Consider the following 72089-nt stretch of genomic DNA (forward strand, 5'->3'; position numbering starts at 1 on the left):
AGAAGACAGTAACTGGCCGTGTCAAAGGCTGCAGAGAGATTCAGAAAGATGAGGACTCAGAAATGCCCATCAGATATGACAATTGAGAGGCCACTGGGAGCTTTGGAGAGAGCAATTTTGTTTGAATGATGAAGTTGGAAACCAGACTATACAGAGTTGAGAGTGTGAGAGGAAAGGAAGTCTATACAGATTGCCTTCCCAAGTTTAGCCACGAATAGGACAGATTAAGACAAGAGCTAGGGGGGATGGGTGGATCAAGTAAGGATTTTTTGAGGATGGAGGAGACAGGGGTATGTCTGTAGGAAGAAGCAAATAGATAGGGTGAAACGAAAGAGTGGGGATGACAGAGGGAGCAATCTGCTGGAGAAGATAGGGTAGAATGGGATCGCTTGTGCATGGAAAGGTGTTCACATTGGCAAGGAAAATGGCTGCACCTTCATGTGAGATGGGTGAAAGGAAAGACGGTAGCTGAAGACATCTGAGGGATATGAGATGAGGAGGAGAGGAGAAAGGGCAAGGCTCCAGGAATGGTATCAATTTTTGTAGTGAAATATGAGGCAAGGTTCTCAGCTAAGATGGTGGGAAGGATCAAGCTGAGCTGTTTTAACCTAAGCATAGGACTTTATATTCAGTACTATTGAATTTCATCTCATTAAATGTGATCTATCCTAATTGCCTGTCAACATTTTTTTGGATCATAACTTTGCCATCAAATATGTGAGCTGTTCATCTCTCCCAGCTTTGTATCTTCTTCAAATTTGATAACCATGCTGTCTCTTCCAACTTCAAGTCATAAATTAAAAATGTAATCTAGAACAAGGCTTGAGACAGATCTCTAGGACACCACACTCTAAGTTGCTATCAGCTCATTAATGACTACTCTGTGGGTCCCAATATTTAACCAGCTCTGAATCTGCCTAACCATGCTATTACCTAACCCATATTTCTCCATTTTGTCCACAAGGATATAATAAAAAGACTTTGTTAAATGCTTTGCTGAAATTGAGCTATACTATATTAACAAAATTCCCCTGGTTTATTAGTAACTTTGTCAGAAAGAAATTGAGGTTAGTTTGCCATGACCTGTTCTTGATGAAATCATGTTGGCTTATAAGCTGTATGTGTGCCCATGTAGGAGCTGCACTGACTTTTGAAGGATTTAGGAGACAGTGGTAGGTAAAGCAGCTAGATAGCACAATGAATAGAGTGCTGGGCCTAGAGTTGGAAAGAATCATTTTTCTGAGTTCAAATCCAGTCTCAGACACTTACTAGCTGTGTGTCTATGGACAAGTCATTTAACCTCTGTTTCCCTTAATCCACTAGAGAGGGAAATGCTAAACTACCCCATTATCTCTGCCAAGAAAACCCCAGATGATGTCATGAAGAGTCTGAAATGACTGACAAAAAATTTATACTTTTGGAATACCTTCTCATATCTATGAGCTATATATCTATACCTAAACCTATATATGTCTATGTACATGCTTTAATAGCTCAAAACTTCACTAAGACTTTTGGAATACCATATACACACACACACACACACACACACACACACACACACCCATATATAAGTACATGTGTAAACTATGTATAGTACAAAACATTCAATTAAAAGATGAGATACAGATGAAATAAGCAATCTTTTGGAATTTTTAAATTTTATTTACTAGTAGTATCAAAAATCTTTTTGCTCTCACTAAAAATATTACTACTAATAATAGTTTTAGTGAAACCGATATGATCAAATATGCTTTACTATTTCTCAAAAATCTTTGTGTATGTCCTAGGTGATGAGTGGGCGTGTAAATAATTATTTGTTAGTAATTATTTCATTAATTTGACTAATGTAGTTAGCCAAGCATGTAAATATCATTTCCTTAGATAACTATTATTGAAAGATATACAAGCCAGCAATGAAATATTAAAATAATCAAATATTCAGTGAACTTCATAGTTTTCTCCAAGAATTATGTTTCTCTTCATGAAGACATTCATGATAGACAATGCAAAAAAATAAGCCAACATGAATTATCTCTGATTTCAAGTTAATGTAAAGTTTTCCATACAAAGTAGTTCCTTTTTCTTTATGCTGCTTAATAAATAGTGTCATACCTCAATGTCTCATTCATGTTTGGGAATATTTTAGTTGTGTTTTTGTATGTGTGAAGAATAGAAAGAAGACCAATTTGGCTGGATAGCAGAAGGCAGGAAAGGGCATGATATATGTGTTAAGGCTGGAAAGATAAGTTAGAGCCAGTTTATGAAGCTTGTTAAATGCCAAATGTAGTTTAGAGTTCATGGAGTGGGGGGTGACATGTTCAGACCTGTACTTTAGGAAAATCATTCTGGATGTGTGGAGAATGGATTGGAATGGGAAGGGCCTTGATTCAGGGACACCAAGTAGGAGCCCATTGTAATAGTCTAGACAAGAGTTGATGAGGGCCTGAACTGGGACTGTAGCTATGTGAGTGGAGAGAAGGGGACAGATATAAGAGGTACATGGAAATAGAAAAACACAAGATTTTGCAAGTGCTTGGATATTTGGATTAAGTAAATGCAAAAAGTTGAGGATGATACCAAAACATTATTTATTTCATCTTTAGCTCATCCTTTTAAAGGCTACTTTTGTGTATGTTTTATAACATACATAATATATACAAATTAATATATGTCTGTTAGAGGTACATGCTTTGACAAATTTTTCCTGGCAGGGATGTGATAAAAAAAAAAAAAACTGGGGAATCACTACAACCTGGGGTAATAGCCCTTGGAAAAGGTCTGATTGATTTCTTTAATCCTAACACAGTAGCCTCTGGGATACTGAAGAGTCTTTCTTGGAAAGAATGACCTCAGTGTTGACTCTTTCAGAGTTGGGCATGGTGTTATTTTGGATAGCCTATTGCCACATGTGCCCTGAGCTTAGGGGCAAACCCTGGTTCACTGTGTCCTTCCAATTGGGCCCTACCCATAGGCCATCCAGGTAGCTTTTCAACTCCAATAGTATCATTGTATTCCATATTAAAAAAATCTTGATTTGCTAACTAGTTACTGGCTACTTCAAATGGGCCTTTTGAGGCTATAATTCTGGCAGAAAAGATAATAAATAAATAATCTTCTTGTGCTCAGAATAGGGAAAGGAGTTTGCTGACACCCTTAGCAGTCTTTGTAAGATGGTGATAACCAATAGGCCTTTGTAAAATTAACAGACAAATTGTTCTGAATTTCAGTTGAGCTATCAGTTCTCCTTTTGGAAATGACCTTAAGCCCGAGGGAAATGACAGGTGCAAATGGAGTTGAATTAATGAGTTTCTTTTAGGGCTTAGCAACATTAAACCCAAAATTACACCATGGCTTTTCTATACCAGGGCTATGCTTTTTCTTTCCTACTTTCAGCTCTAATGACATTCATCCCTATCAAATACCTATTCATACCTTCTAGCATAAATAAGATACAAGAACAGATGATTCAAAGCAGTAAGCGCACAAAACAAAGCCAGCTACACTTTTCCCTTCCCTCCCCCATCAGTTGAAGAAACAATATAGAGTTGTTAGGGACAAGGAAGGGAGAGCCTCAAAATCTCTTTTGTTTTCTGAAAAGTTTATAGAACTGGAATTATAACCAGAGCAAAGGGTCCTGGCATTTTGGGCTATCAGGGATGTTCCTCCTCTCTGTGGCAGTCCTTTGGCTTTCAGGTCCTATGGTACACGATGCCATTAATGAGGGTCCCCCTCTCTCCTGCAGCCTGCTTTCTCTCACCGCCATGCCTCCCACCTGTATCATGCCAGGGGTTGTAGGGTTGGCAGCAGGAGTCAGTTTGCCAGTGAGAGACCATTGTTAAATTATCAACGTGAGCTTTTATACCTCAGAAATCATCAAAGACACAAATTGGAGCTTGATTTTTTTGTTTCGTTGGTTGTCTAGACTTAAGAAAGTGATGGAGAAAATATTAATAATTCAGGTTAATAGTGTGTCTTGCAAGTGTATATTATCTCCCCCCACCTAGAGAGCTGATTGTTATATATAATTACAAACACCCCTTATGTGGCAGTCAGGCATCAGAGTCATGCCACAGGGCCTAGGACAGGAATCTGGGGAAGGGACTGCCCCCTCTGAGCATGCAACTCTGTGTGCCATTTCCGCTTCACTCCCTTCTCCCCAGTTCGGTAGAATTTGCCCCAGCTGCAGGAGCTCTTATAGTTCTAAGTAGAACACACCCTCCACTAAATAGGATTAAGCTGATTTTAATACTAGAATGATAATGAATCTCTAATCTTGCTAGAATCTTATAGTTAATTCTTAGAGTTTTCTCCAATAGTATATACTGTTTCTTTCATATGACAATGAATCCTCTGCTTTTTTTCTTCTTTGCACACACATAATAGTATTCCTTTATAATTATGGACCTTATACTTTAAACCACACACATTAATTATCCTAATAATGGCAGTTCAGTTCTCTTGAGCTTATGTGGCAGATATCTTAAATTTTTGTTATTTTAAGTATCTACATCTTATAATTATATTTTGAGCATATTTGTTTTCATTAGATTTTATTATTTTTTTTTGTAAATTGCCCTTTAAAAGACTTCACATATAATTCATGGGAAAATTTACAATGAATATTATTCTAGATACACAATGATTTAAATTTAAAATTTTTTCCACGTGTTACAAAAATAAATTTTATGATTTTATTAATATTGTTTTGGCTGATCATTCATCTTCATTAATATTCAGACAACATTTACTGCCACTACTTATCGTATGATTAGATAATCTTTAGAAGACAAAGCTTTGTGTTAAACTTGTGTTAAAGTAATGAAGGGTTTGTTGGCTGTTGTTTTACATTCATATAAGTAGTGGTTCCAACTTCTTATTTTAAAATTGTTTAGCTCTAAGCTATCCAGGTCCATGGCAGAGAAGATACAGATGAAGGGCAAGCAAATGTATTTAGAAAACTGCCAGAATAATAGGAAGCTAGCCCGACTCTAAACTTTTCATGAGACAACTGTCATTTGCTGATGTTGAGTGATTTATCTAACCTTACACAGTGCATAAGTGGCAGAGCTCAGATCTGAACACGGGTGCTCTATCTTCAAATATAGTTAGGGCAGCTCAGTGGATAGCCCAGTGACTAGAGCACTGGCTGAAGGCAGGAAGACTCATCTTCATGAGTTCAAATTTGACTTCAGATACTTCCTAGCTGCATGACCCTGGGCAAGTCATTTAATTCTGTTTGCCTCAGTTTCCTCATCTGTAAAATGAGCTAGGAAAGGAAATGGCAAGACACTCCAGTGTCTTTGCCAGGAAAACCCTACAAGGCATCCCAAAGAATCAGATAGGACCGAAACAATACAACTCCAAATGTAGCATTCCACCGTGCTATAGTGCTTTCTTCTGTAGTATTAGCTGAGATTCACCATGCTGACTAGTGAGGGAAATGATTATTAATAACCAGTATCTTGGGAGATGCAGCAGTCTCCCCTTTTTTCCTAAATTCCTCATTTTAAAAAGTTCAGTTTTCTTGAAGGACATTGCTGATAATGAGATTGCATTTACCCTCCTCATCTTGTCAGATCCCACTCAACCTTGCAAGGAATTTAATGTAGGGTAGGGAAGCCCATTCCGGTCTACTCAAGTTTGGGTGGAGACAAAGCTTAGGGTGGTCAGAGTAGAGATAATTTCTCTGTCCAATTGTGATGAGATGTCTCTAGCAGCTCCTCATTGCTTCTCTGCCCTGCAACCATGATTATCTTTGGTGTAAGAGAGAAGGCCAGATGACCATCCTTTATTAATAACCTGCTGGCCTTATTAATAAAATATTAAATCACCTAGAAACTATATCTCTAGAAACTTTTTTAATCATCACACTAGTTTATGATCTATATTAGCTACCCACTTATGACTACTGCTCCAACCTCTATTTCTTGCATATTCTTTCTGAGGCCTCTAGCCTCCCCAACCCCTTTGGCTTGACCCTACCATTTTTATTACTTCTTGTTTATGGCTTGGAATGTACTCTTTCCCCCTCAGGAGTGTTCCCTTTTTCTTGTCCTATTAATTGCCCTAAATCACTGGAATACAGGAAAGAAGGGGAAATAATGGGTTGAGTACCTGACATAAAGGTCCATCATGTGCCAATGTGTTATACAGAACATTTAAAAGCTTTGATCCCTAATGTCTCACTAAATCATTCATTTGTTTAACAACTATTAAGGACTTACTATGTAGGAGGATATTTAAAACATGGTCCTGGCCTTCAGAAACCTTATAATCTAGTAATTAATCTACCAGCATAGTGTAATAGATAGGGCTGGGCCATCACCAGTTGTCTGGCTTATGTCTTGCCACTAGAATTCAATGGCTTTGGAGGAGAAAAGTGAGGCTGATGACTTTGCACAGTTCTGCCTCACTTAAATCCAATCCATTTGCAAGTCAAGACATCACCCTCCTGATGTCATTGGTTTTCTTCTCAGACAAAGGATGAATAACAACAACAAAAACAACAATAGATAGAAAGCTGGATCTGATCTTGGTTTGAATCTTAACCTTTCTACTAGCTTATTTGTGTGATAGGTAGCAAGTCACTTAATCTCCCTGGGCCTCAGTTCTGTAAAATGAGAGGGCTGGATAAAATGTCTTACCTTTCCATTCTGGATCTATGATCTGAAGTTGGAGAATTGTCACAAAATATGTTTTAACATCTTAAAAGAAGATTGAGTTTTCTCCAGCTCAAGTTGAAAAAAAAATCCTTTTTCATTTCTCAAGGTTGACATCATCTTACTCTCACTTAATCTGAGATGGATGAGTGATATCTGACAATTTGCTGCAGATCCATATACATGCTCATGTTACACCAGCCTCAATAAAGTCTGTTACACATATGTGAAAATTAATGAGAATTATTAAATTTAAGATACTGGATGTCCTTGAAGTCTTAGTGTCATTTTAAGCTATCAGAGCTTAAAAAATTATTTTTGTGCCCCATTAAAATTTTTTTAAGCTTAAATCACTGTGTATCTAGAGTAATATTCACTGCAAATCTTTCCATGAATTATACAAAAAGTCTTTTAAAGGGCAATTTACAAAAAAAAAAGAATAAAATATACTGAAAATAAATGTTAAAAATATAATTATAAAATATGGACACTTAAAATAAAAATTTAAGATATCTGACACAAACTATCAGAGCTTAAAGCCACCTAAGACTTCAGGGACACCTATTTTGTTTCTAAGGATACTTATTTATATTATGTTATTATATTTTTCTTTGTAGGAAATTATTCAGGAGTAATCAATATAATGGAAAGAGATGAGATTGGCTGGTGCTACTCTATACCAGCAAAGCAGAGAACTAAAGCTGAATTCACTTGCTGTTTTTGTATAGTAGTAACATTTGCAGAATTTTCACACCACCTGAAGTGGTGTACGTATATTCTGCAGTTCTGTTGCGTAGCATGCTTCTGAGATTTTGTAATCTTTAGATGGTAACTATAAAATGGCTTATTTTCATTATTCACCTAGCAGTAAAAAAAAAATTAGAAAATTTAAAATATATGTAGTGTGGTGGAAGAAACACTAGTCTACGTTAAAAAGATCTGGGTTTAAATTCTAGCTCTGTTACTCAATATCTGTCTGACCTTGGACAAGCCATTTATAACCTCTTTGGGTCTCAGTTTCTCTGTATGAAAAATAGTGCGGTTTGACTAGATGATTCTAAGTTCCTTTTCTGCTCTTCCATTCTATGGGTCTCTTACTCTTCCTGACTATCGAAAAAGTGGTATATTATTTTGTCTTTGTGCTTTTGAACTAGACTGGGTGGTCTGTGATGATTCCCAATCTTTTCACAGCAGATATACCCCTACCAAGCTGTCTGTGACCACAATGAAGAAGTCTTCAAGCATTGTTATAGGAAGGAATTATTATTTGTACATAAATGTAATCATTTTAGTCTGGTAGGAGAAGGGCTGTATTTTACTCCTTCTGTTGCTCCTATTTCTTATTTTTCTTCCATACCAGACAAGGACTTTCCCCTCACTCTTTACGACTTTTAGTACCTTTGTTATAAGAAATGCTAAGAATTTCCACCAGCTTCTACATCTTCTGATTATTTTCTGCTTGTTCTCCATTTCTTTGCTCTTCAGGCTAAACCATTTCGTTTCTGCTAGTAGTCCTAGATTTTGCATAAAGGGTAAAGTGATACCAGGGTAAGTAAAGGACTCATGAAACTAAGAGGCAAAAATAGGCAGGAAAATCTGGGACTATGGAGAATGTCTATTTTCAGAAAGTAACTGTACAAACTAAAATATTATCTTGATTAAACAAGCTTTATGCTTTTCTTTAATAACTTGATTCATAAACTTTTGTGCCTAAGTTAGATTTTGTTTTAAATACAAGAAATTTTGATCTTTACAGATATGAATTGAAAATGTGGCCACATGTATTGTTTTTAATAAAATTAATCAAACCATTTGTACTTTACACTCATAATCAGTATAAGACCACATGTTCAGAGAGACACTTGATATATTCTATTTGCTGATAGGATCTCCTATGGAATCATTGGAAAAACTCACTCATGCCTTGCGTGTTTAAGTTTTTTATGCTTGATAAATGGTTTATTCCTACTGCATTATTACACATTGATCAGCACCCAGGTAGCTATGGTATTCCTGATGCCAATGTGTTTTCAAAATTCTTCAGGTTAAAGGCAGTTTTCAGTGGAATTGTCTTCCTGCCCCACTCACAGACAGCTTCAAGCTTGCTCTTAGTGACCACATTCGCTAGAGAAATGAAAGGAGTCTTTCAATATAGACACTGAAAGGGGCAGAGACTGGGCCATTTCAGTTGCCTCATTGTGCTGGTCAAGTAATCTGTGAAGATTCAGTACAACCTACTCCTTCTATTAAGATGTTCCTCAATGATATGAAATGAAGCTTTCATCATAAAAAGTATCCATACAGCGACATTTCTAAATTGACACAATTTCCCCATACACATATGTTGTATCATGAGAGACACATTTCCAGGTGAGGGGTGTTATAAAGATGACCCCAGACTCAGTTCCGGAGACTGGTGTCTCAAAGACTTTTTATTAAAGAGGTTGAAGTGCGCCATTTCAATTCTCAAAAGAAGCGGGTATGCTTCCTTGGGAGGAGAGAAAATGTGCAGGGTAAATGAGCCAGGGCAAGCTTTATAGTTAGTAATTGCCTATCTCCTCCCTTCTGGATCAGGATTGGTCCTAATCCTTCTGGGTTACAATCTTCCTTATATGCCCCACCCCTAACATACATTATGTGCCTAGAATTGTGTTATCACCCCCCCCCACCACCCCATGGAGAAGTTAGCCTGTCCTGTGCTGATTTCTTATCTACTTATGTGGAAACTTAACTCTTTCATTTCTCACAGGGGGGATCACACACTTTCTTTAAAGTTTGGTTTGCAATCAGAAACTCTAAACATGGGTTATAATTCAATCAATGTGATCACCCCTGGATTTGTATTAATTTTACTATCAGTATAAATTCTAGGCTTTGTGGTAGAAACCTAACTACTGTGCCATTAATTGGATTTCTTGGGGGTTTAGGCTACAAAATCTATGTCAGGTTGGTTTCCCTTCTTCCACTAGATGCACAGGAAGAATAACATTTTATAAGAAAACTTATTTGCCATCCCAAACCTTTCCCCAGCTTTGGAAATGGTTGTGGCAGCAAGAGCAACGTTACAGTGTTATACCGAGAAATTAGCGAGTTGACCACCCAGGTTAATTTTAAATTGTGGACTTTATTAGCTATTAGCGCGCGGCTGCCAGGGATATTCACATCCAAATCAAGCAGCAGCCATCAGGGGTTGAGCTAGGGTTTATATAGGGAGTATACAGGACAGGGAGGGGGATGGATCTTTGAAGTCTGGCAAGAGGAAGAGGTTTTTTGGGGGCTGGTCAAGGACACCCTTCTCCCTCTGTGTAGATATGATAATGCTGTGCAAACTTTCTCACAATGGAGGCTTCCAGAGATATGATCTGAGGGCTGTGGCCTGAGCAGCCAGATGAGGGTCTTGCTAAGGAATCTGGAGGTTTCCAGAGATATGATCTGAGGGCTGGAGCCTGAGCAGCCAGATAAGGGTCTTGCTAAGGAATTTGGAGTTTTCCATGGCCTAAAGGGTTCTACTACCTAAATGGTAAAATAATGTTCTGCATTACAACAGCTCCTATCATTTGGCGAAAGAAAGAGGCACTGTTATCACAAGAAAGTTGCAGTTTTCCAAAGTATTCCTTCTACGTATTACTTGAGAAGTCTATTATATTACATATAAGGTGACATAAGGGATACAAAGATATATACAAAGATATGGTCTCTGCTGGACTACCCAAACTGTTGCAATAAAACAAATGTAGAAAGTGAGTCTCCTTAGTGAGGTGTTAATGCCTTGACAATCCAGTTTTCAAAAGGCTTGAGAACCTATATGTACAAAAATATTCATAGCAGCTCTTTTTGTGGCAAAGAACTGGAAATTGAGAGGATGCCCATCAGCTGGGGAATGGCTGAACAAGTTGTGGCATATGAATGTAATGGGATACTATCGTGCTATAAGAAATGACAATCAGATGGATTTCAGAAAAACCTGGAAAGATTTCCATGAACTGATGTAAACTGAAGTGAGCAGAGCCAGGAGATACACGGTAACAGCAATGTTGTATGATGATCAACTACAAATGACTTATTCTCAGTAATACAATAATCTAAGACATTTCCAAAGGACTCATCTTGAAATATGTTATCCACATCCAGAGAAAGAACTGATGGAGTCTGAATGCAGATCAAAGCATACTATTTTCATTTTCTTTGTGTTTTTCTTTTCTTCTTTTGGTCTGTTTCTTCTTTCACAACATGACTGATAGGGAAATATGTTTTACATGATAACCTATATCAAATGGCTTACCGTCTTAGGAAGGGAGGAGATGAGGGAAAGAAAGAGAAAATTTGGAACTCAAAATTTTAAAAAAGTGAATGTCAGAAATTGTCTTTACATATAATTGGAAAAAATAAAATGCTATTAGAAAATAAAAGGCTTGAGATAGATAGTAGATAGAAAATTGGCCTTGGAGTCAGGAAGAGCTGGGGTCAAGTCTGGCTTCTTACAAAAATAATCTTGGGCAAATGACTTAACCTCTCAGTGCCCTAGGCAGATCCCTAAGAATACAGGTGGCAGAGTAGTTGAAAGTCTTCATTCTTCATTAGTAAATAATGTTTCCTCACCTAGGAACTGTGAGACTGATGAAATCACAGGTCTTAAAACTCCTAGTCAAGGTTAACCCCTTGTTAACAAGGTCAACATGGGTGAGGCCTTTGTTTTCAAGTTGAGATGTCACTATTTTATGGCCTAGACTAGCTTATCCTGGGAATCTTTTAGTTAATCCTTGATGTTGAAGTTCATGGGTACTTACTGATCAGTTAATATGTCGTTGATGAAGTTAATATCTGAGCTACACCCTTGGACTAGGCCAAGGGAGAGGAAAAAGACATCCAAAGAGATACAGGGCTGAGATAGCAACACGGGGCTCCAAAGATAGCAGGGGATAGAGGCACTGGTGGAATGGTTCTTAGGTGTAATGGAGCTCTTAGGCCAAACTGGACCCTGTAGAGATGAAAACTGGTTACATGTGAGTAGCCATGGTGGCAAAATGGAGGGATTTCTGGATAAGTGGAAGACTTCTAGGACTAAATCTCCTGGGCACAGAGAGCTCCTGGACCAAGTCTCCCTGGGAGAACAAAAGGAGTCTGGATAATCTTGAGGTCCTGTAGTGGTGGAGCTCTGGAACTAAGGATGGGGAGTTGAGGAATAACAAGGCACAGAGACAGGAAGGAGAAAACTCGGAACTTTAATCTTGACAGGTATAAGATTCCTGCATAAAAGGCAAATCCTTAGTGAACCTCAGGACTTTCCTTTTATGGGGGAGGGGAGGCTGGAAAGGAATGGGAGCTTAGCCTTAGGGAAGTATTTTATTCTTCAGGGGAAGGTGGAGATCCTTCGAGAAGAAAGTGGAATTTTGAGGCTGGTGGATTCTGATGCAAATCCTTTCTGTTTTACATTTTAATGGACTAAGGAAAGCCTGTATTGTTAGCTCAAGTTTTTGATCTAAGGGCCCTTTACTTGAAGCTCTAGACACAAGCCAAGTGCTAATGTTCCTGTAGGAGGCTCTGGAAGGTAGTTGAGTAGAGTGTAATTATTGAAATGCTCTCAAGACTGAATGTCTCTTTAACCCCAGAGCCTTGGTTCTGAAGCCAGGGGTTACACCAACTTAATGCAGGACAATACAAGCCTTCTCCTTTTAACTCAAATTAAATAATAGTGAAATTCTATATTGAACTGTTATGGAATGAGGAATAGTTGCCCTATGTTGATTTCAAGTATAGAATTCTTTTTTTTTTTTTTTTGCTTTTTAGGCAATTGGGGTTAAGTGACTTGCCCAGGGTCACACAGCTAGTAAGTGTCAAGTGTTTGGTCTGAGGCAGGATTTGAACTCGGGTCCTCCTGTCTTCAGGGCTGGTGCTCTATCCACCGCACCACCTAGTTGCCCCTCAAGTATAGAATTCTAAACTATGGGTAAACTACCAATTCTTAGGATCAGTATATGAAGTAGCATTTATTTAGAGCCTAGTTTTTAGTCAAATCTCCTCATTTTACAAATAAGGAAACTGAGGCCTAGAGAGATTAAGTGATTTACTCAACGAGGTGACACTGGTAAGTGTCAGAGCTGGGATTTGAACTTAGGTCCTTAAACTCTCCCAAACTACCTTGTATTTGACTCCTATATATTTATTTGAATTTATTCTCTTTGTATTTATGCTGTACTTGTATATACACATACACACATACATACACTTGTTTTCTCCTCCATTAGAATGTAAACTCCTTGTATATAGGGATTGTTTCATTCTTTTTACTGGTATCCCCAAACTGGCAAACAATAGGTGATTAATAAATTCTTGTTGATTTACACTACCCTCCATGTGTTTCCACTGTACCATGCTGCTTTCCCGTTCCGTACTCTGCTGATTTCCATGTTCTCCAGATATATTTTGTTTTTGGATATTTCAGTTCAGGAAACAATCAGCTTCTTAGAACTCAGGGGAGACTTTTATTATGTGGCTTTATTTGGAGTGGCTTAAAATGCAGAACTTAATCTTATTTGGCACATCTTGTTAGTTGTCTAGGCTAAAGACTACCAAATGCATCACATGCCACTATCTTTAGGAGGTGCAGTAAATTTCTGAGACAGGACAATGAAACAACTCCATGGAACATGCTGTACATAGACTACCTTTGGGATGCTGTACCTTGTTAGGGGTAGCAGAATAATTTAAAGAGAGAGTAGGTATATACTTGGAAACACTAATGCCTGGAGTAAAATGATCAGCAGGGAAATGAAAGGATCCTTGAAAAAATACCAGGGCTCCATGAATCAAGTATAAAAAAGCTTTATGTAAAGTCCCTGGGTATTGGTAATGGCACAAGAACCTTTTTAACCTCTGGCTTTCTATCACATGGTCAGTCTAGAAGTGGGAAGTTTAGACTAGCTGGAAAAGGGAAGTTATAACATAGAAATATCCATGCCTCCTCCCCCTCCCCACAAAGAAATTAACCACAACTGGCTAGGCCCGACTGGAACCTTAGCTGGAAAATTTAGCAGCCAGACTAAAGGTGGAATGAATGCATCCCCATGACAAACTCCCTTTTGTTCATAGGAGTGACTTCTTTAGGTCAGTATTTGAGATTGAAGTAACGTGAATTGTTCTGCCCATTTTTTCAGCTAAATACCAAATATTATATTCTTTGTGATTTACTATGAATATTAAATTCACACATTCAGACAAAAAAGGAAAATAATATGAAAACATTCTAACTATATTATTTTCCTAACAATAGCTAGATGTATATTCATAGAAGTATATTTTTCTGGTCAAGAAAAAACACAACCATAGTTCACATTTATAACCCCCCCCAATAATATTATAAACAGAAAAAAAAGCATTGAAATGATTTCAGTAAATAACAATTAAAAAAATTAAACATGAGTGCTTCTTGCCTTTAATAAAGCTGCTAAGCTTTGAATTTGGAAATAAGATATTTAAAGGAAAGAAACAATTATTAAATGCCTGCTGTATACTAGACACTGCATTAAACACTTTGTAAATATAATCTGAATTTGGAAATAAGACTTTTAAAGGAAGGAAAGGAATAAGCCCTATTAAGAGTCCACTGTGTGCTAGGCACTATTCAAGCATATTACAAATATCTCATTTGATCTTCACAAAAACCCAGGGAAGTACTATTATTATCCTCATTTTACAGCTAAGGAAACTGTGACGGAGGCTAAATGAATTTCTCAGCATCATACAACTAGTAAGTGTCTGAGGTCATATTTGAACTCAGGACTTGCTGACTTCAGGCCTACCTCTCTATGCACCGTGCCACCTAGTTGCTTATGTAATTTAAAGCCCTGTACTTGAATTTTCCCTACTTTTATTCATCTGCCTGAATCTTCTTTTTGATTTCCATAGAAGATGATAAAGTTATAGGATCCTAAATCTGCCTGCTTTTTTCTAGCTTTAAGTAGAGAAGGAATAGCATTTAGAAGAATAGCACCAAGACTTGGAGAGGTTTTGGATTTCTGCTTATTCATTTTAGAAGCTAGTCTTTTGGGGACTTTAAGATTTAAAATGGCTGGTTTCAGAACACTCTGTTCTTTGATTTTCATTTCTTTATTTTCATTTTGTTACTTTATTTATAGTGATGCCACTAAATCCCCTCTGAAGTTACCTCCTGTTCTCCCCTAAAGGTAGAGTTCACCAGAGGATCACTACCTTGGATTTGGGGTACTCTGTGGATCCATACTCCTAAAACTGTGGCTCACTAGCCTTTAGTGGTGTGTTTATTTTTAATAGTCAGCCAGAGGACATAGCTCAAAGTAAAAGAATTTTCTGAAATGGTATCATAAGAACAGTAGTTACAAAAAAATTCCCTCATAAACCTGGGGCATACTCTCCCACAAGTATATGCAGTATCAGTGGGGAGAGTGGGTACATACTAGTATAGAGGAATACCTTCAGGGACCACATGTGACTCATACTTCTGATGCTACGGGGCCCTGATTTACTTTTTCATCTTGTTGGGGCAGGTTCTTTGGGGCATGTCACTCTGCTAGGCTCCCCAGGTCTGGTCTTTACGGAGTACTTTTTCTTCCATTGGAAAGTGGCTCTGTTTCCAAATGCCATAGCTGATTGAGGGATTAGGTGGGCAGAAGACAGAAATCCATCTCCCTCTTTCCCATGTTTCCACAGCTCAACACCATTCCCTGCTTCCCCCTTGAAGAATGAGTCCCTCACAAGAGCTGGCTTTTTATTCCATGGCTGGCTCTCTTTTCTGCTGCCAGAAACCACTACTTTCTAGACAGAGTATCTTGATTTTTTAAAGGACCGCTAGAGGCATAGTTGATCCTTTGGCTAGCCAATGCTGAGCTTCATGAGCTTCATTCTAATTCTGAGAACCTTGATAAGGGGAAATAAACTCTTTCCACCCCTCTTCCTACATATACATGCTTACAGTATATCCACCTTGGTTGCCTTTGTCAAGGACAGGAACTTGCCTCTAACAAAATATTTTTACATCATTAAGGAAAAATATGTTGTCCCAGAAAAACTGAAGATACAAGGAAGTCAAGGATGAAGAAAATTTGAGGGCTATTATTCTGAAACTGATTTTATAAAATGTATAACAAGTGAAAGACTTATCTAACGTCTTCCATAGGAAAGAACCATAGAATCACGGGATTTTTCAATTTTTTTTTTGGTTAGGCAATGAATGGGGTTAAGTGATTTGCCCAGGGTCACGTGGCTAGTAAGTGTTATGTGTCTGAGGCAGGATTTGAACTCAGGTCCTCCTAAATCCAGAGCCAATGCTCTATCCACTGCGCCACCCAGCTGCTCCCGAATTACAGGATTTTTGAGCTAGAAGAGATATTAGCAATTATTTAAGGCAACTTCTTCATTTTACAGATGAAGCAATATCATTTAACAAGTTTAGCCTATACTTTGGTTCCTAAGGCAGATCATTAGTTTAAATCATTCCTTAATATGAGGATGCTGCAGGTCTTGTTTGAAATGTAAGCTTTATGAAATTCAAATACACTTGGGGAATCCACATTCATTGTCATTTATTGTTGAACAATGTAACTAGGAAAGAATCTGTTAGATAAACAAACAATTTGAATGAAACAAAACAGAGGATAACCTCTTAACTGTGTAATCCTTCTCTGGAAGTTCACTATGTAGTTGTCTGTGGATAGATAGATATACATAATGAAACCCGAGAGAAAGCCAGGAAGAATTTTTGATTTATTTCCCAATTGACTAAGTCTAACTTTTATTCCAATATATGTATTTTTTTTTGGCAAGCGAAAGTAAATACTTTGATACTTTAAAAGATTTTTGATTCTAGTTAGTCCATAAGTATTTGAACCTACTATGTGCCAGGCACTGAGTTAAGTGCTAGGGATACAGAGAAAGGCAAAAGACAGTCTCTGCCCTCAAGGAACTCATAATCCAATGGATGTGAACATGTATGTACAAACAAGATGTGTGTGTGTGTGTAAATAATTAACAGAGAGAAGGCACTAGACTTAAGAGAAATTGAAAAAGGTTTCCTGTCAAGGTGGGACTTAGTGGAGACTTAGCCAGGAGATAGCAATGAGAAGGGAGAGGGTTCTAGGAATGGGAGACAGCTGGAGAAATGTCTCTATTCTCTTCATTGATATGGATCCCAGTGCTTGAAGTAGGCATGGATGGGATTCAAATATATTATCAAAATGAATGGCTACACAAGTAGCTATAGGGGCAGCTAGGTGGCACAGTGGATAGAATACTGGGCCTGGATTCAGGAGGACCCGAGTTCAAATCCAGACTCAGACACCTAACGCTTACTAGCTGTGTGACCCTGGGCAAGTCACTTAACCCTACTGCCTAGCCAAAAAAAAAAAAGTAGCTATAAAACATTTCCCTCATAAACTTGGGGCATACGCTCCCACAAGGGTATGCAGGAAAAGTGGGTATACACAAAGACTATTCCAGTAGAGAGGATGTGGCCATGTGACTCATAGCTCTGGATGCCAGAGTCCCTTCCCCCAAACCTTTATCAGTCTTCTTTTAAAATGTAAACGACTTGGGCAGGCTCTTATCCACTCATCAGCTTCCACTAGCTAATTCTCCCTTGAATTCTTTTAGTTCTATTTTCCTGCTTCAAGGGATCACTCTCTCTGAAACTGTTTCCTGCCCCGACTGCCTCTTTGTCTAACACAGCTCCCTGCTGGATGTATAGTTTTCGACTAGATATATTGCTCAACTGCATGGGGCAGGGAAGGAGAGAAAAAAAAATCCCCTTTGGGAGAGGCACAGGGGTCACACTACACAAACTGGCTTTTTTGCTCTGACTGTGCATCTGCTATCACTCCAGCAAACTTGCTTTTTAGTGGTCAGCAGGGGTATGACAACTCTTCAGACAGCCAACGGCAAACAGTCCTTTTAATTCCGTCACGCCTCAAAAAGGGATCACAGGGTAGACACTTGTCTTTGGACTTTGTGACACACAGTGAGTGACACCTGCTCGCTCTGTTCTCTGTCCCCTTCTGTGATTTCGTCAAGCGAGCTGAGGTGGGAGGATATCCAACTGGCACACTTCACCTGGGTCTGGCTCATGTCGATTGCCCCTTTAAAAGATCATGCAGTGCTAAAGACATCAACATTCTGTAGTGACCTGTAACTGCAATTATATGCCTTCAGCATCGAGTACATGCATCCCCAAAATGGCTTCATGGAGTATGTTTTACTCCATTTCATATTCATGTATATGCCACCATTTGTTCTCCATTGCCCAATTTGTAGCTATCAAGCTTCTTTACAATTCTTTACTATCACAGAAACTGCTACTATGAGTATTTTGGTACATGTTGAGCCTTCCTATTTTTGACCTCTGTGGGGTCTATATCCAGTAATGAGATTGCTGGGTTAAAGGTTAAGAATAGTTTGGTCAATTTTCTCACTTAATTCCAAATTATTTTGGTTCTTTAAATTCACAGCTCCACCAACAGTGTCTATCTTTCCATAGTCCTACTGATGTTGACTGTTCCCTTTTAATTTTTAAACCTTTGTGAATTAATAGGATATTCAATGAAACCTCAGAATTGTTTTAATTTCAATGTCTCTTATTATTAGCAACTGGGGAAAGGTTTTCATATGGTTATTTATACTACTTTTAAAAAACTATTCATATTTTTGAACCATTTATTTACTGGGTGATAATACTTGGTTTTATATATTTGTGCCAATTCCTTACACATCTTAGATATAAAATCTTGATTAGTGATATGTAATGCAAAGGGTTGTTTTTTTTTTCCCAACCGACAGTTTGTCTACTTACTCTGTAACAGTAATAACAATAGCTAGCATTTATATAGTTCTTTAAGGTTCACAAATCACTTTACATATATTTCATTTTATCCTCACCGTTCTGGGAGGTAGATGCCATTACTGTCCCCGATTTATAGATGAAAGAAGTAAGGCAAACAGAGGTTAAGTGACTTGCTCAGGGTCACAAAGCTAGTATCCAAGGCCGGATTTAAAGTCAGGTCTTCTTTACTTTAAATCCAGAACTCTATCTACTTTACCATCTAGATGACTTTCTTCATTGATTTTGTCTATGCAAAAGCTTTTAAAAATTTTAGGTAATTGAAATTGTCTATTTTGTCCTTTTTTTTGGTTAAGAATTATTTCTCTACCTATAGTTTTGAAAGGAATCTCCTTCCATCCTTTTCTTTTTTTTAAATGATGTGACTAGTGTGATGTAGGAGGAAGAGTGCTGGATTTAGAGTTCAGACCTGGGTTCAAATCTCAGCTCTGCCATTATCATCTGTGAGACTTTGGACAAATCACTTACCTCTATCAGACCATTTTTCTAACAAAGGAATTTTGTTATTATTTTGCTAATTCTACACTGCATCCTATACAAGTGGTTAAACTAATATAGCACTAAATATATACATTAATTTTGGTAGTATTGTAATTTTTATTATACTGACATGGATCAACAATGAAGACTATTTCTTGAATTCTTTGTCTATTTTTATATCTGTAAAGAATGTTTTACAGTTGTATTCATTTAAAGTAGCATGTGTTCTTACCTTCTAGTTTTATGTATTTTTGAGTTATATTGAACGGAATTTCTCTTATCATTTTCTACTGGTTTTTGTTAGCACTACACAGTAATGCTAAAGATCTTCGTGTATTTATTTTCTATCCTACTACTTAGATTATTAATCATCTCAATTATTCACTTATTTTCTAGGGTTTTCTACAAATTGGAATAAATTGTTTCTTCTTTGCCAAAGATCATACCTTTTGTTTTACTCTCAGCTATTTCCATAGGTAGCATTTTCAGGATTATGTAAAATAATAGTTGGGATAGGAAGCATCCTTGCTTTATTCCTAGTAACAAGAGAGTGCCTACTATATGAAAAGCATTGTGCTAGATTCTGGGAATACAAAGCAAAAAAAAAACGAGAAATTGTCCTACAATCTCTGTTCTCCAAGAGCTTATATTCCATCAGGGTAGAAAGGCTTCAGCAGTTTAAATGTTACTGCAATAATTTTATGGAAGTATCAATATGTCATTATTATATTTTCACCAAATGGTATAACATAAGTACTTAAGGGAAAAGCTGGCTATAGTTAGCTAACTGTAGCAAAACAGAATCCTGTGGATTCTAGCCATATATACTTTGACCTCTTTTGCAATACTTCTGGGCTTTGGGAAGGGTGGGGGTGGGGATGATTTCCTGAAGTATGTTATTCAAGCTCTTTGCTTCTTCATGTTTTTCTGGGAGACCAATAACAATCAGATTGTCTTCCGTTTTATGGGCAATTGATTTTGATTATAGAAATCTAAAGAAATCTTTCATTTTTGCATTTTTTTGATTTTGTGCTAATATCTCTTGTATAATTGCACTGTTTTGCATCCTGGCTGCATTCTCTTTTTTCAAAGGCCTTAACTTTGTTAAGATTCTCCATCTTCTATTCTAAATCATTCCTTCTCTTTTTAACATCTTTAAGAACTCTATTTTCACCACTCATCTCTTCCATTATTTAGTCTTATTAATTAGTTAATTAAGCTACCCAACCACTGTGAGGCTTCTTGAAACTGTCTCATTCTTATTTCTGGAGACATAGAGCAGCATTATTTCCTTTTCCTGGAGATTTCACCTTCTGTTCCTTCATTTCATAATTTTTAAAAATCTTATTTGTGAGGTCTTTCTGGTTTACTCATTTGTTTAGTCTCTTTGCTGGTTTTAATGTGAGATTTTCCATGTGAAGACTTCTTTTCTCCCCAACCCCTTTTCATGTTTTTCCCTGTAATTTGACACATATCTTGCTGTTTTGAAGTGATGAAAAGGAACTCAGTTTAGATAACTACCAGTCAGACATCCTGTTGGAACCCTCCTCTTTAAAATGGAAATACTAATGGTGAAGTGTCTGAATTTTCTTTGTGAGATTACAGCTAGATAAGTAAAGCAAAAGGAAATAAATTAATAATCACTGATTTTTACTTCTCCCTCCATACTTTCACGAACACTCTAATTCAAAGGACCTATGATTTTGTCAGAGTAGGCAGTTCCCAGTATGACAATTCCCTCCCCAAACGTGGATCAAGAGAGCAATCAGTCTATAATTTGGAAGATAGATGCAACTTCAATTTACCCTGACTTCCAAATACAGCATGCTTACCACTATGCTGCTACTCTTCCTCTCTCTATAGCTTTGCAAACTAATTTACCTCATATCTGAATGGTCCACCTTAAAACCCAGATATGGGACTGTTTCTATCCCAGTAAATGAGGGGATTGGGCTGGGTAATCTCTTAAGATTCCTTCAGACTCTAGATCTGTGGGCCTAAAAATATACATAGTGTACTTCTTCCCAAAGTTTCATTTCCCTGTAAGTATTTATAAATGTAGTGTAATGTTTTAAAAACTCTGAGATCCTTAACCTCACACTCACTCACGTTGATGAGTTGGGCTCGTTAGGGCAGGTGTGTCCATCTTTGCCCTCCCAGTACAACCAGTAACCAACCGGTTATAATGTAAATGGGAAATTATAAATAAATACAATACAACATAATATTAATTTGTTGTTTTCTAAGTCAATATAAGGTCCAGCAGGGATCCATTTCTATTTGTTTAACGCCACAGGGAGCAAGGCTAGCTTCCCTTTAGAGTCTCAGGGTACCTCTGAGGGTTATTGGTGCCTTTTCTAATGCTATTAGTTTGAACTCCCATTCCACCGAGTGCTCCCCAATATCAACCACCAGTAATTAGTGGCACAGCAAATTAATTAACCCATTAATGCTAATTAGCCTTTACAAAGGGATGTTTATTGAGAAGATCTAGCAAGAAAGGAGGCATAAACTCTTCTCATCAACACCCAGTCTATCCTTGTTGTTTCCTCTTCAATACCTTCCATCTGCGTTGATTCAAATTGGCCACTTGTGACTTACCTCTAGGCCTCTAGGGGTACGCATGGAGGTAGTTCATACCAGGCCACCAGAGCTCATTGTTAAATTTTCAGTATAAGTATTTGTACCTCAGGAATTGGCAAACGCTACAAATCAAGTCCTGATTGTTTTAATTGTTTAGATTTAAGAGAAGACTGAGAAAGTGTTAATGATACAAATTAAATTTAAAAGTATGTCTTGCGTACATTATTTCCCTGATCCCCATCCCCACTGAGATGGTTGTTAAACATTTACCAGCATACCACTGCTTAGCTTCTTACCAGTTTAGCAATCCACAAACTCTGGCATGGATTATAGTTTCTGGACCCCTGGTGCTCTCCCAAACGTTTGAGGCTCATAGACGGCAGCTTAACCTTTTCTGTCTCCAATAAACTTTCGTCTAAAGTGGGAAAGAATAGATATGACAGGGACAGAAGCAGCAGCAGGGTCATATACTCACGGCCTCATGTCACCGAGTGAATGCAGGCTTCTGGTACTAACTCTTTCTCTGCTTGGAGACTTAGAATAGTCCTTGCCTTCTCACTGAAATGCAGTCAGCAGGAAAGGAAGAAAAACTTACTTTGGCCTTAGTGCCTTTTGAATGTTCACCCAGCTCCTACTGAGTAGCCAATTAAAAGCTCCTGACTGTGTGGTAAAAGCACTAGGAACAGAATCACCTGGATGCTCAAAAGTATGGGAGTAGGGCCATTCCCTTACACATGCCCAGAAGCAAGTTTACACAGATTCTAGGTGGGTATGTAGCAAGTAGTATCACTACACATGCTTAAAGGATGGGACTTCCAGTGACTAGGTGCCCTCCCATCTACCTTATAGTAGCAAGATGTCATATTTGGCAAGATATTCAACTACCACACTGTGATTTACTGCAAACTCAAAGTCCTTGATGACAGAAAGTAAAATGATAAAATGTAGAGGGGGAAATTACATGTTAATTAAGGGAGATAGGACAGCAGAGATTTAAGGTATATAACACTCCTCTGCTAAACTCACACAGCTGTGGTTATATCTAACTAGGAAATGAGGGTTAGAGATTTTAAAATTATTAACTACAATGAAAGATCCTTCTATCAAAGTCCATGCCCCTTGTCCCTAGAATATATATCCCTTCATATTGTTCTTGGGAATGGCTGAACAAGTTGTGGTATATGATTGTAATGGAATACTACTGTGCTTTAAGAAATGATGAGCTCAATGACCTTAAAAAAAAAAAGTAAAAATTTGAACAAAATAATGAAGAGCAAAATGAGCAGAACCAAGAGAACATTGTATACAGTAACAGCAATATTGTTTAAGAATGACTGAGTGAATGAGTCATTTTGACTATTATAAATACCCAAATTAACTATAAAGGACATATGAAGAAAGATGCTATCTGCATCCAGAGAAAGAACTGAAAAATAGATGTATAGAATAATTTTCCATATACATACCCCTATTTGTGTCTAGTGGTAGCCATCTCTAGGGTGGGGTGGGGTGGGGGGTAGGGAAGAAAAAAAAGAAATTTACATGATAACTTTATTGCATATTTAAAAGGAATAACAAGTTATATATAATAGATTTGCAGTTTCATGTATAATCATCTTTTTTTTTATTATACCATGTTATGGAAATGCTTGTTTTAGTCTATAAATTAAAAATAAAATAAATTTTTTAAAAAAGGAAAATGTAAAAAGGTCAAGCATGTTTTACCCTAGGGACTTATTAAAACAACCCCTAGCAGCTACAGAAATCACTGGGTTTATATGCTTGAATTGTGTCTGTATATAGAGAAGAGATTGAATGACTTCAGCTCTCTCATTGTTCTACTAGCCTGCTTGTTCCCTGCAGTGGTATTCCTCCATTTTTCTAGCCTGTCTTTCTTTTACCATTATTTTCTCACTTTGAAAAAAAAAGTTTTTTCCCTTCTAGCAGTGCAGTAGCTCATGGTAAAGGCCAAATTTATTGCAGGTTACTGATTTCCTTCTAATGTCACTAAACTCTAAGAACTATATGAGACAATGTATATCTAGAGTTATCCATAAAACTACAAGTATTTGGTTGAATCACTGCTTAAAAAGATCTTTTATTACTAACATTCCCATTTTCCACTCAAGTATTTATTTTAATGTGTCTATTGTGTATAGGTGAAAACATGATTTTTTTGTGCGTTGGATTAAAAGAAAACAACTAAGAATTGTTAGGACCTTTCTGCTAATCACATTTGTAAATGTGTTGAGAAGTGAATAAGTAAATAACAAAGAAACCAAACCAAACAAAAAGGCCTAGTTACTTTGTGCAGGCTTGAAAATCACCTAAAAAAAATCAATTCAATTCTCCTTAGACAACATTTTCTAACATCATATTTATGTCCCCTAGTCAAACCCCACCTCCTTCTACTAATCTATTTGTCATAACTATAATAAGGCTTTATATATATATATATATATATAACATATATCACATGTTACTTTTCTTAACATTTATACACCCACATTTCCCTCTTTTAACATATATACCTCATTTTATTTTTATGTACCTGTTAGATAGCATAAGCATAACATCCCAGTTTTACAAATGATAAAACTAAGGCAGTTAGTAGTTAACTGCCTTATTTGCCTAAGGTCACATAACTTTTAGCAAATGCCACCCAGTCCAATTCCCAACCCCTCACATTTTTCTTTAGATTGCTCTGAAGATATAATCATCTGCCTGAAGCAAAACACAGTTAATAGTTCTTCCATAGAGTCCTAGGTAAAACAAAAATGAAGGCAAAGAAAAGTCTGAGTGGGCTGGAATAAAGTAACCTGGTTGTTAACTCTAAGATTTGGGCCCACTTCAGTATCTTTGTTGAGAAAACCCCAAATGGGGTCACAAAGAGCTGGTCATGACTAAAACGACAGAGCAGTAACAACACAGATGCCCTGCCTTCGTCTACTTGATTCTAGGGTTTTCTTGCCACCAGATGTCCCAGACATTCAATTACACCTTCAGGTGGGTGCCATTTGATAGTTAAGTGCTTGCTTGGGCCTTCAGCTGTAACCCACTGCTGACCTTATCTGCAGCACCACCCACCTGCCTAAACTTCCTTATATCACCTATAGCTAGAGCTGACCCAGATTCCCTTGCCCTACTCTTCAGGTCTGTCTGAGCTTTAGTCCTGGCTACCTTTATTCTGGAGACCACCTGAATCCTTGATACTGATGACAAAATGCTCGATACTTAATTGTGCCCTTTTCCTCTAGCTTATGTTTAGTTATTGGGGTACAAATTAAATGGGGTAGTGAGATGGCATGGTGGATAGAGTGCTGGGCTTAGGGCCAGGAAAACTCACCTACCTGAGTCAAATCTGGCCTCACATACTTCCTAGCTGTGTGACTTTGGGCAAGTCACTTAACGTTGTTTGCCTCAGATCCTCACCTGTAAAATGAGCTGGAAAAGGAAATGACAAACCACTCCAGTATCTTTGTTAAACCCCGAATGGGGTCATAAGGAGTTGGAGGTAACTGAAAAACAACTGAACGACAGCAAAAAGTTGTATTGAATCATGTATCTTATTTTGTTTTATTTCAGGCATATATTCTACTAAATAATTTTAAATTTCTATCAACCAGCCAATTACTAAGTGCTCAAGAAAGCTGGGGTAATGGTGGGGAAAAGCACTGATTTAACAGTCTGAAGATCTGACTCCTCCAGTTACTAGGTGTCTTGCCTTGGGCAGGCTACTAGACATCTGAGCTGACTTGAGTGGTGATAATGTGACATCAAAAGGTAAGTCACAGCTGTATATTTGACACTTTTGAAGTTATTCCCTATTCTTTCTGGAATGCCTATGTCAGAGGCTGTGGGGCCCTGACATTACAATCTAGTTGGGAAGCACAGACTGACACAAATAAAATCAATAGAAGACTAACCCACACAAAACCAGTATAAGCATAGTTGAGAGCTAAATAAATCAATAAGGCCTGGGGTAGTAAGAGGTTTGGCCTGGAGCTGGACCTGAAAGGTGGGGTAGCATTTAGCTAGGCGGAGATTTAGATAGGTCATTCTAGGTGTGGGCAATAACCCAAGTGAAGATAGGGAGATAAGAATGAGAATGGCTCCTGTTGGGGGACAGTACAGAGGTGGACCTGATTTTTATTTTTTACTAAAAGATTGTCTTGAGGCATAGTGGGAAATCAAGTTGGATAGTTAGAGTAGGGGCAAATTATGGAGAGCTTTGGAAGTGCCCTAAAGAAGTTAGGGCTTGGTGTGATTGAAAATAGGAAGTCACTGAAGGTTTTTTTTTTTGAGGGGGAATCTGTAAATTTTACCCAATTTCCAAAAAAAAAAAGGCATATTAAGATGAACTTGCTTATGTTTATGAAACCATGTGTAAGGAGGGCAGGGACTTGGTTATATCAATAGGAATGCAAGGTAAAGTTTTCCAGCTCCCCTCTGTTCTAATCCAAAGTCTAAAGTTTGTTGAAACTTCAAGGCAGCCTGGCTCTTATGCTCACTACCAAGAAGTTGATAAGTGTTTTCTTGCCCTAAACTAAATGACAAAGAAAAGTGGGGGATCTCTTGTTAAGAGATGGGTTAAGTGTAGCTAAAAAACATTTTTGACCTAAGAAGCCATTTCGTGAGTTCCCTGAGTATAGCCATGGGCTTAATAAAAGGACAGAGGATGTATTGATGATCCTCAGAAACGTTACCCAAACACTTTCACAAAATAGTGATAATATACTCCCTTAGAGGAAGAAGAAGCCACAGTGGCTGAAGGTACCTTCAAAAGCTGGCGACAGTAGCTATGTGGAGAAGCAATACATGTCTGCTTTGGGGACAGAGGGAAATGATGATGAAGCCAGGATTATTGGGGGGGGGGATATCAACTTACTGGGAGATGAAGCTATGAAAGGTGTTTTAATTAGGACCCAACCCTAGGAACATAAGTTGGGCAGGAATGTTTCTTCTTCTGCTGGTGGCATGGAAATCTGTGGGAAATTCTGCCCCTTTGTGTAAGTGGGGCTTTTCTCTTGCTATTTGCTTAGCTATTCTGTCCTTACTAAAAGATTTGCTATTTGACTTGTGGTCCTCCTATTAAGAGAACTAAAGTGACTACATTTTGAATTGTCACATTCATTTTGTGCAGCTGCTGGAGTTATATATAGATATAGATATATAGATATCTATGTATGTGTATATATATATATGTGTGTGTGTGTGTGTGTGTGTGTGTGTGTGTGTGTATATATAGCAGCTGCCAAAAATAGTAATTATATCATAAAAACCCTTGTAAATCTTTCTTCAAGTTTCTTGTGACTACTGAAGGGGCCCTGGACCCAATTTATTCTAAATTGCATGCCTTGCTAATAGCATAGCGCAACTTTGTTTTCTCAATTATTATCCTCAGGTGTTATAAAATTAGTCATGACAATTGGTAAGCCAGCAGGTAGACAGCAGCCCTTGGACCCCAGGGAAGGACTTTCCGAGGAACTGCTTAGAGTACTCTGGTTGACTTTATCACTGAAGGATTTCTCTGCAGAAGCCTATCCCAAGGTCAGACTCCTCAGTCTCAATTATGGAGCTAAGGTAAGTCTCCATACTGTTGGGGAAGTCCCTTTAAGGGAATAATGGGATCTGGTAATGGCACACTGAAGGGAACTTCTCTGGAAAGATTTTATAACAGCATGGGACCAGGGGAAATCTTCCAGTTGATCTGGGAATGACCAAGAAGTGCATGAAGTTTTGTGAAATTTGGTCTAAAGCTGAGAGATTCCGCTGATAATTTGTTTTGGCCTCAATTCAGTACCTTTGAGTATTGTAAATGAAAAGATATAAGACTGGCCACAGGAGATAACCATCCAAGGCAGAAGGAATACTGGTTCTGCTGGGCTGCCCTTTCTTATGATCTATGCCTGACACACCTGCAAACATCTTTTCTGTCCTGTCTTGCCTGCTCCCTCTCCTGCTCCTTTGTAACCCCTTTTGGCTCTTGCTTCTTTTGCCATTGCCATCTCTTCTTCTCCATTCTCTGTGCCCCCCATATTATTCTTCTCTTGAATTAACTGGAGATTTAATTACTTATGAGCAAGAGGAGCCCACAGCTGGTGTTTTCCCACTTCAAGAAAGGCTTGCACATAATCCAGCACTGCCTGGTCATGGTCATAGTTAGGAATCATCAGCCTTTCAGTCCTTCTGATCTTTCTACCTAAAGAAAGGGACTCTCCCAAAAATTTGAGGAAGATCCAGGAGTGATTAGAACCTGATTTTAGGACATTTCCACCTTTACAGATTCCCCCCTTGGTGGACATGTTTGATCTGATGGAAACCTTACTCTACTGAAATGAGAGAATTGTCATTATGGAAGCTGCTAATCAGCAAGCTCTAGCAAAGGGAGAGGGGGTTCCTGGCCCCACAGGACTCCCAAATTGGACATTACATGACCCACATTAGCACCCCAACAATCTTACTCATTGTACTAGGTTACTTCAGGCTAGAGAGTCCTTAATTAGAGGCGTGGAAGCTTGTGCCAGCCACACAGAAAATTGGAGTAAGTTCCAAGAGTAATTCAAGAAGAAAATGAAACCCCTAACCACTTTTTTTACGATAGATTATGTAAAGGTGTGAAATGGTATGTGGGTTGTCATAAATTATAAATTTGGCCTTTGTCAATCAATCCCAGTTAGAAAAAAGAAAGTACTTTCATAAGAATTGCCCTGGATGGCATGAAAAGCCTATAGGTGAAATTAAAAGCATAGCCCAATGTTTGTGAAGGAAGAGAGAGAAATCTAAAATTGAAGGGCCAACCACTATCCTTGCCCCTGCATAGGCTGTATCAGGAACTTGAGTCACATGAATGGTTTTCACTGTCATAAAAAGGGCCATATTGCCCAAGAATGTAGAAAGAAAAAAATGTGACTTTAGGAGTAAAAATAGTGGCCTAAAAATGCCCAGGGGAATTTTGCTGCATGAAGGTTTCATGTGAGGTGGGGGAAGAGGTAGGGGCTGTGGATTTTGGAGAAGACTCTTGTTTTCCATGATCCAAATGTCCTTGCTACCACCTCTTCCCACACTAGTGAACCCCAATCACCCTTAAAGCAATCTATGACTGCTTACTAGATACTGGAGCTTCTGATTTAGTTTTAGTGAGTAAGTTAGACTCCAACTGTACCTCTACTGGGTCTCTGAATGTTTTAGGGGTCTCAGGAAAACCTCAGAGTGTTTCAAAATTATCTCATTGTATAGTATCCATAGCTCCCCAGCTCCTTCCTCCTAGTGTCCCAAACCCTTGTAAATCTCTTGGGTGGAGATCTCCTCCATAAATTTGGGGCTAGCATTTCCTGTTTGCTTAATGGCACTCTGTCCTTGCAACTGTCTGAGATTTCCCTCTCTTTGTTACCTGTATCAGTTCAGAATTCCCAAGAGACCCCTGATCATAGTCTGACATCCATGCTTCTCTATGGGTGACTTCGTCTTCAGATGTAAGGTTGTTATAATCTGCTATTTCCATTGCCATTAAGACTAAGGGAGCCCCCTGCCCCCCCTCTTCCCCAGCCCCATACATTCCTCAATATCCTTTGTCCAGGGAAGCCATTACTGAGTCTCTGAGGGATCAAGGTATTATTGCTCCATGTAAATCCTCTTGTAATACTCCTATCTTCCCTATTAGTTAAGAAACTCAAGCCAAGCCCTTATAGCAAATCAGTTTTTTTTCCCCTTTGTACAGGATTTGCACACAGTTAATGCTTATCCTATATCCAGTCATCCAGTAGCACCCAATACTGCTACCATCATTTCCTCTATTCCTTGTGAGGCTATCCGATTTACTGTGATAGATCTTTGCTCAGTGGTTTTTTTGTTTGTTTGTTTGTTTTTGGAGGTTTTTTTTTTCGGTGTGTGTGGGTTTGTTTTATTTTATTTTTTCTTTTTCATTTTTTCTTTCTTTTTTTTTGGGGGGGGGGTCTAGGCAAGTAAGTGTTGTGTGTCTGAGGCCGGATTTGAACTCAAGTCCAACTGAATCCAGGGCTGGTGCTCCATCCACTGAGGCCTAGCTGCCCCATGTTTTATTTTTTCAGCAGTTCTATTCACCTAGCTTCTCAGATTCCTGTTTGCCTTCACCTGGAAGAAAACACAGTAGATGTGGAGTCATTTACCTCAAGGGTACATAGAATACTCTACCCTGTTTCCTCAAATCCTACGACAAGATCAAACTTCTATCATCTTCAAGGGCTGGTCTTTAATCCAATACATTGATGACGTCCTACTGGCAGCACCCTAGTCTTAAGATTTGTCAAGATGGCAGCCATCACCTTCTTCAACACCTTCAAAGGGGTCACAAAGTCTCTAAACAAAAAGTTCGGTGGCACCTCCCACAGATGAAGTATCTTGGTTTCATTTTATCTGTGAGTACCTGCTCTGTTTCCTTTAAGCATGTGCAGGCCTTACAGAAGCTGTTGGTTTCCACAAACTATACGCCATTCTCGGAGCAGCCAGATATTGTCGACAATGGATCTCATCCTTTGGTGTGATCACTAAAGCCTTTATTTCTTTGACTAAAGACTCTCCAGAACCTTTGCAGCTTGATCATCCATAGCTCTTAGTCCTTGTGGATCTCAAAAACATCTTGTGGGCTCCTGCCCTGGACTTTCAGATTATAGTAAGCCCTTCTTCCTCTTTGTACAGGAATGAAGTAGAGTGTGTGAACCCAAACATTCGGGCCTGCTTTGTGCCCAGTGCTTTACTAATCTGCAAAGCCTGATGCTAAGGACACTGGTGCTCTGCCCCATCTGTAGGTTGTGGCTGCCACTGCCCTTCTGGTGGAGAAGGCTTGTCATCTGGTTCTGGGAGCCCTCTTTATGGTGTAGCATCCCCACAACGTTGAGGCCTGCTTACTTCACCACTGAACTTGGACCTTTTCTGACCAGAGACTTGCCAAATACGAAGTGACCTTGCTGGGGAAAAAAAGAATGTCACCCTCAAGTGATGCCATCCTTAATCCTGCCGCATTGTCCCCCAATTTGCAAGTCTCAGGGGAGCCACTGCATGACTTGTCCTCTGTAGTAGATATGGCTGAAGACCCCTGCAATGACTTCTCCAACACCCCCTTCCAAAATCCTGATTAGGTCTTGAATATCAGCAGGTTCTCTTTTATGAGAGATGGTCTTTGTCACGCTGGCTCTGCTGGGATCTTTGACCATGACACCATCTGGGCAGCCTTGCTGCCCTCTAAACTCAGTGCCTAACCTGCTACCTTGTAGCCCTTTCTCAGCCATGTTACCTTGCCAATGAAAAAGCACAATTTATACTGGTTGGTGGTTTGCATTTGGTGTCTATCATGTGGTTGTGATGCTTTGGCTGCAAAGGGGTTTTTGACTTGTTAAGGTCATTGCAAATGTGGAATTTATTAGGGCTCTTATCTGTATTGAGGCTTCCTGCTCCCCTAGCCATTGTCTATTGTCCTACCCATGCCACCCCTATAGCTGCCCATGTATGTACCTTCTGTTCCACTCGCTGAGCATTTAACCAGTATGCCTATGGTGGGTGCCCTTTGCTTATACCCTAGCTTATATGCCTTTTAAGCATTTCCCAATTGATTTCATTTTTATACCTATCTGGCCTCTTTAAAGTCTGCCTAGTTATTGTTGACCAACTCATTGGATGGGTAGAAGTCCTTCCTGGCTCTTGGATCACAGACAGATTTTTTTTTTTTTTGCAAAGGTTCTCCTAAAAGAAATTGTCCCCTGCTTTGGCCCTCTGGCCTGCATTGATTCTAATAGAGGCACCCACTTTACCAGTTCTATCCTATCCCATATTTACTCTTGTCTATAGGTACTCCTAAAATTTCACACACCTTACCACCCCCATAGCTCAGGTCAGGTTGAGCATATGAATGAGCTTAAAACCATGATTGACATGAAGCCTATCTAAAGTGACCTGAGGTACTTCCTCTGGCTTTGTCCTATCTGTGCAGCAGACCAAGGGTAGAATTACATATGTATCTCCTTTTGAAATATTTTTGGGCACCTTCCCTATCTGCCACATCCAAGCAAGACCTTTCCCCTAGTACACACATCTCTATTGGGAAGAGAATACCTCTGTTGCTTCTTATATACAGGAAGTACCAACCAGGCTTCAAGAACTCCATGATGTAGAAGTGGCAGTACAGGCTGGGCCTTTAGATTTTTCACTAATGACTTTCACCTGGGACAAGTGTACCTCAAGAATTTCTAGGGAATAAGGGAACTTGGTGTACTTGGGAAAACCCATTCTGAGTGCTAAGAATCACCCCTACCTCGATCAAGATCTGGGAAAGAGACTCTTGGATACACTGTTCCCATGTGGAACCTGCTCCCTACCATGTTTCATAATGTTTTTGCTCTGATTTGCTCTGATTTTTATAATGTGTTATTCTTTTTGTGGCCTTGTCCTCCCATATCCATTCCTCTCAGGAGGACTGGAAAAGACTTAATGCTGTCAGTAATTTTCATGGTGGGGTAGGTCATGCTTTATATCACCCCAAATCTATTGGGTCGCATGGGTATTGGGTTTGCCATCATAGGGACCTTGACCCATGGACAGTCTTTCCCATTATGGAGTCTGAAACCATTCTGTAATCCATCAGGGTTGCTGGAGGCAGTTTGCCAGTCTCTGGAGGGGATGATGAACTCCCTCAACTTGAGGCTTCCTTTTCTCCTTTTATGCTGGCTAAAAGCTAGTCTATCAGATATCACTCTACTAAAATGCCACTCTCAGGATGGTCAAGCCATTTAAATTATCTGTAAAATGTCGATTTGCCCTGTCTGGAGCCCTTTGGGGACTTGGTGACTCCTGGATAGTTTTTTTGTCTGTGATGATAAGGCTTACTCCTCCCTTCCCCCAAAAGTGCATTGAGATATGTGGAACTGCCTATATGGACCACATCACAGAACTACTGGGATAAATCTAGCAGAAACCTGGGGGCATGGTGGTTTAAACATTAAAAAAAAAATTCCTAGAAGAACATGGCTACAATCTAAAACCATGGAAAGGAGATGAAGTTCTTCTGGTCCCTAATACCATATATTGGGGGTCTCTCCATTAGTTGCTACATTAAAACCTGTTCCAAGCTAGTCCCGAGAGGCTTATATTAGTGTGTTCTGCTGACCATGACCATGTTAAAAATCTTTTAGAATTAGCTAATAGGTAGCTGGGATGTTAACACTCCCAGGATCAAGGGGGAGTACTGAGAGAACCACATTGACTCCATTTTTGTATTATCATTGACATTTTGTACAGCTGTTGGAGTTGTCTCATTTCCTGAGTTAAGTTGAGTTTTCCTATAGATTATGTGATTTCAGAAAAGTAATTTACTATTGTGCCACCAACCAATCATTTTGCAGGATGCAGGTGGATACAACCAATCGAAGGCCCTGAGCTCTGGAAAGTCCCTAAATCTAAAAACAGTAACTTGCTAAAAATAGTAACTGTGCTTAACATAAAAAGCCTTATGTCTCTTCAAGGTCCTTGTACTTACTGAGGGGTCGCTGCACCTGATTAGTTCTGCAATTGTAGGCCTTGTTAATAAATCACATAGCTTGGACTTTGTTTCCTCAGTTATTATAAAATTACTCCTGACAGCAGAAAATGCATAGAATGGGGCTCAAGCCATATTTCTATAACATTGATTTTCTCCAAACATACTGTATTAAACATGGATTAGCCAGGGGTTCTGGAGTTGTGTGGGCCTTAGGCTACATTTTATTTCAGTTGCATTGTAATGTATTTTAAATGTATTTGTGCTATGCCACCTTTCCTTTCCCAAGTGTTTGTGTATCCATATGTGACTGACAATCTCTCAGTAAACCTTAATTCCTATTTCACTTTAGGGGTGCAGGTAGAAGAAATGGAAAAAATTCAAAAATCTATGGTACAGAGGAACCTGCTTATTTAGAGGTAATGTGATTTGTTTTTGAAGGTTTCAGCTGAGGATAGTTTTATATGGTTTTTTTTTTCTCTGCAAATCTGAAAAGCTTAAAAATACAGATCATTTAAAAATTTTTTCCCAAGAAAACTTCTGATTGTCTCATGGAAAGGTGATCCTTAGCTATTTGAATTTGGTATAATTAATTATTTAGAGATTCCTTGTTCACCTTATTATACTCTCTATAGCAGAATACCAAATTGGGACACAATTAAAATTATCCTTTTTTTTTTAAATCTAGAAAACCATTGTTAAAAAAAAATTCAAAACCACTTCATTAAGCAAAATTTGAAACAGCAGAAAAACACTTAGTAATGAACCATGCCAACTGGTACCTGAAACAATAAAATGAAATAAAGAATGAAAAAAATCTACCATTTTTCCAGCAATTTTTCTAAGTAGGCATAATTTAGTCCCTCCTTGCTGGATTTTCTTTATAATCTAAACTCTGAGGCAGGGAAAGTTAAAAGTCTCAAGCCACTTTAAAACTTAGTCTTCTGGAAAGCCTTTGTGGCTGCTGCTACTGTTATACTCTGTCCCCTTTATCTCTTTAGAGAGGGATTTAAAAATTGGGGAAAACTCTGCTCTCCAGTTCTGATCCCAAACTTCCCAGACTGGAAAGAAATATAATTCTCAGGCTCTTTAGGGACAAAGCAGCTAGTCTACAGTTATGATAATTGCAGTTAAACTTCTATCAGACCCTCCCCTCTGGACATGAAAGTCCTGGCTCTACTTTATACAACTTCTCACCTGTCTGGTTCATGACCCTGACTCACATGCGCTGGGAATGCAGTGAAATGGCACTGGTACATATTTGTGGTGATTGGTATGGCCTCTTCAGCTTCAGGGGCAGAACTGGAACTGAGGAGGCTTTCACCAAGGGCTTAATCAGCCTCACTCATTTTCTTCCATTACCTTTTTCAGGGGATCAGTTCTGTCTCCAGAATCCCTGGTCTGCTTATATCACAGCTCAATGCAAAATTCCAGATGTTTTGATTTCTAAAGCTTTCTTTCCTGCTCTGATTCCTGGCCCTAGGCTTCACATATAATAAGTCTACCAGTGGCTGGAGCAACTATGTCTTCTGGTAGCTTATAAGCAGGTATCTTGTACTACTGTGTACTGAGGAAGGGAAAGATTCATACTTCCTACTAGCCCTCTGGGCAGCTAGGTGGCACAGTGTATAGACTGTTGGGCCTGGAGTCAGAAAGACATCTTCCTGAGTTCAGATCTGGCTCCAGACACTTAACAATCTCTGTGACCCTGGGCAAGTAACTTCATCAGTTTCTTCATCTGTAAAATGAGCTGGAGAAAAAAATGGCATACCATTCCAGGATCTTTGCCAAGAAAACCCCAAATAGGGTCATGAAATGTCGGAAATGACTGAAAAGACTGAACAAACGAAATCTCTATTATCTCTTTCTTACTCTTGCCCATTCCCATGCTACCCCTTTCTTTAAAAAAAACAAAACAAAACAACAAAACAAAAATAAATCATATAAAAATATAACTACTTCCAGTGCTGTTGAGAAGGACAATAGAACAATAAGTCTCAATTATCTGGAATGGTTATTCTGGTTAATAAAGCATTGTTACATATATCATAAATAAAACTTTTCATATAATTATCATATAATATATATATATATATATATATATATAGTAAAATTATACTGGACATGATTTAACCTTTCTTTATGAATGCAGAAAGTATTTTGTAACCATCATCATGAGCAGCAAATATTATACAGTAGATTTGAAGATGATGATGACATTTGTCTTTGTTCTCAAAGAGGACAATGACATCAGGAAGGAGATATCATGACTTGCAAGTGAATTGGATTTAAGTGAGGCAGGGCTGTGCAAAATCACCAGCCTCACTTTCTCTTCCAGAGCAGTCTGGATCTAGTGGCAAGATATAGATCAGGATGACTGGAGATGGCCCTGCATGTAGTGGGAAGCTTTGACCTTTTTGAACCAAGGTCTTTCCCAGGTCTCAGTTTGTTTGAGGCAACACCTATTCAATGATTAAGGCTAGATAAAAATGAGGCAAAGAATGGGCTCTTTTACCTAGTCAAAAAATAAATAAAATCAACTTAGGAGGGGAAGACCCTCAGTGTTTCTGGCCAAAATGGAAACAATTGCTATTTATAATAACTTGTAGATAATGTATAATAACTGCACTACCGATCTCAGTTTTCGTGAAATCAAATAATGATATATGTGAAAGCAATCTACAAATTGCAAACTGGCATATAAATATAAGCTATTTTTTTTGAAAGATCTGGTAAATATAATACCAGATAACTAAATTTGCTGTCATTTCTTTGTCTTATCTGAGAGACAGCAGCAAACAAGTTGGAACAAAATAATAGAAAATAGATGTAAAGGGGCATCACTGGAGTAGATACTATCTTTATAAAGGGACAGATAATAGGGGTTGTCTGGGAGGCTCTTTTGTGCCGAAGAACTCCTGTGCCTCTAATCACCTACCTCATTAGTTCTGGTCTCTGTGACATTCCGTTTTGTGTCATTTAGGCAAAGTGCCTACTTTGTATTAGCTTGGACACAAAGACAAAAGTGAAAAAGTCTGCCTTCAAAGAGCTTAGATTCTACTGAAGGGGTGAAATATTCTAGAAAATACAAAATAATACAAAGGAATTTCAAAGGGTAAGGCGTGCTAATAGGTGAGGCAATTTGAAAAGACTTTGTAGGAGGTGGTGATGGCTACACTCAGCTTGGGAGAAAGCTAGGAATTTAATGTCAAGCACTAACCTGGAGAATATAGTACTGTTTCTCTAAGGAATATCTTAGAGGAGAAGAAAAAAAGGCTAGGAGTTTTAACTTGGATTCTTCTAAAAGCTTTGCAAAGAAACTTTGAAAGGATAACTGAACTGGGCCTGAGTCAGTTCATTTGAATAAAATGGAGACAACAATTTTGACTACATCTTAAGGAATGATAAAAATGAGAAGCACTCTGCTAATGAAATATATAAATATTAAAGAATAACAAGGAAATAATCATTTTGGTGGGTCTTTTTTTTTTAACTAGTTTCCCAACCTCTTTGATAATGAAATTGCCTCCTAAATGGTCTTTCTACTTCCATACGGCTCTAATATAATCTTCCTACAGCCCAGTTCTGGCCGTATCACTTCCTTCTTCAAAAATGTAGGAGAAAATACAAACTCCTTAGTTCGGCATTTGGAGACCATCATATGGCTCAAACCTATCCTTCCAGACATTTCACATTCCTCTCCTTCATGTATGTAACAGCTACATGTGCTGTTTCTAGAACGCAGTATTCCATTTCCTCCTCAGGCGCCTTTGTACATACAAGTGGCTCCTCATTCTTGAACTGCCCTCATTTCCACCTCCTAAATTCCTTAGCTTCCTTCAAGATTTAGGAACTATCTCATACTGAAAGTCTTTCCTTATCTGTATAGCCAGGTATCTCACATTTTGTATTTGTGAAGTTTTTTTTTTTATACCTAAGTGTAAGATTTCCCATTTGTTCCTATTAAAGTTTAAACTAAATTGTACTCAATTCAGCCAAGTGTTTATGGTCCCTTCCAGTTCTTTGCCATCTCCAGTTCTGATAACGGTTCAGTTCTCACTGGGGAGGAACAGGAATAGATTTGGAGAGAGAAAGCACAATGTCAGAGTGTTGGTGGAGAAGGTGCTTCAGCAGTAGGACTCTTTCCAGGACACAGCTTCTAGAGCTGACTGGCTCAGTTCAGTTTCTTAAGAGAATCCAGCTGAGGGTGACTGAATTTAGGCTTCTGGGAAAAAAGTTGAATCTACTCCACTGTTCTCTATAGTTTCATTGCTCTGAGCTATGGGTAAGGAGGTTAATTACTAAGCTGGTTTGATATTTAAAATGTTTTGCCTATCAATTATTTACCTTATAACAAATGGTTTGCTAGATAAAGATAAGATAATTTTAATGACATCCTGGGTTTGTGTGTTTAATATGTAAGTAAGTATAGGAAAACTTGTGGCCCAGAGATCACCATTCCAGGGTTGGTAATCAACAGATTATCTGAGAGCTCCAAGAATTTCAGGATTTTTTTGGGGGAGGAGCAATTTGCATTTTAAGTTTTTCAGAGAAAGGAAGCCACTTAGAACTCTGACTTAGAGTAGAACCCTCAGAATCTAATTTTGTTATCTCTCAGCACTGTTTTCTTGTTTGTTTGTTTTTGCCAGAGGTCTTTTAGGTTTTTGTTTGTTTTGTTGTTGTTGTTGTTGTTGTTGTTGTTGTTTTTGCCCATGAGAGAGGAGGAGGGAAGTAGAGACCTCCAGAGGTCATAGTTTGAGGTAACCACAGTGACCTCTCCTGCACAGAATGATAATGCTGAGGATCAAATAGAAAGAACTGGGCCATGCCACTGGAAATCTTCCAAGTTGACAATGAATCATTAATGACTATGCTTTGGGTCGATCCACTCGACCAGTTCCAAATCCATCGAATCATACTGTTGCCTGGCCCCCATCTTTCTGCTCTCCCCTCAAGAACAGCATGAAAGACTTTTATCAAATGCTTTGCTACAGATCTAGTTGTACCTAGATCTATAGCATTAATAAGGATAACATCTGGCATTTTTATAGTGCTTTAAAGTTTATATAATGTTATCTCGCTTGATCCTTTACCCTCTTCTGGCTTATTAGCTTCGTCAACGAAGGAAAGTGAATGGCATGATGTGTGCCTGATGGAGCCTTGCAGGCTCTTGTTGATTACCATTTCCTCTTCTAGGTTATGGTTGCCTTTCCCTCTCCTTAACTTCTCTTAGTAGTTTGGTCATTTTTCAGTCTCATTGGACTTTTTGTGACCCCAATTGGGGTTTTCTTGGCAAAAATACTAGAGTGATTTGTCGTTTCCTTCTCCAGTTCATTTTTACAGATGAGGAAACTGAGTCAGACAGGGTTAAGTGACGTGTCCAGGGTCGCACAGCTAGGCAGTGTGTGTCAGGATTTGAACTCAGATCTTCCTGACTCCAGACCTGGCACTCTATCCACCGTACCACCTGGCTGTCCTAGCCTGACATATAGTAGGCACTTAAGAAATGTTTGTTCCCCTTCTACTGATGGAAAACTGATTAGTCCTTACTTCTTTCTCCTATTCTTCAACTTCCTTTAGGTAGCCCAGTCATTTTCCTCCAAATCAATTAATGAGTGTTTATTAAACACCATGTGCCAGGCATTGTGTTACCCATTGGAGACACAAATTCAGAAGTGAATCAGTCACTGCCCTTAAGGAGCTTACATCCCACTGGGCAGAAATGCTATGTTGACAAATAAATAAAGTATAGATTATATACAAACTAAATATAAAACAATTTGAGGAAGGCACTAGTGACTGGAGAGACAAGGAAAGGTTTCCTGAAGGAAGTGGCACATGAGCTGAAACCAGAAGGAAGCTAGGAGTTCCAAGAGGCAGAGCTAAGAAGAAAGAATATTTTAGGCATAGGGAACAAGTATGTAAAGGTCAGGAGGATATGGAATGTTATCTAATATAGCTTATATATGAGTAAATACATACACACATATCCCAATGAGGTGTGTTGGGGTAGGGCATTAGTGCTGTAATTATCACCATTTTTACAGTTGAGGAAACTGACACAAACAGAGGTTAAGTGACTTGCCCAGGGTCATACAGCTAGTGAGTATTTGAGGTTGGATTTGAACTTGGGTCTTCTTGACTCCAAGGCAGCTGGGTGGTACAGTGGATGGAGCACTGGGCTGGAATCTGGCCTCGGACACTTATTAGCTGTGTGACCCTGGGCAAGTCACTTAATCCCGTTTTCCTCATTTTCCTCTATCTGTAGAATGAGCTAGACAAGGAAATGGCGAATCACTCCAGTGTCTTTGCCAGGGAATCCCAAGTGGGGTTGGGAAGAGTCAGCTATGACTGAAATGATTGAACAATAACAAAATTACCTCACAGTATCACAGATTTAGAACTGGAATCAACTTTAGAAGTCCTCTAGTCCAACCTACTCATTTTTCAGATTTTTTCCTCACATAACAGTATTTTGTTTTTTTCAATTACATTTAAGATAGTTTTCAACATTCACTTTTTAAATATTTTGAGTTCCGATTTTTTTTCTCCTTTCCTCTCTCCCTTCCCGCTCTCCCCCAGATGGCATGCAATCTGATATAGGCTATCCATGTGCAATCATATTAAACACACTTTCACATTAGTCATGTTGTAAAAGAAAAATCAGAACAAAAGGGAAAAACCAAGAGAAGGAAAAAAAACCAAAACTAAACTAAAGGTGAAAATAGCATGCTTTGATTTGCATTCAGACTCTATAGTTCTTTCCCTGGATGTAGATAGCATTTTCTATCATGAATCTTTTGGAATTGTCTTAGATAATTGTTTTTCTGAGAAGAAATAAGTCCGTCAAAGTTGGTCATTGTACAATGTTGCTGTTACTATGTACAATGTTCCTATTCATTTTTCAGATGATGAAAATGAGTCCTAAAGAGGTAGAGTGACTTAACAGCTAGGTTCTGATTAGTGAAAATAATGAATCCCATGAAATGGTAGTATTATTCAAATTTGTACTGCATATTTTCACTGAGCTGGAGCCTGTGACTGTATTTTACACAATTATAATTTTGAATAGTGGGAAGAGGATTCTGGGAAGATGATGGAGTAGGTCAGAAAACTTTCAGCTCTCCAAATTTCCTCTACCTAAAAAGACAAGACATCACCTCAGAGCAGCAGAAATAAACGAGGGGTAAAGGAGTTGTCCTCCTAAGACAATTTGAGAAGACCCCAGGAAAGATCCGATCTCCAGGGGCAGAGGTTTGGCCTGAATGAAGTGCAAACACCCCTAGGTTGACTCTGTAGAACCTACAACAGCAAGCCCCCAGGGGCAGCTGGGTTGAGAGGCAGCCTCAGCCTCAGAAACTTTCACCTCCTGGACAGTGTGAGGGTCTGTAGGCTGAGTAGGAGAAAATTGAAGGACCTTCCACTGTCGAGGGACACCAAGCACAGCTGTGCTGTCCAGATGAGTCCCGAGAACAACTGCAAGGGAAGAGGGAGCTAGCACACACCTGGTGAGGGCAATAGCAGAGGGGCAGGGACCCTGCTGGCTGTGGGCACCTGCAGGGTAGCAGAGTCACTGGTTTCATTTCTAGGGCAGAGAGGACAGCTGTAGTTTTCAACCATCAGAGAGACCTCATGGAGCAAAATCATTTGCGGGACAGTGGCTGGGGGCCCTGGCTGTGGGTTAGTAGTGGAGAGTAGAGCCCAAAGTTGAGCCCTTAGATACACCTCAGAAAATAACAGTAGGAAGGACCTGAGGTTTGAGGCTCATTCCCTGTACCTCAGGACTACAACTTAATTACACTTACAGCTACTAAAAATAAAATAAAACCATAAATAAATAATAATGAGTAAGCAAAGGAGAAACAACCTAAGCATAGGTTGTTGCCATGGCAATAGAGAAGATTTGGGTTCATATTCAGAGGGAGATGATGGAGCTAAAAAAGCCACTCCGTTTTCAATGAGATATGTCAAATGGTCCCAAGCACACAAAAAGTTCTTGGAAGAACTTAAAAAGGCCTTTAAAAATCAGTCATTGAGGAAAAATCAGAAAAAAAAATAAGAGCAATCCAAGAAAATCATGAAAAGAAAGTCAATCCACTGGAAATAGAGAATCAAAAACTTAAGGAAGAAAGGAATTCCTTGAAAACTAGAATTGGGCAAGGGGAAGCTAATGACATTTTAAGACACCAAGAAATCATAAAACAAAATCAAAAGAAAGAAAAAATAGAGAAAGTGAAACATCTCTTTAGAAAAACCAGCAATCTGGAGAACAGATCAAGGAGAAATAATATTAGTTGGACTACCTGAAAATTATGATTAAAAAGAAAAGAATCTTGATACAATATAACAAGGAATTATAAAGGAAAATTCCCTGAAGTTCTAGAATGTGAAGGCAAAGTAGAAATAGAAAAAAAGATCTACTGATCACCACCTAAAAGAGATCCCAGGAGGAAAACTTATAGGAATATTACAACCAAGTTTCAAGCTCCCAGGTTAAAGAGAAAATATTGGAAGCAACAAGAAAAAAACAATTTAGATATCATGGAGCTACAATAAGGTTTACACAAGACCTAGCAGCTACTACACTGAAGAACTGTAGGTCTTAGAACACTAAATTCCATAGAGCAACAGAGCTGGAGTTGTGACCAAGGGTAATTTACCCAGCAAAGTTAAGTACAATCCTGAATGGGAAAAAAAAAAGGATATTTAGTGAATTCAAAGACTTTCAGGTTTTTTTTTGTGACAAAACCCCCAGAACTTAAGGGAAAATTTGACATATAACATTCAGGGGAAATATAAGGTAAACATTAAAAACTCAATAAGGTCAAACTATTTACTTCATTTATGTGGAAATATTAGCAGTACTGTTATGATTGTCATAATTATTTGGGTAGTTGTAAAGAAAGGCATGAGCTGAGCTGAGTATGATGGGGTGATTCTAAAAAAACTGTAGGGAGAGATGAAAAGGAGTAGTTATGTCATAAAAATGAGGCATAAAAAGAAGTTAGTGGGGGGAGAAGGAGTACTGCTGGAACCTTACTGTCATTGGGAATGGGTTAAAGAGGGAATAACATATATAGAAGGGTATAAAAGCCTTCTAAATTAAGAGGGCAAGGGGATGATAGGGTCAGGGGAGAGGATAAGGGAGGGATTCTTAGAGGTGTGGGTAGGTTAAAGAATAGTATGGCAAGGCAGTGGGTACAAGTAAAACAGGAGAGTGAGGAGGGGTAGGGTAAATAGGGTGAGACGGATAGTGAGGAAAAACAGGAAGAAGGAAAATATTTGTAGCTTAGAATGTGAATAAGATAAATTTACCCATAAAACAGAAACAGATAGGAGATTAAAAATTTGAATTCAACAACATGTTGCTTTCAGGAAAATTATGAAGACGAGAGATATACACAAAGATAAAGTAAAAGGTAGGAGTAGAATTTAGTATGTAAAAAAAGGGATAGTAATCATGATCTCAAAGTTAAAGTTAAAATAGATTTAATCAAAATTGAAAAATAGAGAAACTACACTGTGTCAGTAATATTATTCAACGTTGTCTTAGACCAAAATAGACTCAGGAACTATGTGAATATAAATATAAAATAATTTTTTATACAAATAGACTCAGGCCTAAATAATTGAAGTAGTATTTATTGTTCATGGGTAAGTAAATGATCTATTTATTCAATGTCATCCTGATTAAATTACTAAAAAATTATTTTACTGAGTTAGAAAAAATCATAAAGTTCATTTGGGAGAACAAAAGATCAGGAACTTCAAAGAAACCAGGGGAAAAAGATGTAAAGGAAGTAGATTCAGCAGTATCAGACCTTAAACTATATAGTAAGGTGAGAGCATTGTTGAAGTATAAAAAGTATAATTTTGATTATTTTAAATTAAAATTTTCTCATATAAATACAACCTTTGTAGCCAAGAATAGAAGGAATACAGAAAATTGGGGGAAAAACTTTCATGGCCAATCTCTCAGATAGGATGGATTGGGTTGGAATATTGCTATGGTGTAGGAAATGATGAGCTGGTTCATTTAGAAAACCATGGAAAGACTTGGAACCTATGAAGGAAGATGCTATCCACCTTCAGAGAAAACAATGATAGGAGGAAATAAGCATAGTCCAGTCTTACATATGTGTATATGAGTATCTATGTGTATATTTATAGAGATCTATGTATATGTACATATATCCTCACTTAATTGTAGCCTTCTTTAGGGTGTCAGGGGTGGGGCAGGGAAGGGAAAAAATAGAGTAAAAAGTGCACAGCAGAAAACAAAAGAAAACCAACAAGGAAGCAAAGAGAAGCTGGGCAGCTTTGAAAACAACATGTAGTATTTATTATACAGGTTTTCTTGAAATGGAATTTTTTTTTAATTGAATTTTATCTTATGGTGTGCTGCGTATATGGCAATGCTTTTTTTTCTTTTCTCATTTTATATTTAAATTTTAAATTTTGAAAATTACAAAAAAATTTCAAAAAGTGCAAATTCAAATAAATATGATCTCTTCAGGGAATTCCAGAATTGAACTCCAATCCTTTGCAGGCTCGATTTCAGAAAAATCCCAGACCACAACACCTCTTAAAGGAAAGGAATCTTCATTCTAACAAATACAGAGGCACCATTCTGTTCCCTGGCTATCTTCCTGCTACTTTATAGTAGTAACAAGCATCTAGAGTTTTGACATAGTCATCCTTCAAGGAAAATGTGTACAATTCTAGAAAGTGTTGGGAAAAATAAAATTCCAAATAGCTCATATTTGGAATGGATGCAACCCTTGCTACCTCCTCCCATCTCCCCCACCCCCAATTTCCTTTCCTTCTCAACACACAGACTGTTAAGAAGTCTAGCTTTATAAAACCAGTGAACTGCAAAAGTAGGTGAAAAGAGGAAGGTAATTAGGAAGAAAACTGAGAAAATAGGGAAACAGCTATAGATTTGAGAAAGGAAAATACTACATCAGACAAAAAACCCAAGAGCTTTCAAATCCTCATGGTGTTACTCTACCAGACCAAACTAGGTCATTTAAACCAGTTTTTCCAGATAATTTCAAAGTATTCTAGTCTTTATTAGATCAAAAGCAGCTGAAAGAACGAATAATAAACTACAAACCTATTATTTAGGTGCAGCTGAGTAGAAACGGTTTTGGAAAACTGCCTCCTCAGGGTGGTCCGTTTAAGTCAAACTTTAATTAACATAACTTGAGTTTGGGTGAGTTAAAAAAAAAAAGAATTCACTTTGAAGTACTTCTCAATTACCCTAACTATATAATTCTGTCATTGCAGTTCCCAAGACTCTGGTGCCTTGAATAAGGCACAATATCAATAATAACAATAATAATAAGAGTAGATGTTTGTGTCGTGCTTTAAGGCTACAAAGACCCTTATATACATGAACTCATTTGAACCTTCCTGTGAAGGAGGCAACAATCCAGTGAGGTAGGCAATGAGCCTTTCCAAATCATGCTGTGCCTTTGGTCCAATTTATTGACCTTACAGTAAAGGGTTTTCAATATATACAGAACCTATCCTGACAAATTAACATGTCTACAGACAAGGCTAGATGGTCATTGCTTTCTGGAGGATCTGTGCAGTGTGGAAGGAAATAAAGAACTCTCCGAATTTTAGGTTCAACACAGCAGGGGAACATGGAGGTGGAGAGGAAATCGAATAGCCATTACGGTGCCATATGAAAACAGGAACACATTATTTGAATAGATATGGGTCAGATTTAAAAGACTCCTAGAGCTGACATGGCCTTTACAGACCATCGGACCGTAGCATTTAGAAATGGAAGGCATCTTAGAGCTCAGTTGGTCCAGCCTGCTCGTTTTACAGATGAACAAACCAAGGTTAAGACTTGCCAGTAGAGAAACTTGGCTAGGATCACATAGCTACTTGGAGGCAGAGCTAGGATTGGCACTTGGGCCTCTTGATGTCCTCTTAATTTTCTTTCTGTAAAATAAGCCCAGTCCTCCTAAGCACGTACAGAATGCCAGCACATGCTCCAAAGTTCACATGGGATTGCATCAGCTGAGCACTCTGCATGTGCTCATAAGGCCTGGATTCATTGGCTAGTTCCCTGTTCCATTCCATTCCATCATAGTTGTTTTTTCCTGATTCAGCCCTTTTTTTAAACCCAAGGCTCCATAAAGAATACCTTTTCCCTACTTCCATACTTTATCTCCTGCCTCTTTGAAATCATTTCACAGTTCTAGGTCCATTTTCTCTAGAAAATCTTCCCAGATGAACAAAACCAGTGATTTGATCTACCAATAGAAGTCTCTGAATACCACCCTACAAATTTTTGTTATTGTTTATTTTTTGTGGGTTTTACATGCTTATTTGTCTTATTTAACCAACTGAAATAATAGAATCTTAGAGATGAAAGGGGCAGAATAATATAATTTAAGAGTCAGGAAGGACCTCACTGACCATTTAGTTCAGCTCCAGTCTGCCACACCACGGAAGTGGTTATCCAGTCTCTTTTGCTTGAAGATCTCCATTGAGTGGCAACACAATACCTCTAAGACAGCCCATTCTACAGAAAGCAGCTCAAGGGAGTGATCTCTTTGGCTTGGTGGTGGGAATAGCTATGATATGGCGATCCCTGGGAGAAAAGTAGGTCAGCAACAGAAGGGCCTACTTCATTCAATTGGGAAGAAGGAAACTGAGGTTCTAGTTAGATCATGGGATGCAGAGCTTGAAAGAACATTAATCTGATGCCCTCAGTTTACAGATGTAGAAATTAAGTTTTATTAAGCTTAATGACTTACCCAAAGTCATATAGGCATTGGTAGCAATCTGGGCTCAAATCCAACCTTTGGACCCATATCTAGTGCCCATTTTATTTTATCAGTCTATATCTTTCATGTTTTTACTTCTCTTCTCTACGCCTCTTCTTTATACCAGATAGTTTCCTGCTTTGCTTTATTTTTTCCCCTTTATTCAGAAACCATAATTTCTTTTTCAATCCTGATTTCTTGATCACACCGTTGTTCATTTATTTAAACTGAGGAGAGGCATAAGAAGCCATCTACTTTTACAGATGAGGTAAGTGAAGTTCTGAAAGATTGAGTTCTCTAACCACAATCATACAGGTATTTAGTATCAAACCTCTATTTGAACCTGGATTTTTTGGTACTACATTTTATATGTTTTCCATTTACCTTGTTAATCCTCCTCTCTTTTTCTTCTCCTTTATTTGAAACGTCATCATACATCATAGTATACCACTACCTCCAAAACGAAATTGGAGTAAAAATATATTGTATAAAAATATGTCCATGACCTGTGTCTTACCTTCTCAGACTATACGCCCTTAATGTCAGGGCAGTGTCTTGGTTTGGGATTTGATTTTTTTTAAAAAAATTTCATTCCCATGCTCAAAATCCCTCAAAGGCTCCCTCTTTCCTGTGATGGCAAATCCAAACCCTGCTTGGCTTTCAAGACTCCGTAATATATCTCTACCTTACTTATTCAATAATATGTCCGAGTGCTCCTCAATTTCTACTCTCTATTGGAGACAGGCTAATTATCTTCTCCCAGAAAAAATTCACTCAGATTGTTTCTCTTACCTGGAATGCCCATGTTTGTCCTTTCTGACTATCTAAATCCTACCCATTCTTCAATACAGTAGTTTGCTGCATAATCATTGCAGATTTTATGCCGATTTTTGTGACCACTCTGTGAAGCTTTTTTTTTTTGATTGTTCCAGTCACCAACTTTTTCACGCACTGAAAACTGTCTTTCCACAGCTCTGTTTCCATGCTGTTCACTGAACACAATCACTTTCAGCTTGAAGCCTGCAGAATAATTTTTATATTTACCCATAATCAGAAAGAAATGCTTCACACATTAATGTATTGCTGGCAGACGAACTGTACAGTTTAGCTAGCACTGGAAGATGTAAGTCTTACCGTATCACATGACTTACTCATGGCAGCCTAAAATAAAAAATATGTAACAGTGTGGATTATTCCTTTTATTTTGTTTGTTTGATCTGTCCAACTATATTGTAAGTGCTTTCAAGTAGGGAACATGTTGTAAAATTTTTTTTTTCTCCCAGAACTAGTGATAAACACTGAGTAGATGTTTATCTGGCTAAGGTTAATGGATAAAGGAAAACAGAATTTGGCGATCCTTAAGGAAAAGGGTTTTAATCCACATTCAAATATTGTAGCTCCACCCAAATCACACAGAAACATTTATTTTCATCCACACAAATTGAAGGTGTTGGCATCAACACATATCTTTATTCTTTATTTCTCATGAGATCCTACCACTCTTCTTTGCTATGGCTCTGTATCTCTCCTCCCTTTCTCAACTAACTGTCTCAAAAAAACCATCTATAAGCCATGCCTGCTTTTACTCTCTTCTAAACCCTCTGCAATCTGCCTTAAGAACTCATCTCCTAACTGAAACAATTTCCTCCAAAGTTACCAACAGTCTCATCAGATTTCTTCATTCTTGACTCTTCTGCTTCAACTGGACACCTTTTCCTCTTAGGTACTCTCTCATCTCTGGATTTTTGTAATACTGCTTTCCCTTGATTCTCCTCCTGCCTGTCTGACCACTGCTTCCCAGTCTGCTTTGCAGGATCTTCCTCATCACACTCACTAGCTGTGGGTCTATCTCCAGGCTCTGTCCTGGGCTCTCTTCTCTTTTCTCTTTATCCTTTTCCCTTGATCTCATTAGGTCCCAGGATTATCTCTGCATACTAACTCTGAAGACTCTCAAACTGATAGATCTAATCCTACTTTCTCCCCTAGGTTCTAGTCTGGTGAGCATCGCCAACTGCCTATTGGCTATTTGGTACTGGATATCCTATGTGCAGTTCAAATTCAGCTGTCCAAACAGGACTCATGATCTTTTCCCTCAGATCTGCCAAAGTTATTTTCCTAAAGTGCAGGTAAAGTGCCTACAAAGTGCCTACTCCCCCTACTTCAGTGGCCATGTCTAGGATGAAATACAAACTCCTCTTTGTCATTTAATGCCCTTCCCAACCTTATCCTTTTTTCTCTTTCCAGTCTTCTTATATGTTACTCTCTTCCACACTGTGGTTTAGCCATGTTGGCCTACTTGTTCCTCAGACATGATGCTCCCTTTTCCATCTCTGTGCATTTGTAGTGGCTGTCCTCCATGCTTAGAATGTTCTCCCTTCTCATCTCTATCTCTCAGGATTCCTGGCTTCCTTTAAGATTCAGCTCAGACGCCATATTCTTCTGGAGGCCTTTCCCAGGCTCCCCAGCTTCCAATGCCCTCTGCTTTAGGTTTACCTTGTATCTACCTTGTATGTATCTCATATATACGTATATATGTATTGCAGTCTCTGCCTCTTCAGTAGAATATAAGCTCCTTGAGGACAGGAACAGGTATTTTTTTTCTTTTTATGTCTAGCACTTAGCAAAGTGTCTAGAACAGAGGTTCCCAAACTTATTTGGCCTACCACCCCCTTTTCAAAAAAAAATTACTCAGCGCTCCCCTGGAAATCTATTGTCTTTAACCCTTTAATGTTTTTTTTGCCCAAAATTAGCATCATTTCTTAAATAATATTTTTTCTTTTTTTTGGCTAGGCAATGGGGTTAAGTGACTTGCCCAAGGTTACACAGCTAGCAAGTGTTAACTGTCTGAGGCTGGATTTGAACTCAGGTCCTCCTGACTCCAGGGCCAGTGCTCTATCCAGCTGCCCCTCAAAATCTGCATCATTTCAAAAAAACATAAAATAGTTTTTAAAATATGGAGGATCTTAAATTTAATAATTTATTGTAAATTTGTGTTTTTTTTCCTAATTGAAATTCTGATGATGCAATATTGTGTCATATAACCATATAGTATCGTATTATAAACTAGTCATTACACACACTTATTCCTGCTGATGCATGCTGGACTTCCTGACAATGCATGAGAAGCTCGCCTGCCAACACTTGCTTGTTAAGACCTGTTGGTGGACTTGACCGCTGATTGGTTATAACTTGTATTTTGTGTATTTATTTGGAAAATAATGTAACCACTGTGACTTTAACCCTGTTATACAACATGTGAAACATGTATGAATGGTTTTTCAAAATTTTCTTCTCTTATGTGGCAACTGCCCCCCTTATTTTTATTCAATGCCCCCCAATTGCATCTGAGGCTAGTACTACACCCTTACCCCCCAAATCATTCCAGTGCCCCCCAGGGGGTGATATCACCTACTTTGGGAACCTCTGGTAGAGCACAGTAAGCACTTTATACTCATTGATTATACTCAAGTTGTTTTTTTTGTAATCACTTAGTTTTAAAGCTGATATAATACACATTTTTTTTCTTTTCCCCAAATTACATATATCAATCAGCTGACAGATAAGCTTTCCTTGACAGGGAAGCTCTAAGCATTCCCACTGATGGGAAATCTTCTACAACATCATGATATGCTAATTATAGCAATCAAAAGCAATCCCTAAGCTGTCATTCTGTGTGCATGTAACAGAATATTTCTTCATTTTAAGGACTTTGCATTTCAATATATCTGGGGAAACAGAGGCATTCTCCCTAGCCAGAATAACTATGGGAGGAGGGCAAAAAACAAAATTACCCTCACACCAATGCAAATGTATTTTCTAGTATAAAAGATGAAAAAAGATTACTGTAATTCAAAGATAACTATTTCCTTGGTGTGACCTGAAGGTCTCTAAAGGAAAATATATATAGATTTACACAATTAGTAGCTTAGTTTACCAGAATATTCAAAATGTGTATTTCATCTGCATAAGGTGAATCATTGGCAAGTGTTTTCACCTAGCAGAGCAATTCACTTCCTTTTCCATATGCCAAATAATTTTCTCATTGTAGGCCCTGGCTTTTCAGAAAACAAGCTCCTCTAATCCCATCCATCTTGTCACTGATGAGTAAAGGGTAGATGCTTGTTGACAAACCCTAAACTACTTAGAGAAGTTGATATAGGCCCCAGTGTAGGCATCTAATGGGAATACTAACCTTGGAAATGACCATAAGATTATAGCTTGAAATCGTGGTGTTGATCAGTCATTTCAGTCACATCCAACTCTTGGTGACCGCATTTAAGGTTTTCTTGGCAAAGGTACTAGAATTGTTTGCCATTTCCTTCTCAAGCTCATTTGACAGATGAGGAAACTGAGGCAAACAGGGTTAAGTGACTTGTCCAGGGTCACACAGCTAGTGAGTGTCTAAGGCTGGATTTGAACTCAGAAGATGAGTCTTCCTGATTTCCAAGTCCAGTGCTGTAGCCACTGCATCACCTAGCTTCCTGAAATTAGGTTGGATCTAATGGAAATTAGACAATTATCATGTAGAATATATATTTTTAATGTAAATACTATTTTTTTTCCAATTACATGTAAAACAATTTTCAGCATTCATTTTTTAATAACATTTTGAGTTCCAAATTTTTCTCCCTCCCTTCCCTCTTCTCCCCTCTCCCTAAGACAGCTAGCAATCTGATATAAGTTATACATGCACAGTCATATTAAACATATTCCCACCTTAGTCATGTTGTGAAGGAAGAAATAGAACAAAAGGAAAAAGACCAGGTAGAATATTTAATACAAATGGAACAACAACTAACATTTATATAGCTCTTATTATGTGTCAGGCACTGTGCTAAGTGCTTTACTTTGGTATTACAAGCCACTTATAAATCATTCCCAATTCCATAACAAATATGGACTAAACTGGTGAAAGTTTTTCAGGAAAGTATGTATATTTTGTGGCATAATTCTACATTTCAAACATGCAAGCCTGAGACACCGGTAAGCAAAACTTCAGTGCCAGGAAAACAAAAATCTTCTAAGAGCAAAAAATGGTGGGGGTGGGGATAGGGGTGGGGAGAGGAAGGAGGAAGGGAAATATGAGAGGAATGAAGTGATATTTTTCACTGTTGGCTAAGGTTACTGTGGGAGTTTATGAATGCTTTGATCACAAATCATTTTCTAAAAAAAGTGTTCTTTAGAGAAGGGGAGAGGGGAAAGATAGCCTACCCAAAGGAACTATAGTTTTTTAGACTGTAAATTATCCTTTTGACTTGTCTGGTTTAATCTGAAGCTTCTTGGAAATGGATTGTATTACTACCTTTGTATTTTTCTTCCCTAATGTTTTCCTTTTGTAGAATAGAGGAAATCCAAAAGAGCTCATCTATAGCCAACACGTAGCACACGTGAGTGGTTATGTCTGCTCGATATCTTGTTTTACTCTACTGGCCAAAAAAAGTTGTCATTCCTCTGGTTCTTTTTAAAAGTTGCTTTCTTATCTCTTCACATTCTTTGTCTAGAATGCAGAAAGGTTATTTACATGATAGTTTGGGCTCTGTGAGTCATTTCTTCATTGAGTGCATTCTAGAAGGGCAGGTTTTTAAAAACTTTGTTTAGGGAGGAGCTGTTTTGGTAGTCTTTTAAATGATAATCTATTCCTCTCAATTAATATGAAGAGAGGAGTAAAAAAAAAATTAAACAAACAGATTGGAAGACCATAAAGGGTAGCAGCTAGGTGGCACAGAGGACAGAGTACTGAGTCAGGAAGACCTGAGTTCAAATCCAGTCTCATATACTAGCTGTGTGACTGTTTGTCTCAGTTTCCTCATCTGTAAAATGAGCTAGAGAAGGAAATGACAAACTACTGCAGTATCATTGCCAAGAAAACCCCAAATGGGGCCACAGAAAAGTCAGACACACCTGAAATGACTGGACAACAACAAAAAAGGGTACCTTGTATTTCCTCCTTTTTCCTATTTCTTTCATAAAATGTAAACTCCCTGAAGGCAGAGATTGCTTCCTTTTTGCCTTTGGTTCTTTTGAACCTGAGAAAGTGCTTTGCATGTAGCTGGAACTGAATACATTGGGTGAGTTGGATTGAATTGAATTCCATCTCCTGCTTCCCTTTAAGAGAAGGAGGCAGGGGGATCCCTAATGCTGTGGACTCAGAGCACAAGGCCACACAAGTAGAAAGAATGGAAGAAGTAAGAGGAAGAGGCTTTTATGAGATGGTGGCAGCAAAAGAAGCCAGGAATAGAGGCAGAGGCTACAGCTGATAGATAAGTGAAAGGTAGTGAACAGGTAGTAAAAAAGTACCTGAACTAAAGACCAGAAGCTGCCAGATTGCTGTGTGGAAGCAAAGCTGAACAGGTCCTGGCGGAGTCTAGGAACAAGGATAAAGGCAGTGAAGCAGATCTGGCCCTGGGGCCTGCTGCAGCAGCAGGACAGCCATGCTACTTACAAGATGTTCAAATATTGATGTGAGTTACTGTGGGAAGTATGATCTGAACTGCTGGGGGATAAATGAACTCAGGGATTCAGTGTGAAGGATAATAGTAATGTTCTTATAAATGTTTAACAATCAGCTCTCCACTCCCTTTACCTTCCAATAGAAGGTAAGCAGGACAAGTTTATTTTGCATTGTAAACATTTTCTCCATCACTTTCTTAAGTCTACACATAAACAATAAATAAAGCAATATAATAATAAAGCAATAAATCAAGCCCTGATTTGTGCCATTGGCCGATTTCCCAAGTATTGATTTTCACACTTAAAATTTAACAGTAGGGAGGGGGCGGAGCCAACATGGCTGAGTGAAAGCAGTGACTTGCTTGACCTCTCCTCCAAACCCCTCCAAATACTCATAAAAAACATGGTTCTAAACAAATTCTGAAGCAGCAGAACCCACAAAAAGACAGAGTGAAACAAATTTCCAGTGCAAGACAACCTGGATGATTGATCAGAAAGGTGTATCGCACCAGGTTGGGAGGGCAACGCAGCGCCGTGTGGACATGCAGGCCACAGCGAACCTGGGGCAGGCCTCAGAGGACTGGATCATGGGCAGCTGTGGAGGTTTCCAGACTCCTCAATCCACCAATGCCAAAGACAACTTAGAAGGTCAGTGGGAAAAGTCTGTTTCTGTCAGTGCTAAGAAAGGAAGGCGGGGTCTCAGTTCCATTCCCTAAGAGTGTGGCCCTGGGGGGGCGCAGCTGCTTCCCGAGCTTCTGGCCCACATACTGAGGGGGAATCCAGTGGCTGATCAGAGAGGGATTGCAGGGATCTCTTGCTTTGCCCGTGTTTGGATCTGGGTCACAGTTCTGGGTGGCAGTGCTGGGGTGAGGAGGAATGCTGGCATGGTGGAACTTGGAGTGGCTGTGGAAAGGAACCCTTCCTCACAGTTACAGGACAGAAAGGAATACTTGTGGTCACAGGCCAGGAAAGGAGTAAACACCTCGCCTCTTATCATACCACCTTGGAAGAACTGAAAATTTACAGGTCCCTACAAGTATCTCTGAAAACAGCTATACAAACCCCTGAAGCTTGGGACAGTACATTCTCCACACTGGAAGCAGACTCTTACCTTAACAAAGAGTTTAAATCTCAAGTAATTGGCTGGGATCATGAGCAAGCAGTGTAAAAAGAGTCAGACCATAGAATCTTTCTTTGGTGACAAAGAAGATCAAAATATACAACCAGAAGAAGAAAACAAAGTCAAAGCTCCTACATCCAAAGCATCCAAGAAAAATACAAATCAGTCCTAGGCCTTGGAAGAGCTCAAAAGGGATCTTGAGAAGCAAGTGAGGGAAGTAGAGGAAAAACTGAGAGTGTTGTAAGAAAATCACGAAAAACAAGTCAACAGCTTGCTAAAGGAGACCCCAAAAAATACTGAAGAAAATAACACCTTAAAAAATAGCCTAACCCAAATGGCAAAAGAGGTCCAAAAAGCCAATGAGGAGAAGAATGCCCTAAAAAGCAAAATTGGCCAAATGGAAAAGGAAGTCCAAAAGCTTACTGAAGAAAATACTTCCTTAAAAATTAGAATAGAGCGGGGGCAGCTAGGTGGCTCAGTGGATAGAACATGGGCCCTGAAATCAGGAGGACCTGAGTTCAAATTCCATCTCAGACCAAACACTTGACACTTACTAGCTGTGTGACCCTGGGCAAGTCACTTAACCCCAATTGTCTAAAAACAAAAAAACAAAAAAAATCAGAATAGAGCAATTAGAAGATGGTGACTTTATGAGAAATCATGACACAGTAGAACAAATCCAAAAGAATGAAAAATTAGAAAACAATGTGAAATATCTCATTGGAAAAACAACTGACCTGGAAAATAGATCCAGGAGAGAGAATTTTAAAATTATTGGACTATCTGAAAGCCATGATCAAAAAAAGAGACTAGACATCACCTTTCAAGAAATTATCAAGGAAAACTGCCCTGATATAGTAGAACCAGAGGGCAAAATAGAAATTGAAAGAATCTGCAGATCTCCTCCTGAAAGAGATCCCCAAAGGAAAACTCCTAGGAATATAGCCAAATTCCAGAGTTCCCAGGTCAAGGAGAAACTATTACAAGCTGCCAGAGGGAAGCAGTTCAAGTACTGTGGAAACACGATCAGGATAACACAAGATTTAGCAGCTTCTACATTAAAGGACCGCAGGGCATGGAATATAATATTCTGGAGGTCAAAGGAGACAGGATTACAAGCAAGAATCACCTACCCAGCAAAACTGAGTATTTTTTCAGGGGAAAAAATGGTCATTCAGTGAAATAGAGGACTTTCAAGCATTCTTGATGAAAAGACCAGAGCTGAATAGAAAAATTTGACTTTCAAATGCAGGACTCAAATGGAACATGAAGAGGTAAACAGGAAAGAGAAATCATAAAAGACTTATTAAGTTGAACTGTTTACATTCCTGCATGGAAAGATGGTATTTATAACTCATGAGACCTTTGTCAGTATTAGGGTAGTTGGAGGGAAAAAATTATATGTATGTATATGTAGATAGATAGATAGAGGGCACAGGGTGAGTTGAAGATGAAGGGGTCATATCTGGAGAATAAAATTAAGGGATGAGAGAGGATTATACTCAGAGAAGAAGAAAGGGAGAGGTAGGATGGGGTAAATTATCTCACAAAAAAAAACAGAAAAGAAAAGTCTCTTATAGTGGAGGGGAAACTGGGGAAGGTGAGAGGGAATGAGTGAATCTTATTCTCATAGGATTTGGCTTAAGGAGGGAATAACATACACATTCAATTGGGTATGGAAATCTGTCTCACTCTACAGGAAAATAGGGGGAGAAGGGGCAAGAGAGCAGGGGGATGATATAGAGGAGGGCAGATTGGGAAAGGGGGTAATCAGAAGTAAATGCTTCTGAGGAGGGACAGGGTCAAAAGAAAGAATAGAATAAATGGGAGGGCAGGATAGGATTAAGGGAAATAGAGTTAGTTTTTCACAACATGTCTACTATGGACGTATTTTGCATAACTGCACATGTACAACCTATATTGAGTTGCTTCCCTTTTCAATGAGGGTGGGTGGGGAGGGAGGAAGAGAGAAAATTTGAAACCTAAAGTTTTAAAAACATGTTTAACAAAATGTTTTCACATGCTACTGGGAAATAAGAAATACAGGAAATGGAGTACAGAAGTTTATCCTGCCCTACCGGAAAATGAAGGGGAAGGGAATAAGAGAAAGGGAGAGAGAAGAAGAGAGGACAGACTAAGGGAAGGGATATTCAGAATGCATGCCATCTTGGGGTGGGGGGAGGGGGGAGATGGGGTGAAAATTGGGAACTCAAAAACTTGTGGGAGTGAATGTTGGAAACTAAAAATAATTAAATAAAAAAATAAAAAAATAAAAATAATACTGGAAAAAAAATAATTTAACAGTAGGCTCTCTTCAACAGAGAAAACTGGTTCTAGCACACTGCTGCTTATAACTCTTCCAGTTTCTGTTCTTTAGTTGCTTTGTAATGAAGTGGCTTTAAGATCAAAACCTTTGGTTGCTTGCAGGAGGAAAATGAATAACCCCAGGGGAGAAATAAAAACAAGCTAAATTTAGATATTCCCTGAGGGAATCCTTGGTAGGGGAGTGAGCAAAAGCATATGATTATTGAAGTTTCCAAAATATGAGCATGGGTCTGGGTGATTCCATTACTGTTTTAGGCTGTGGTCTACAAAAACATTGGTAAAGAAGTATAAATTGTGTTTGTCTGAAGAAGAACAAGAGTTTATATTTTTCTTTTATACTTTGATATAAACTTCTTGGGGGCAGAGATTGTTCTGTTTCTCTTTTTAGTTTTCTCTTGACTAGTACTATGATTCATGTACAAACTGCCTTTTGTACATGTTTGTTGAATTGGATTGAATTGAATTTATGTTGAATCTTAAGTATCGTAGTTGCAGATTTTGGAACTGCTCAGCTACCTGGGAGGCTTGTTTTTTTACTCTCAATGTAAGCAATCAAAGTAAGTGAATCTTTATTTCTGTTTTTGGTTTTCTCAGTGGCAGTTTTTTGTTTTGTTTTGTTTTGAAGGGAGAAGATGAACATACTCTATATAAACTTAAAGGGCTAAAAAAACCCTTGAGTTTTTTTTCCCTCGCCCAATTGATCTATTTTGTGGGCAGTATTGTCTTATAGAGCAGCTAGATGGCACAGTGAATAGAGTGACAGGCCTGGAGTCAGGAAGACCTGAGTTCAAATTTGGTCTCTGACACTTACTAGCTATGTGACCCTGGGTAAGTTACTTAACCCTGTTTGCCTCAGTTTCCTCATCTGTCAAATGAGCTGGAGAAGGAAATGGCAAACCACTCCCATATCTCTGACAAGAAATCCCCCAAATTGGGTTATGAAGAGTAGGACATGATTGAAATGACTGAATGACAACATTGCCTTATAACATAGCAAGAAGTGGAGGTAGCAAACAGATTCATGAAAAAAAAAATTAGACCCAATTAAGTGAGATCACATAAAGATGAAACCAGAAGATGAAAAAGATTTCTCAAAATTTTGACAACAAATTGTTTTTCCATCAATAACTGAGGAGTCATCACATTTGGACTCAACATCACAGTCCCTGCCGTGTTGCACGAAGTAGAAATAACATAAAAGAAAGCAAAGATGGGAAGAGAGAGAAGCTATACATACAGAAGTGACTGACAAAAACAAAGGCATGAATAAAACTTGTTTGAAAAAATCATGGATCACTACTTTAAAAGGCTATAGAGAAGATAAATGTCAACATGGGTACCTACTTTCTCATCTTTACACAGTCTTTATGACAGCATTTTACATGTTTTGACAGCACTTTTGATGAAGATCTGAGATGAGAACGTGCAGGCTTTCACAAATGATATTCTATAGCAAATAACATCTTTGTAGTTACACAGCTGATGGTAAGGTATGCAAGATTCCAGTGTGTTTATTATATTGTATGCAGTAAGCCTTGTCTTATAACAAAAACTAAGAAAGAAAAAGAAGAAAACAATTTAGCAAAGTCAACTCTCACTGACCACATCTTTATGTGACCTGATACTCCATTTCTCAAAGAAGAAGGAGGGAGGTGCATTTTCTTATCTCTTATTTAGGGCCAATCTTGGTCGTTATAAGTAATGACACAATAGTCAACTTCGTTTCACAGTTTTTTATGCCTACGCTCTTGTGGTCATTGCGTACGGTATATTGTCTTCCTATGAACTGCACTCTAACTCAGTTCATGTACCTTTTATTGTTTCTCTGAATTCCTTGTATTTGTCATTCTTTTTTAAAGAATGCAGCAATATTCTGTTACATTTATGAACCAGCGTTTGTTTAGCCATTCCCCAGGTGAGAGATACCGACTTTGTCTTCAATTCCGTGCTACCACAAAAAGTGCTACAATGGATATCTGCCCTTTGATCAAGAGAAAAATGATTGTTTCTCTCATGTATTAATAACTAATTATTGTATTAGGACCAAGGTTTTTCCCCTTTTCTACTTCCTCATCCAAAAATCAACCAGTGTGGAAAATCTTTCCAAAAGATTTACCAGTCAGGATGGCTGAGATCTAATCAAAGACAGTGAAAGAAATTCTAAGTTTGGACTAACAGGTACATTCCTGCTTATTGTATTGCTCAGATAGGCCTGGGAAAATGTCAGACAGGTGATGTGGAAATTGATAAGTCTCTCTGACCAAGACTTGAGTGATCCAAGTCATGTACCCCAATACCCTCATTGGGATATAGGCCAGCCTCTCACTGTAATATTCATTCTCTCATTAATTGTTAACCAATTAGAATTGATTGCCACATTCAGGAAGACCTACTCTTTTAAGGGCATATAAACTATGAACACACCACCATGAAGAGTCTTTGGTCTAAGAGAGATGGCCAAATGACCATCTTTTTATTAATGAACGTGCTGGCATTATTAGAAAAATGATTAAATTACCCAGAAATTATGTCTTTCCAACTTTTTAAATGCCACAATTATTAATAATGATTGAGGCACTAAGCAGGGAGACATATGTTAGCCAGTTTTTGTTAACATCACAGACAAGAGCTAGCATAGAGTTCAAATTGAAGAGGGTCTCCTTATAGATGATGAAATTCTCCAGATACTTCTATTTGCAAATGACGTTTTATCCACTACATCAGGTCCCAGAACACTGCAGAACCTCCTAAATGTGATCCTTAATCAATCAAAAGATTTAAGCCTAAATAAATACACAGGAGATACTAAATGGATAAAAATACCTATTGCCCATATTATCATATGCACTTGAATTGCTAGCCAATTTGGTTGTTTCATCAGTAAAAATATCTTGGACAGCTGCTGAGATAATAAAATGAGCAGAGAATTGAATATAAGGAGAGTAGGTGTGGAAATTTTGCAGAGCTTTTTAAAAATTAGATATGTAACATATGACAACCAAAAATAATGAAATAAAAATGAGTAGCAACGTCTAAAATCATATGACAATGAAAATCTTATGGGCTTTAAGGGCTTTAACAAGGTAGAAACAAATGAATTAATGACACCAACATGAAAACAAAATTATTTTATAGTACGTCCCCAGACATGCCTAAGATCCTGCTACTATTGATGTGTCCTTTCTGTATTTACTTCTTTTAAGAAATATAGTTGTAAAAACCAAAATATCTTGGACAAAATTTAAAGGCAAAATAAAAATATAGTAATAATCTGGTTTCTTCTGTTTTTTTGCTTGTATCACCTTATACAGGTACTTCCGTAGTTCCTTGCATGTTTCATATTTATCTTTTTTATGAGACCACAAAATTCCGCTATATTAATATACCAAAATTCACTAAGCCATTTTCCATAAGTTGTTTTAAGTTGTTTTGCTATCACAATTAAAGCATTTATGAACATTTTTGTACAAATAGGTCCTTTGTTTCTTTTTATGATATTTTTGACATGGAGTCCTAGCAAAGATATTTCTGTATTGAAAGGTGTGATCAGTTTTATGACTCATGTTACATACTGCTTTTCAAAAATATCTGTACCAGTCCCAACAGCAATGTGTTAGGATGGTTCAGTGCTATTAATAATGACCTGAAACAAAAATCCCGGCTTCCGGGAGCCAAGATGGTGGAGTGGGAAAGGTAGTCGCTCTCACTCTCCCCTATCAACCTCTGAAAACCCAGAAAATATCACCCCAGAAAAAAAACCCTGGAACACGTGAACTAGAGGAAAGATAGGGAGCAGCAGTGCAGCAGCCCAGCAAACGGGTCTCCCAGTGCCTCAGCAAAAATAAGGGAGGCAGAACTACAAGGGGCCCCTGGCAGATAAGTACCCTGCAGCATTCATCTGAAAGGAGGTGAAGAAAACAAGCTAAAGGCTTCCTAAAGTCCCTGGCCTTGCTGATTCCAACCCAACACCAGGTGAGCTTTAGGAGCCCTGAAGCCCTGGTGGTAGAGCAGGCAAACACCAACACCTGGACCTCTGAGTGCCTCAGTGAGGGCGGGGGAAACCGGTGGAAACCAGCTCAGAAAACCACCAGGTGCCTCAGCACTCCACCGCAAAGGAATCTCCCAGTGCATTAGCAGAAATGAGGGAGACAACACTGCAGGGGGCCCCAGGCAGATAAACAACCTGCAGCACCCATCTAAAAGGAACTGAAGAAAGCTAAAGGAAAGGAAAAGCAGGCAACCTAGAATTGCCTGAAAGTTCCAGCCTTGCTGATTCCAGCCCAACACGAGGTAAGCTGCCAGAAACCTACAGCCCCCAATTGCCGGCATAAGAGGCCCCAGCATGCAAAGCCAGTGACCAAGACCTAGGCTCCCAACACAAGAAGCTTGGGTCAGTACCCTCTGTTCCCCAGCAGGAGAGCTCAATCTCTTTAAAGGCCAGGGAATAAAGAAACACCATCAGTGAAAAGAAATGTACCATAGATTCATATTATGAGAAGAGTGAAGATCAAGACAGAAATTCTGAAGAGGACAACATTGTCAACAAACCCACATCTGCAACAACAAAAGGGAATATGAACTGGTCTGAAGCCCAAAAAGCCTTCTTAGAAGAGCTCAAGAAGTATTTTAATAGTCAAATGAGAGAGGTAGAAGAGTCCTTCAAAAATATAATTGGCCAATTGGAAAAAAAATACACTGAAGAAAACAAGTCCCTAAAAACACAATTGGCCAATTGAAGAAGGAAGTACAAAAACTAACAGAAGAAAACAATCTGTTAAAAACTAGAATTGGACAAATGGAAACTAATGTCTCTATGAGAGAGCAAGAATCAGTCAAACAGAAACAAAAAAATGAAAAAAATCGATGAAAATGTAAAATACCTCATCAGTAAAACAACCACCTGGAAAATCGACTCAGGAGAGACAATTTAAAAGTTATTGGGCTACCTGAAAATCATGATGAAAAAAAGCCTGGACAGTATCTTTCAGGAAATCATAAAGGAAAACTGCCTGGAAGTCCTAGAACCAGAAGGAAAAATAACCATAGAAAGAATCCACTGATCACCACCTGAAAGAGATCCCAAATTGACAACTCCAAGGAATATAATAGCAAAATTCCAAAATTACCAGATGAAAGAGAAGGTGCTGCAAGCAGCCAGAAAGAAACAATTTAAATATCATGGAACCACAGTCAGGATTACACAGGACCTTGCAGCTTCTACATTAAAAGACTGCAGGGCATGGAACATGATATTCCGTAAGGCAAAGGAGCTTGGAATGCAGCCAAGGATCAATTACCCAGCAAAAATGAGCATCATTTTTCAAGGGAGGAGGTGGATATTCAATGAAATAGGAGACTTCCAAACTTTCCTGATAAAAAGACCAGAGCTCAACAAAAAATTTGATCTTCAAGTACAGGACTCAAGAAGGACTTAAAAAGGTAAATGGGACAGAAGGATACAATATGTTGTTAATAAGGGGGGGGGCTGTTTAAACCCTACAAGGGAATATGAGACTTGCAACCCTTGAGAACTGTATTGTTATTACACCTTGTTAAAGGAGTATACATAAAGAGGGTGGATATTAGTTGACTTTGATGTAATGATAAAAAAAAATCTAATCAAGTGGGTTAAATGGATCCAAATAAGTGGATCAATCTGATCTTAGAAAATGTACTGAGAAAGGAGGAGGCAGACAAGGGTAAATTACATTACAGGAAAAGACACAAAATCCTATTACAGCAGAGGGAAAGAAGGGGGGGGAGCATTGTTTGAACCTTACTCTCATCAGATTTGGCTCAAGAAGGGCATAATATAATCAGTTAGGTATAGAAATCTAACTTGCCCTATAGGCAGTAGGAGGGAAAGGGAGAAAGAAAAGGGGGGGGAAAGAAGGGAGGGGAGAAGCAGTAAGACTAATTGTTCTTCTAGTAATGTTATATAACTACAAATCACGAGATACCACAATTTCTAAGTAATCAAAACAGGTCATTCAGTGCTCAATGGAGATCACATAATGGATGTAAAGAGCCTGCCACATATGAGCAATGATGGATTGCATACAAAAAATGGCATAAAAGATATCATCAAAGAGACGTATGACTGAAAGAGGAGATAGGCTGCTCGTATAGTATGGATGACAGATGAACAGCTTACGTGCTACATAGGTATAAAATATCAAGGGACCTAGAAGGAGGGCCTTCTCAGAGTGGGTTGTTGCCCTGTGCAGGTTTTCTTGGAAGTCATGGATAAGAATGGGAAGGTGCTGATGGGTAACAATCTGCCATATTGGAAGAAGTATCCACATTGATCAGTTATATGTACGGATGGGGTCAAAATCACCCCACTCCATTTATCCCTGATATATTTATTAGGTGAGAACACATCTCAGTTGTTCACCAGATAGAAACAAGATCTAGACTTTTCCTTAGGTTTGATAGGAAGTCTGTTTAGATTGGCTGGTCATGGGGTCTATATAGAACCATCAAGCTAACTGGAATTATAGATTCAAGTGCCCAGCATTGGAGAGGAGAAAGTATTCCAGCTAAACTTCTGAGAAGGAATTACCACTTGAGGGTGGGAGAGAGAGGATCTCTATGTCATACCCACTTTCCCTTGGTGAGAGAAGAACCTTAGAACTTTGCAAGGTGGGAGGATTTGGACTTTCCACTGGTATCCCAGTAGCGTTGTGGGAAAGGTATCAGCTAGTAGGAGTGTCTGCATTGGGAGCCAAAGATAGACTGAATGAAATGAGAAAAGCAGATTTAAAGTTTTATAAAGTTCAGGTGCAGTGGATAGATTGGAGTCAGGAGGACCTGAGTTCAAATCTGACCTTATGTACATAACACAGTAGCTATGTGACTCTGGACAAGTCACTTAACCTCAACTGTGTCACCAAAAAAAAGAAAAAGTTTTACAAAGATCCCAGTAGAAAAGCTACATCATCCATATAGGGATTATTTTGAAGATTCCAGCAATAGGACTTCCAATGGTATGTGTTAATCTTAAACTTACTCTCCCCTGGACTCTGTATGTACTGGTGGGAGAGTGTCACAGAATTTTGAGGGGATGTTTTATGTCAACTGTTTTTTACTATACCACTTTAGTAAATGTCCTGCTTCTTAAAACTTATTTAATCTGTCCAGCTTATTAATATTGTATGGGACAAGTAAAAGTTTCTCATGTGAAATGTAAGCTATGTTCCAAAATGTAGTGAGGCTTCAGCATGAGCTGGGCCTAGGGGGTTGTGCACCAGCTGCCCATCCCCTCTCCTTTGTTTTATAACCACCCCCTCTGTTGTTTTGTGCCTTAACTTTACCAAGTAAGGCAATCATCTAGCTCCCAAGCTAGTTTTGAGTAAAAGGTTATCTCTTGGGTTCTAAATATAGACTGTGAGGTCTCTTGCCTCAGCCAATGAGGATAAAGAGATTGAGACAAACAGGTGGGGAGGGGGGCTTTTTTCAGTGGTTTGTCTACGACTATATATACTGCTTGCTGTTGTTTGTGCTCCACCTCTCTACACCAGTCTGCCCTGGGTGGGAGACGCCCAACTCTCGAGCGAGACTTGCTAGAATAAAACCTTCTGTTTTCTACCTGGAGATAGCTCTGAGTTTTTATTTGGGTAAGTGGTCTCTATTCCACTCAATATCATCTGACAACAAATGAGGGAAGAATTCCCATGAGAGGCTTTGGATCTATAGCATTAGAAAGAACGTTGTACACAGTAACAGCGATGTTGTGTGGTGATTAACTTTGATAGACTTAGCCCTTCTCGGCAATGCAAGGATCTAAGACATCTCCACAGGCCTCTTGATGGAAAATGCTATCCACATCAAAAAAAAGAAATATGGAGTTTGAATGCAGATTGAAGCATGCTATTTGCTATTTTTTTCTTCTGTTGCGTTTTGTTTCCTCTTTCTGGTGGTTCCTCCTATTGGTTCTAATTCTTCCTTACAACATCACTAATGTGAAAATATGTTTAATAGGAATGTATATGTATAGCCTATATCAGATTGCACACTGTCTTGGTGAAAGGAGGCGAGGAGGGAGAGGGAGAAAAATTTAAAACTCAAAAGCTTATGGAAGTGATTGTTGATAAATCAAAATAAATTAATAAAAAAAATAAAAATAGCAGTTTTGGAAAAAAAAAAGATACTTCTTCCAACCCTTAGGGCTAACCGTAGACTCTGAGGGCACAAGGAGTGGCCGGGCTCTGGACCCCTGACCTGTCAGTACAAGTGAGGATTTCAATAAAGACTGTTCCTCTTCATGCCCCACATGTGCCACATCTAGATCCATTGAAGTATCTTATTTCATAAATTCATTCTCTGAATTGGTGAGCTACACTTACAGAATAGTGAAACATTAGAACTAAAAGAGGGCATTTGAAATCAACTAGTTCCAACCTTTCATTTTGGAAAACTGGAAAACAGGCACAGAGTGGGGAATGAGCCTTGCTTGAACTCACATGAATCTCTCTTATGTCTAACTTGTTTTTCCTGTTAGCTCTTCATCTTCACTATGCTTCCTTCTGACTTTCCTTTTGTTCTTTTCTGTTCATTTAAAAATATGCTTCAGTGACCCTCTTTTGGTTTTTTTCCCTCCTTAGGAAAAAGAAAAAGTAAAGGCAAACAAAACCCTTATAATAAATAAATTTGGTCAAGCTAAACTAATCTGCATATTGGCACATCTGAAAAACATGTCTCATTCTGCATATGGGTTCTATCAATTCTCTGTCAGGAGGTGGGTAGAAGCTTGATCTTCTGTCCATTGCATTGATCAGAGTTCTGAAGTCTTTTAGAGCGGCTTTTCTCTACGGTATTGTTATTATGTCATTTGTGGTCATATTTCTGCAAAATCATGTTGACTCTGAAATTCATGCTTCTTCGGTCCTCCTTGCTTCTTGAGCCACTCTCTCTCTCTGACTGGAGAGGATGGACATCTGAGAACTCTTCCCAGACCCTCTATTTAAGGACACCTCATAATTTCCTCCCTGGCTGTAGCACTTCATCATGCCCCTCAGCCTGATTTCCCTCTTGCCCCACCCCTTTCAGTTTCTTTTTATATATAGTCTTCCCCCATTAGATTGTGAGCTCCTTGAGGGCAGGTCCTATCTTTTGCCTTTCTTTGCTTAGTACAGTACCTGGCACATAGTAGGTGCTTAATAAATGTTTGTTCGCCGACTGACTGCTCATTTCACTCTGTATCAGTTCATACAAGTCTTTAGTCCCCTTTTTATAATTCTTATGGTACAATAATCTTCCATTATATTCATATACCACAATTTAGTCAACCATTCCCTGGTTGGTAGTCATTGCCCTAGTTTCTAGTTTTCTTCTATAACAAAAGGAGCTGCTATAAATATTTTTATACATATGTGTCCCTTTCCTCTTTCTTTGACCTTTTTTTAGGGGGTGGAAAGAGGCCTTATATTAAATTTCTTCTTAGCCATGATTTCTCCCCTATTCTTTCCAGCTCAAAAATCATTCTCCTTGTTACTGGAAACATAAGCAAAATAGAAAAATTATATAGTTCTGCTGTATCTCTGACATCTTTTAACACTCTATGATCTGCCCCAGGTAATGGGTCTTGCTCATCTTTGTTCTAGTTATGAGCATAGCAAAGAAAAAGTCTTAAAAAAAGACACGAAAGTCTTTGTGTTGACAAATCTGTTATAAAGTTAACGGATAATTGGCCTATCACTGTAGTCACCTATTTTATGAAAAGGGTGATGAAGGATCCAACAAAAATATTTGGATGTCTTGGGAATGAAGACTAAAGGGTGGTGAGATTTATTACTTTGCCATGCTTAACAATTGCTTTGATGTGATAATTGCTCCTAATGGGAATAAAAAAGTAACCATTTCAACAAATAAAACATTAGATTAGTAAAAGAAATATTGACCATAGACACAATTTGCTGGTCACTCATGAACATTATTGATCAGCTTTTACATAAAGTTCCCTGAGCCCTAATTTCTTATAATTCCTTCAGTTTTATGCACATTTTTTATTTTGGTGTCTCTTCTTATTTATTTACCAATACTTACACTTCATTAAATTCATCTATAAACATTAATTTGACGGCTGATACTCAAGTGTGAGTTTTTTGTCCAGTGACTAGTGAACTGAAATATTTTTAGAAGAATTGAGCCAAATAGATAGTGACATTCCTGTGATGAATGAAACCAGCAGACAAAAGTCAGTTGTAGCTAAATGGAAAGATTCTCCTTGGACAGACAAACGAGAGAAATGGAGTTTCATTTACTTAACAAATGTAAAACAATCATAAGTAACAAGCCCCATACTCTGAAGAATGGTGATCTTTAGAATATATATTTAGGAGAGCATTATGTACACAGTGATTGTATGTAACTAACATCTGTAAGGGAAAGAAAAGATTGAACTTTTGGTTTCAAACAGTTGGCGAATCCCCCTCTCCCCCACCTTAAAATCAGAGACATAACAAGGGTGGGGTAAATGGGGCTTTTCCCCAGAGTGCCAGCATCCGGGGTGGGTAATAGTCTTCCTCCCTTTGTGACCACTACAGGGTCCCATCTTTGTGACATCTCTTTCACCTTCACCACTCACCCCATGGAGACACAGGCTGGATTCTTTGTGGGACTAGTTTTCTTTTCTTCTAGAGTGACTCCATCTTCAGTCTTGTCATACAAACTGCCGCCATTTCCTTCTTTGTAAACAAAGATTCTCTCCCCGCCCCCCATACTCTTCTCCCCAGCCAAATTCATCTGACTCATGAGAATTCCTATTATAGCTTTGTTAGAAGTTACACATTTGATGAATTTTTCTAATTCTAAACCTGATAAACTATAGCACTTAATTTTTTCCCATAGAATTTTCACTTTGTCACTATCTTTAATTTTTATATCACTTTCCTTTCTGAATACATCTGTTCCTCCTTTCCCATTCAGGTAACAATAACAACAACAAAGAGGGTAAAGCAATTAAGAAAAACTAACCAGCACATAAATTGAATCTGACAGTATATGCAATATTCAATTTCTGTTGTCCCTTACCTCTTCAGAGAGAGAAGGGAGATAAATTTTTCATCTTTTCATTGAGTACCATTATATAGCATTCAGTTTCATTTTTATTATTCCTAAATATTGTTGTTATTATTCCTGTGTATTGTTTTTCTGGTCCTATGTACTTTACACTGCCTCAGTTCAAGTAAGTCTTCCTCTGCTTCTCTTGATTCTTCATATTTGTTTCTTACTTCAAAATAGCACTTTCAAAAGTACTATAGTACTTCAAGATCAGAGCAATCACTGTAGGAGAGAGAGTCCAGAGAATCCAGCCAAAATTTCTCAAAAGAATTTTTTTTTTTTAGGCAATTGGGGTTAAGTGACTTGCCCAGGGTCACACAGCTAGTAAGTGTCAAGTGTTTGGTCTGAGGCCAGATTTGAACTCAGGTATTCCAGACTTCAGGGCTGGTGCTCTATCCACTGTGCCACCTATAATACTTTTGGTTCCAGATTGTCATATTTAAATGTAACCTTCCAAATCATGGAATCTGATGTATCCCATTTTACTTCTGAAATTAAATGTGGAAAATAACAACTTCATATTAAGATAAAAAACATTTTATTGATTAAATTTCCATAAAGAGCATCATGACTGCCATAGATTCATTTTAAAAGAAAAAAGTATTACATAATTTTGTTTGCATTAATTTTTGGACTATATAGAAAGGTTCAGTGCCTTGCCATCATAGATCGATGAAATTCTTTATTTTTTTTTCAGAAAACTTTACCTTGAATTTTGGGGCTCATTCTTCTGGCAGAGATGTATATTTACAGAAAGGATTTTTTGCTGTTTATACCCCACTGATCTAACATCCTATAAACAAGCAAAGACCAGCATTAGGTTTTTTTGGGTGTTGAAAGTGTGACATAGTTGTTTAAACATGTCTATACCTACTCTTGTTTTGCTGTAGGATGTTCTGATGTATTTGTTACATACCAAATGTAGGATTTTTGTGAATAGTAGAAAGTGTAAAGCACTTTTATTCCTTCTCAGGATAGTGTTGTGGTGTAAGAGGTTGAGAGGTTGTGACCCCTCAAAGACCGCAATACAGGACGGGTCTTCTGGAATGAATTCACAGACTCAAGCATTCTTTAAGCCGAGGTGGCAGGTGTCTTTGGGGGCTATGGATGGGAAAGTACAGGGAGTATACTGGACAGGGAGGGAGATGACAGAGGTATGGATCTTTGGAGTCTAGCAGGAGGAAGAGTCCTTGGGCTGGGAAAGGCATCCCTCTCCCTCTGTCTTGATGAGAGAATGTTCTGCAACAAGGGAAAGCTTTCTCACAAGACAGGAACTTACTAAGGAATTGGGAGGCTTCCAGAGACATGATCTGAGGGCTGGGGCCCTGAGCAGCCCAGCTCTGTGTAGCTGTACCAGGGAGAGAGATAAGGGTCGTGCTGAGGCCCATGCATGAATAACTGCTAGGCACAGTGTCCTTGGGCTGGGGAGAAACCATCAGGGATAGTGTTTCTGCAGCTAGGGAGAAATTGGGGTACAAGCACCCAAGCACCCCATCAATAGGACGCCAATGACAAAAAAGTATTTCAATGCAAAAATCAATGGAAGAGGTGCAGCTAGGTGGCGCAGTGGATAGAATACTGGCTTTGGAGTCAAGAGGACCTGAGTTCAAATCCGGCCTCAGACATATAATACTTACTGGCTGTGTGACCCTGGGCAAGTCACTTAAGCCCATTGCCTACTTGAAAAATAAGAAATGAAAAAAAAAATCAATGGAAGGCTTGAAAAATTTCTAAAAGATAAATGAACCAAACCAATAAATGAATATTTTAAAACACTTGCAACTTAATCCTAGAGTCTGAGGGTATGAGATATCCCCTACTATGTAGCTGAAAAGTTGGCATAAAAAATAAGGAAGCATGCACAAAATCCAAACATGGCTGATTCAATATGCAAAGACAACTAACCAGTTGAAGGATTTTAAAGATGACTCACAATTTATTACATTTTACTGTTCAGTTGTTTCAGTCATATCCCACTCTTTGTGACCCTCATTTAGGGTTTTTTTGGCAAAGATACTAGAGTGGCCTGCTTTTTCCTTCTCCTGCTCATTTTACAGGTGAGAAAACTCTGGCAAATAGTGTTAAGTGGCTTGCTCACAGCTAGTGTCTAAGGCCAGATTTGAACTCAGGAAGGCAAGTCTTCCTGACTCCAGGCCTGGTGCTCTAACCACTGTGCAACCTAGCTGCCCAATTTATTACACAGGATCACAGATTCAGAGCAAGAAAGGATCTTGGAGACCATCTAGTTCAATTTCTGCCTTTAACATATGGGTAAACTGAGGCCCAGTGAGGTTGTGATTTTTTTTTCAACTTCACAGAAGTGATACTGGGATTGAATCCAAATCTTGAGTCTAGCATTCTTTGCACCCTACCACGCTCCCCTCCTGTCTCACCTTTCTGCTCCATTTTATGCATCTTTTGGCAATCTAAAGTGAGGATGAGGTTTGTGAGACATAATCTCCTTCCTTCCCCTCACTCCTCACCATATGCTTAAAAAAAAAATAACAGTTACCTAGTATTCTAAAGTTTTCCAAAGCACTTTATAAAGGTCATCTAATTTGATACTAAACATTGTAAAATTTTAATGGTCAAGTTTCAATAAGATTAGAAGGGCCTTGGTGGTTATAGGATTCACTACTCTACTTGGTTCCCAGCTGCCTGCCTTGCACTACTTCATGGTTGAGTATAAAAATTACTTTTCAGGGGGCCTGAGGGGACAACAAACTGGTTATAAATAAAAAGGTTCTTGGATTAGTTAGATTGAATGAAATTTCATGTATGTGGTTAATAATATCAAATGTTAAATATTATTGAATCCTCTATCAGAGGGAAGACAAATGGTCTTTACTATCAAAAAGATATAAGGAATGAGATCATTTAAAGTGATTCCTAAAATGGCCATGACTGGGATGGCAGCTTTGAAATCTTGAACAATAATAGTTCAAGTAGAAATCATGACAAAAAGCAAATGTTGACGCAGGGCTTTTCCAGCTGTTTGCATATTATTGTAGGATAGTGGAAATAAATACATAAGGTTCACTGACCTGGAATTGGCCACCCAGCTCCAGAGATATAGCAAACTAACAAACACCCAACTCCATGTCTAGGTTTTAGAATTTAACTTTATACGGTTGCCTCCTTGTCTCAAGGGTCTTTGTTCTGCCTGCCAAACACAACATTTATTCCCTGGCCTGACTTTTACCCAGTCTATGGCTCTGATTAGGCCGTGAGTGCTCTCACACATGTTTATTTGTGCTGGAAGGGCAGGGACAAAGTAGATAAACAAAAAAAGATATCCAGAACAGAACAGTGCACAGCAGTCAAACTGTACATTTCAGATTATGCAAAAAAAAATCCTTGTCTTAAATTCCACATTACTAGGAAGGTGGAGGGAGCTCCTTGTTTTCCTGAATCAAAAGGTCATAGATTTAGAGCTAGGAGGTCATCTAGTCCTCCTTTCCCTCTCTCACCTTACAGATTAGGAAACTGAGGCCCAGAGAGATTAGTCAGTTAATAAGTTAGTTAATAAGCAATTGCTAAGCATTCACTATGTGTGCCAGGCACTGTCTTAAGCACTGGGGATTGCTAGAGTCCTGTGACTCATGTACTTTTTACTATCCCATGATGCTTCTCGGGAAGGCTAGTGCAAGGCAGTGCTTATTTTTGGTGGCATTTATTTTTATTTTTTTATTTTTTGAGGCAATTGGGGTTAAATGACTTGCCCAGGGTCACAAAGCTAGTAAGTGTCTGAGGCCGGATTTGAACTCAGTTCCTCCTGACTCCAGGGCTGGTGCTCTAGCCACTGTGCCACCTAGCTGCCCCTAAGTCACCATCTTTCTGTTCTATTATTCTCTCCCCTTGTCTCCATTTCCCCTGATACTCCTCTAACACACACCAACTAGGTGTCCAGGATCCTCAGACTTTCAGTTTCTCAGGAATGCCCACTACAATATTGCACCCATATCTCTCCTCCTAGGTGGCACCCCTGCTCTGGACTTTCCTTAATCCTCTAAGCTCCTCCAGTCTTACCTGTCCTGTGTCCCATTCCTTCAAAGTCTTGAAAGGTGAAAAAGTCGACAATCTGATAAACTGATTTACATGACGATGTGTCAACCCCTGCAACAAACCTACATATATTTTAACAGGTGTCTTCAGTGCTTTAAGCCAAATGAGGGACTAAATTATTAGTGGGGATTTCCAGCAAGGTGGCAAAATATTAAAGGAAACAAATACCAACATTTATTCAACTAATATTTATTGAGCAACTATCATGTACAATACAATTTGTTAGTTACTGTGTAGGATGCATAATGTTATTATACATACTCCCTATTCATAAGGAGTTTATCATCTTGTCAGGGAAGATAAGACAATCATCTATTATATGAGGTAACATGCAATGAGTATCACACTTGTGCTCTAGGAGTACAGAGGAGGGAGGAATGACTTTCAACGGGTTTGATCAGAATCAGAGAAGAGGTGTCATTTGAAATGGGCCTTGAAGGAAGGGTCCAATTTTGGTAGGCAAAAATGGGGGTTGAGAAGGCATTCCAGCTGTAGTAATGGATATGAATAAAGGTCACATGAAAGAAAAGCATAATTTATGTTTGAGGAGGGGCAGCTAGTGGTAGAGTGCTGGGTCTGGAGACAAGAAGACTCATCTTCCTGAGTTCAAATCCAGCCTCAGACACTTATTAGCTATGTGACCCTGGGCAAGTCACTTAACCCTGTTTGCCTCAATTTCTACATCTGTAAAATGAGTTGGAGAAGGAAATGGCAAGCCACTCCAGTACCTCTGCTAAGAAAATCCCAACTAGGTCATGAAGAGTTGGACACTACTCAACAACAACAACAACAAGATGCTTGAGGAACAGTAAAAAATCTGGGTAAGCTGGAGTGAAGGGTTCATAAAAAGGAGGCAGTCATTATGTCAAGGAGCATTTACTGACAAATAGAAGCAGAAACAAAGACAGTCCTTGGCCTCAAGGAGCTCACATTCTAATGGGGAAGACAGCTCATAAAAGGAGCTGAAAATGAGAAATGATGCTGAGGGCAGAAGGAGTTGGCATTGGGCAATAAGGGCTAGCAAAGTATGCAAGGGCAGAATTCCAAAAACCTCCCTCCTGCACGGAAGCACTCTCTCTACCTCGTCCTTGGGAGAGGGGGCCTGGACTCAAAGGCGCTGCTGCAAAGCAGTCCCCCATCAAGTTGACTCCCAGGTGTGAGCATCCAGTGATAGATATTCCTA

At 38.6% G+C, this 72089-nt stretch overlaps 1 long non-coding RNA gene across 2 annotated transcripts; it reads left to right on the forward strand.

Annotated features, from left to right (window-relative positions):
* Positions 1 to 23235: 23235 nt before the first annotated feature.
* LOC110211636 (uncharacterized) lies at positions 23236 to 33160 on the forward strand. 2 transcript variants are annotated; one of them, XR_013483039.1, is made up of 3 exons: positions 23236 to 25371; positions 26993 to 27171; positions 29549 to 33160. It is a non-coding gene; the product is annotated as an uncharacterized LOC110211636 (long non-coding RNA). The 2 variants fall into 2 exon arrangements; XR_013483038.1 differs by having other exon boundaries at positions 26993 to 33160.
* Positions 33161 to 72089: the final 38929 nt, after the last annotated feature.

The sequence above is a fragment of the Phascolarctos cinereus genome, unplaced genomic scaffold, assembly GCF_003287225.1.
Source record: "Phascolarctos cinereus isolate Bilbo 61053 unplaced genomic scaffold, phaCin_HiC Scaffold_726;HRSCAF=1367, whole genome shotgun sequence".
NCBI classification, from domain to species: Eukaryota; Metazoa; Chordata; class Mammalia; order Diprotodontia; family Phascolarctidae; genus Phascolarctos; species Phascolarctos cinereus.